This window comes from Pinus tabuliformis, chromosome 8 (genome assembly GCF_031772625.1).
Source record: "Pinus tabuliformis cultivar Carrire ecotype Pingquan chromosome 8, CPIR1, whole genome shotgun sequence".
Lineage (NCBI taxonomy): Eukaryota > Viridiplantae > Streptophyta > Pinopsida > Pinales > Pinaceae > Pinus > Pinus tabuliformis.
This window is the reverse complement of record NC_142294.1, coordinates 1,788,115,971-1,788,188,059: the sequence shown is the minus strand read 5'-3', so window position 1 is coordinate 1,788,188,059 and position 72,089 is coordinate 1,788,115,971.

Below are 72,089 nucleotides of genomic sequence, written 5' to 3'. Positions count from 1 at the left end.
ATTTGATATGTCTGCGATTGAAATGTTGTTGTTCTTCCTTTTCACTCTATCTACGTTTCTATTGCAATTTTGTAAATATGTGCATTCTATTGAATCCTATTGGAAAAATTATGTTCAAAATAAAGTGACATTTTTCTAATTCTAATTCCTCTTGTGAAGATTTAGATTTCATCACATGGTTTTATAAATAGATTTTACATATTCGTCTTTAAAGTATTGTAGCATTAATGTACAATGAAATAAATGCATTGATTTTAGTATACATGTCAACTTCTATTTTTTTGTATATTTTTATGTCACATCCTATTTCAATTTCAATTTCTATTGCTATAATCTCAAGATTATCCTCTTACTAATCTATTACTTGAAGTTATCAATTTCCATATTTAGATATGGACCAAGTTATTCTCATTTACTTCACTAATTATTTCAATATTTTAAGATCTCCATTAATATCCAATTACAATGTTATATTTTAACAACAATATGTAAACTTTGTTTTCTGCACATAGTTTCTTCTCTCATTTTGTGAAATCAGCTCTTCACTAAAAAACCTTAAAATGTAAAATTATTATTTTTATTTCAATTTCTTTGTGTTTTAATCTCACCTTCCCATTCTAAAATAAATATTTATTTTCGTAAACACTATTTGTCTTAATCTCATCTTCTTATATAAAAATCTATATTTATTTCCATTATCCTTTCCCTACTTCTTATTTACCTAAATCTATATCGCACTCTTTTTATTATTCCATTTTACTCTTAACATTTCTTTTCTCATATTTATTATTAACTATGGGCCAAGTTATTCTCATTTACTTCACTAATTATTTCAATATTTTAAGATCTCCATTAATATCCAATTACAATGTTATATTTTAACAACAATATGTAAACTTTGTTTTCTGCACATAGTTTCTTCTCTCATTTTGTGAAATCAACTCTTCACTAAAAAAACTTAAAATGTAAAATTATTATTTTTATTTCAATTTCTTTGTGTTTTAATCTCACCTTCCCATTCTAAAATAAATATTTATTTTCGCAAACACTATTTGTCTTAATCTCATCTTCTTATATAAAAATCTATATTTATTTCCATTATCCTTTCCCTATTTCTTATTTACCTAAATCTATATCGCACTTTTTTTATTATTCCATTTTACTCTTAACATTTCTTTTCTCATATTTATTATACTCATTTTGTATCATTATCTTTTATTTATTTTATCTTCATATTTTTTTTACTTTACATTCATTTATTACTTACTCCTAAATTTATACATGACTATCATTTTTTTGGGTATAGTTTTATTTCTAACTAAAATTGATATTTCGTTTTTGACATTTTTCAAGTTTACTTTTTACATATTTTTCTATTCGTCCCTCTATTTTTTTTTCTTTTAGTTTTTTTTCCTTTAATTCATTATACATATTTTTTGTTTATTTTATTTTATCTTATCTTCAAATTTGTACTTTTAAGTCCTTTACTATTTTTACTTGTATTTATATATCATTTATTATTTTATATTTCATTGCCACTCCTCTGTTTGTTATTATTCTTTACATTTTTTACATAATTTTATTTTATGCTTGTACTTCATCTTTATTATCTTTATGATAATTATTTTCTATTTTACTTTATTATTTTTATTTTTCACACTTTACAATTTTTTATATTTTCTCATATATATATATATATATACCTCATTATATCATATCATTATTTACCTTCTTGATATTTTAAATGTTTGGTTTCATTAACTTATATTTTTTATTTAATTATGAAGATTTTTTTATTTTTTATTTTATTTTTAAGTCTAACATTTGTTTGTAAGTTAAATTTTATTACCTCACATCAACCAAAAAGCCATTACATAGTTCATCCATTGACTTCCATCAAAATTTATGATAGATGGTCTCAACCTGCGTAACATATATCATGAAGGAGAGAAAAATCGTATATATTCTTGAGACCCAACTATCGTTGGCGTAAGAAAATCTTCATCTAGTATTGTAAGTAGAGTTGAATTTGGTCATTTGTTAGAAAATTTTAAAATAATATTCTTGGAAATTTAAGTGAACAAATTGATATGATAAGATTTCAAAATAAACAAAAGGTTGAAAATGTTTCATTATATATATTTTGTCTTAGATGTAGGGAAAAATATCTTTTGAGACAATGCCCCTTGAAATATGTGTTATTTGTGCAAAGAAACATGCAAAAAAGGATTCCCATGCCTACTAGGATTCGAAGAATTTTATCAAGAGGATAATGGAGCAAATTAAGCCTTGGAACAACCTTTCTTTGTAGCATCAAGAAGACCTTGGAAATCCCAACAACCAGGTACTATGCAAGATCTTACTCAGCAATTTCATGCTTATCAACAATATCCCCAAAGTAATTCGAATACACAATTATATCGGCAACCTTGGCCACATCAAGCTCAAAATCAACCTTGGAAACAAAGTTAACAAGGAGCATATGGGGGAAATAATCCTCAATATTATCCATCATATCCCTAATATCCTCAATATGAACCCCAACAATCATATCAACCTCTTCCACCACAACCACAGTTGACTTCTAGTCAACCTATCCGATTACCTTCTACATAACCACCTTAGAGGCATACCCAATAAATTAACTCATCCCACTTACAATGCTAAGATATAAAGTCTTAAAAAATATATGATTGCCCCTCTTGATTTAAATGACATTCATATAAGATTAGGAAGAGTATTGCAAATAGATTCCCACTTAATCATTGAAGAACGAAAAGAGGAATAAATTCCTAATAAAATAGATTCTGCAGTAAAGAGATAAACTTTCCCTATTCCTATAGTAGACCAACCTTCTACATATTCTAAAAATCCTCTTCTTCCAAACAGATTAAAAATAGAAAGAAAATGTCGAAAATAAATTAATACCATAAGGCTATGATATGATGGATGAGCTAAGGAATATTTCTATTATAATTCCTTTATTGCAAGCAATAAAGAATATTCCTATATATGAACAAAAAAAAAACAATTATGTATAAAAAAGCCAGTGAGAAAAAGGAAAGAACCACAAGAAGTAAATCTCATCGGAAAGCTAGTAGATATAATGATGGGAAGCAATCACATAAAAAAAATATCTAGATCCAATAAGTCCCATTGTGAAAATTCGTATCAATAATATTGCAATTCCAAATACATTGATTTATCTAGGAGCAATAGTAAATATAATGACCAAGAATATTATGGATGAATTGCAATTAAAAAATCTTCGATATACATCAACTATGTTACAAGTAGTAGATAGATCCACAATAAAGCTAGAAGGTGTACAAGATTATATTCTCATATCTTTGGAATCTTGGTAATACCGAATTAATTTATGGATTTTACACCTAAAATCAATCTGGGAGGACATCCATTAATATTAGGAAGGCCTTGGTTATCCACGATCGATGCATTTATTAGTTGTAGATATGGTGATATGACATTTTACAATGGAAATGCAACAAAAATATTACACTTTATCCTCCTGTCAAAGAAATTACTGAATTAGAAGATAATGAATGGAATGGTGATGAAAAATATTATTAATTAATACAACTTGTTCTAACAATTTCACAAGTAACATCTTCCAAACATGATGATGAAGAAAACCAAATAATGCATCTCATAAATAATTATGAATTTCCTCATTATCTTATGAACAAATATAAAATTATAATGTGAATATGTTAGATATGAATTTTCAAGAAAATTGTATTATAGAAGACTTGTCATCATATAATTCCATGTTATCATTAAATTCTATGGAAAATTATGGTATTATTCCTATAGAAATTATTCCAAGTAAAACTCTAAATATTAATTTGAACCTGGAAGAATCTCAAAAAGATCAATTGGTGCTATAGAAACATGCCTCTACTTTTCAATGGGAATATACATATATGAGAGATACCAATCCTAACACTTACATATATACACACACACACAATGAAACACTAGACCTATTAGACAACCTTAAAGAAGGATGGGTTCTAATTTGAGAGAAATTGTAAAAGAAGAAGTGAAAAAAAACATTAAATGTGAGCTTCATTTATCAAGTTTCTCACATCTATTGGGTTTCACCATTGGTAATTGTACAAAATAAAAATTGTTAGTGGTGAGTCTACATAGACTACAAAGAGTTAGATAAGGATATTTAAAATATCATTTTCCACTTCCTTTCATTGAGCAAGTATTAGATACAATAGTATGCAAGAAATAATTTATTTTTCTTGATGGTTTTAGTGGCTATAATTAAATACAAATTACATTGGAACACAACATTTACATGTCCATGGCGAATATACACTTACATTGTATTACCTTCTAGACTATGCAATGCTCCTGCTACATTTCAAATAGTATTTTAAGGTATCTTCTCTAATTTGGCCCTGTTAGCACTCAGAATGAAGCTCAAGGCTGAGAAGAGGCAATTCCGAGGTAACCACAAACCAAGATTTCAATCTGGAATCTAGCCCTACAGACCAGAGAGGGCTCTCCCTTTTCCAAGAAAATGTGGCTGCAATAAGTGAATCTTAGGCTAGCTATGAAGAACAGTTTGGTTGAAAATTGTGGGTCGAAAATAGCAAGAGAAGGGACCATTGGGCTATGGAATCAAGACTAGTTTATGCCGGAAAATTTGGGGCAAAGTAAGTGTAATGTTTAGCCAGATTAAAGATATAATGAGAGGAGAAAAGAGGAAAAAGACTGCTGCCCTGCAGGCATCAATGAGGGGATGGATCTACAGTGGAAACTTTAGAAGAAAGAGAAGCACAGGGTTACTCAACAGAGCATCTAACATAGGATGGATTCTGAAAAGATAACCACTACATTAAACGAACATAATCATTGTGAAAGGAGCATCATGAGTGTATGGATTCCTAACACTTTTCTTAGAGAATGATGTAACGAAATTAACAGAAAAAACAAAGCATGGAAATGAATTTACAAGAAAAACATGCTACACATTAAAAACCGTGATGGATCCCAAATCTAAAGTGCAGAAACTGCTTGATTAAAAATAATATTTAGAAAACGCTTTACACAGTCCAAAGCAGCTTTCCTCTGCTGAAAAATTCAAACCCTTTACACTCTTAAATTCATAAAATATATACAATTAGCTCATCCCTATACTAAGAGAGTTGAGCTCAACCATCTCCCTCAAGATAGAATCAGTTACATTAAATTTGGACCGAATTTCTAAAAATAAGTGTCAAAGATGAACTCGTATCTCTTGAACCATAACACCGGTTACAAAACTGAAAGAGGTTGTTGTAGATAAGGTCAGTTTTGAGAAAAACATCCCTCAAATTTTGGAAATTCGTTTCCAGTTGCTCAGAATCTGTGCCACAAAATAATCTATAAAATAGGAAATCATTAAATATTTAAATTGGTAAACATAGGCTGTAAAGATCTAGTCAAATATTCCTATTCACAATAGTTGTGAATAAACTAAAAGAGGTTTTTGTTATATGGCTCGTGGTTGACAAAAACCTCCTTGGGTTTCTCACAATTACTTTCCAGCTGTTGTAAAATGGTGCCACACTACAATGACTAAAACAGTAAAACAAATGAAAATTTTGTTTTGTTTTATTGTAGGCTTCAAATATCACTGCATATCTCCCACATAGTAACACCTGTGCATAAACTAAAGGAGGTTTTTGTTATTTGGTATGTGATTGAAAAAAAACTCTTTCACTTTTGTAAAATTCATGTGCATTACTTCAAAAACGGATTTTATAGTAAACTTGTCCCTGTCTGCAGCAAATGACCTCAAAACATGCATAACCAAGAATCAATCATTCATTTTGATCATATCTTCTGATGCAGAAACCGGTTACGGGAGTGTGATATACCATTGGAAAGATTTTTCTGAGCCGCTTCTGATGGAAATACTTAGGATATGATTTGCAATGAAACTCATGTGAAAAACATCTCTGAAAACCATACATAGTAAGAGCCCATTTTGATCCCTCGTGACAGGGTGCGAAGACTGGAACTAACAGGCCCATGATTCAATTGAAGTTTAAATAGATGATTTTACGGCATATGAATTTTTCTTGAAGAAGCCTTACAAAATCTTGAAAAAGTTCTGATAATATGCTAAGAAACTAAACTGTCCTTAATTCATGAAAAATGTCTTATGATTTTTAGTGAAGGCATTGTTTTGGGACATTATATTTCAGCTGATGGAATTAAGATTGATCTAGCAAAGATTTAGGTATGTGTCAAGCTTTCAGTACCTAAGTCTCAATGGGATGTAAGATTTTTTCTTGGATATGCAGGCTGCTATAGAATATTCATAGAGAACTTTACAAAGTTAGCTTCACCACTATTCAAATTTCTCATTAAATATAGTGAATTTTACTAGAACTCCACATGTAAATTAGTTGTTTATACTTTGAAGCAAATACTTTCTGAAGAACCTATTTTAAGAGGACCAAATTGGTCTCTTCCATTCCATATATCTACAAATGCTTCAAATAATTTCCCTGATGAACATCTCTTTGCAATTTCTATTAAAATTCCTTGGTATGCAAATATTACTATTTATTTGGCCACAAGAAAATTACTGCAATAATTATCATCAAGAGAGAAGCGAAAAATTGTCAAAGTTATATCACTTTACTCTTGGATAGATGGAAATTTGTTCCAAATAGTACCTTACTAATCATCACAAGGTGTGTAAGAGAAGATTAAATACTAGGCATAATGAAAGAATGCCATGATGAGCCATGTGGAGGACATTTTGGTAACAAAAGAACTGCATACAAAATTCTTCTTTCTAGATATTATTGAACTACCATTTTTAAGGATGCCAAACAATATGTCGAAATATGTGACAGTTGTCAGAGAATGTGAAGACTAGTTCAAGTAGATAATATGCTTCTACAGTCTTAGGTACCTATAGAGCTATTTAAAAAATGGGCTCTATATTTTGTAGGAACAATTATTCCAACATCTAGGCATAAAAGGTATATTCTTTTCTATATTGATTATGTAATAAAATGGGTAGAAGATAAACATTTAATTTATGCCACTGAAAATTATGTTGTAATTTGTTTTTTGAGGATATATTCACTCATTTTGATGTTCCAAGAGAAAGTGTTGTAAACAAGGGTTCACAATTTACATATCAGCTTGTCCAGAAGATTATGGAGCAATATAAAATCAAACATTGGGAGTCTATCCATATCATCCACAAGCTAATAGGAAATTGGAATAAACAAAGAAATTTATTGAAGCTATTCTCACTAATACGGTTCAACCACATTGCAAAGGCTGAGCAGATAGGCTTCTAGAAGCACTCTAGGGATACTGACTATTATCACTCCAAAATTTCTTCTAAGTTGTTCAGAAAAAGAAATGATAGAGGTAACCACAAACCAACATTGGAGATCAAGATCTAGCCTTCCTAATCTCATAGAGGGCTCTCTCTTTATGATTTAACTTTGTTTTAATTAATCTATTTTAGGCTAGTTATGATTGTGTTGGGGTTTCTGATTTGAATTTGGGTGGTGGGATCACTTAATGAAAAAGGGTTGTATTTTACCATTGGGCTATGGGGTCAAATGTTAGACAAACACGACAGGATTAAGTTATAAAAACAGTGTCTACAGGGCAAGATAGAGGAGTTACTACAGATCTCAAAGGCTTGATGGTAAAATGGTTTCCAATCATATCCAGGGAGAAATTAAGGGTTCCCTAGGCCGGATTATGAAGAGAAATGAAGGAGTTCAAATGGGATGGGAGAGCAATTAAGGATTCTCAAATCCGGATATCACAAGAAAACATATAAATGATTAATTGTGCAAAACAGAGTGTACTTAAACAAATTCTGAGTTAAATTTCCAGTTAATTCATTCAAATTTAGATAACATTTAAGCTTATGAAACACATAAGAAAGTAAAAAAATCAAACAAATAACATACTTCACTGCAATAGCTCATCTCATGAATCCTGTAGTGGAATTTTTTTTATTACTTGCTCCAGTCAGTTGACTTGAAAATTGGTACAATAACAGTTAGGTTTAAGATCAAAATAACTCTACAAATGTATAGAAATCCACCCTCAATACTTTGAACTATGAAGTATTTATACAAAAAGAATTTAAAAAATATCCCAAACTGTCTTGGGAATTAATCTAGGAGAAAGAAATATCTTCATGCAAGAAGATAGAGACAGCTATTGAACTACTGTTGGTTGTCCCTGTTATTTAAGTTCTGCTGGCTTTGATATTTTTCCATTTAATCTGCTTTTCTGTTTGGTCTTGATGCTTGATGTTATATTTACTTTTACCTTTCATTTGATACACTTTCATCTGATACACTTTGACCTTGCTGACCTGTCAATATCCTTTTACTGTGCTCTTTTAATTTTTATTGTACATTGTATATTTTTACTGTGTATTTCTACAGTAAATCATTTAGTTTCTCCCATGTCTCAGCATCTGGTAATTGGATATTGAGCATCTTTCTATAGATCTCATCTGCCTCTGTGTACTTCTCAAAATACCTGGAAATTTGTGGTTCAGGCTGCAAACTGGTTTCAATGGTGACTGTAGAGGGTACAGTGGCTTCAGTTGTGCACTAGATGCTTGAATGGGATGTCCGAAGCTTGTTCAGGAGGTAATCGACAGTCAAATTCGGTTGCAGAGGCTCAGGGTGGTGCAAGAAAGCTTAGGCAGCTTTCACAGTGCAAATGAGTCAAAACAATAGAAATGGGCTTCTTTGGCCTTTTAACCAGCAACGGTTAGAATTTGGCACGCAGAATTCATAATGAACAGTGGATGGTTTAGCTTTTGGTGGGGAGGCGGTTTCAAGGGCCATCGCACCGCTTTTAGCAGTCGGATGGTATTTCCCCGAGAGCATGTGATTTCGCCTGGAGGTGCAACGTAGAAAAATGGGGCCCGAGAAAAACCGCGAATTTCGCGTGCTCTCGGGCTGGTAAAGATCGGAAAAAGAATCAGCGTGATATGGATGTGTGCAATCAGATCTAGGGGTGAAAGATCTAATGGCTGTTGCATGACAAAACAACACGGAGGGAATAGGGGTGGAGATTTGCGGGGCCAAGGGAATTAATTACAAATAATTGTAATTAATTAATGAATATAGTGGGGATTAAAATATAATGAGTGGGATTAATAAAGTGGGACTAGGGTTGAATGTGGTGGGGTTTTCTTAACTGCACCAAGGGTGGTGGGTTAAAAAGGTTTTATGTTGGGGAGTTAATGAAATAATGCGGGGGGGGGGGGGGGGGGAGGAATAAAATTTAGGATAAAGGGTTTTTATGGGTTTTTAGGGAAATTAATGAGGGGGAAGAGGATTTTTTCAATGGGGAGTGGGTTTCACACTAGGAAAAAGGGGTTTAGGGTAGGGGGATGACCTTTGGAGGGTAATTTGCTAGGGAAATGTGTGAAACCAAGGGGTAAGGGTCAAAATGAAGGGAAAAGGGTATATTCATGACAAATGATGGGATAATGGGGAAATTAGTAAGTATGTATAGGGGGATGAAATGAAATGAGGGGAAGTTAATTAAATCAGCTTGTGAATATCGTTTCACTTTCATAACTGCTCCTGCACACTGCAACATATGATTAAGCATGATAAATGTGCTTATGCTTTAACAACCTTGTACTTCTGCAACCTTTCTTCTACCTACCCTTTACTTATCCTAACATTTTTTCTTCACTTTATTGGGTGCATTTAAGCTTGCAAACCCTTTCTTTCCTTTTTCTTTTGAAAAGAAAACTATGTAATTCTAACCTTATATCTTCTAATGGCTCAGATTAAGCTGTTGAGCATATTTTATTTCTCCACCTAACTACTGATCTGCCAAGATTAAACAATTTGGCTAGATATTTATTCTCTATCTATAAACATGAAATTTAAAGCATGAATTAGTCAAGATTAAGCTATTTGACTATCATGGGCTGTGGCATTTATGACAAGCTGCACACAACCATTATTTTCCACATAAAAGTAAAAGAAGTGGCAGTTGAATTTGCACATTTTCATGATCTGTTTTTGTTTGGGGTTCATATTTTTCACTGTTTTGATCTTTTCTTTTTATTTTTGTCCTTTGATTATTCTTTTAGGACATACCTTCTTTACATTTTTTAATTTTTTAATATGGAAAACATTTTGCAGAAAGAAAAAGTATGTACAATATTACAAGACTAACAATAGCCAATTCAAAATTATGAATCCTATTATTATAGGACCCTTACAGTGGCTCCACGTGGTGATGGCATTTCCTAGTGAAATGTCAAGAACTTTGAAGATCAGTGGCCTCTGAAAATGTGACTGAAGTTAGCTTGTAAACTATTCTTTTGTGATTCTACTTTATTCATATTTGTTATGGTGAAACTTTCAAAGCTCCGGGCCTTCTCTCTGGGCTTCAACTTCAAAAGATTACCATCCACTCCAATCTAAACTCTGCAATGTTATATACAATGAGTAAACTAAAATTAGCTATTGTTAATCTATGGAAAAGTAATGCTTCAACATTCTACCATTGACAAGTCCTCCTAGTAGATCTGATCCATCTATCTCTCTCAAGAAAAAAACATTGTTACCTCTGTAACCATAAATGATATAAGGGCCTTGCCATAAGAAGTCAAATTTTCCATGTTTGCCCTTGTCTTCTCTTATTGAATCCAACTTAAGAACTTTATCACCTATGTAAAAATCATCAGCTTTAGTCTTTTTATCAAATATCCTTCTGATTTTGTCCTGGATTACTTGTGATTTTACATATACTGCTTCTCTGGTCTGCTGCAAGTGTATGGTCTGATTTATTCTTCTCTGGATATCATTTGGTTCTACCTGTAACTTCTAGATGATCTTCATCACTGGCAATCCCAAAGAGGATGGAAAAACAACATCCATCCCATATACTAACTGATAGGGAGATGTTCCAATGGACTTTTTGGTAGTTAGTCTATCTGCCCATAAGGCATTGACCAAATTTTTGTTCCATGTCTTTTTGTTGTCTTCCAGTAATTTCTTAATGATATTGACAAGGCTTTTGTAGATGATTCTACAAGTCCATTACCTTAATGGTAATAGGTAGTGGAGTGGCCAAGGGTGATGTGGTATTTGTTAAAGAAGTCTATCATTTTATTGGACTTAAAAGCAGCTGCATTATCAGTAATGAGTTTTTGGGGGCATCCAAATCTTGACAGGATATTGTTTTCTAGGAAGGAGATAATGACAAAGTCTATAGCTTGTCTAGAAGGGATGGATTCTATCCATTTGGTAAAATAATCAGTGGCTGTCAAAATCCACTTATGCTGGGTTGAGGAGGTTGGGTGTATTTGTCAAATGAAGTCTAACCCCCATTGTTGAAATGGAATTTCTATGGAGATGGGTTTGATAGGTAAAGGTAAAAGCTTTCTTTTTCCCCCAAATATCTGGCACTTATGACAGGAGTTCACATGTTTCTTAACATCTACAAACAGGGTGGGCTAGTAAAAACCAGCCCTTAGAATTTTGTCAGTAGTAGTCTTCCAATACAAGTGTCCTCCACAATCTCCTGCATGAAATTCTTGCATAATTTTATCATCTTCATCTTCAAGTAAACAATTCAAAAGAATTCCATCATTGTCTTTCCAAAACAAAGAATTGTCTATGATACAATATTTTAATGACTTCATTTTCAAAAATCTAGCTTTAGTTCTTGTTAAACCAGGAGGAGCTTGTAAGTTTAGTAATACAAATATGATATTTGCATACCAAGGTGAATCAATAAAAGGTTTGTTGATCTGTGGAGTCACCATCTCTTCCTGATCATCAAGGGCGCCAATGAAATTTGTATCTAGGGCCTGACAGTTCAATTCAGCCATGCGTTTGGCTAAACCTTGGCCTTTGATAAGTTTAGTGGGCTTTATTTCTATGTCATATTCCAATATAGTGGCAATCCATTTTCCTCTCTTTCCTTCAGGCCCAGTTTGTGTCAAAATGTTGTTAACTACTAAATTTGGAACATAAGCTCAATGATGTGAGAATACAAAATGTACACTCTGAAATCTTTGATAGCCTTTACTAAAGGTAATGCTTGTTTCTCCATAATGTTGTATTTGAGTGTGGCATCTCTTAAGGATTTACTAAAAAATTCTATTGGTTGTTCATATCCTTGGTCATTCTTTTGCAACAAGACTGCTACAATAGTGTGTTCTGAAGCAAAATAAAAAATTATAAAATCTTTTTGAAAATTAGGACTTATAAAGACTGGAGTCTTGGTTAGGGCTTCCTTGATGGCTTCAAAGGACTGTTTGGCCTCCACTGTCCATTTAAGTGCTGAATATTTTCTTAACATGTTATTTAGTTCTCTAATCAATTCTACTAAATTTGAAATGAATCTCCTAAGAAAATTAATTTTGCCTAAAAATGACTATAGTTCTTTGATGTTTCTAGGATGGGTGATGGTCAAGATTTCCTCTATTCTAGTAGGATCTATTCTAATTCCATATTTGGATATTATATGTCCCAATAGGTTTCCTCCTTCTAGACCAAAGAGTGTCTTTTTGGGATTTAAGGAAATACAAAATTTTCTGCATCTGGTGAAAACTCTTCTCAGGTGATCTAGGTGTTCATTATCAGATTTAGAAAAAAAAATTGATGTCATCTTGGTAAACTACTAAGAAATCATGGATCTCCTTGGAAAAACTAATTCCATAGCTCTTTGAAATGTTGCTCCTACGTTCATTAATCCAAAAGTCATCTTCAAATACATGAAGGTACCCCAAGGAGTAGTAAATGCATTTTTAGCTTGGTCCTCTGGTTGAACTAAGATCTAGTTATATCCAGAAAATACATCAAACAACGAAATTTTGGATGAGCCTACTACCCTCTGAAGGATATGGACCATTTTTGGTTGAGGATAGTTATCTTTTAATGAGACCTTGTTTAAATTTCTGAAATCAACACAAAGTCTGATTTCTCTAGTTTTCTTCCTAGTAGTGACTAAGTTTGAAACCCAATCTAAGTATCTAATGGGAGCTATAATTTGGGCATCATACATTCTTTTAACTTCTTTCTCAATAGATGGCATAAGAACTAGATTAATTCTCCTAAGTTTTTATTTAAAATGTTTATGATCCCCTTTGATTGGTATCTTGTGTTGAATTATGCCGGTGTCATAAGATTTTAGGTCTTCATAACTCCATGCAAATACATATTGAAACTCCTTAAACAGATTTATGTATTTAACTTTTTCATCTGGAGGTAAGGCTTTTGATAATTTAATGAGTTTAGGTTTTTCTTTCGTACCTATGTTACATTCTTCTATATCTGCTCTGGGGACTAATCCCTTACACAAAAAAATATTTTTAAGATTAAGAATTTCAGGATCATCATTCATTATTTCCTCTATTTCTACATTTTCTAAGTTATCTACTTCTAATCTAGTGAAATTAGTAGGTTTACCTATATCTAAAATATTTACATCTATCCCACTATCTATTTCATTGTCTATTATACAGTCTATATCTATTTTACAATTCTCAAACTCACCTTTAGCATTCATGAAGTCGTAAATTTGGGAATCCTGTGAGGAAATCTACCAATACTTCAAATTGTCTATATGACAGGCCAATGTCTCACTTCTGCAGTGTACCGATGGTTGGGTTGAAAGGGCAATTTGCAGGTACTAGAAAAAGTGACTAGACTGTGGGCCTGCATATGCTGCTTTCTAGGAATGCAACAAAGTTTGCTTCCAGAAGGTCTTTGATCAAATCTAGGATAGTCTCTCTATATTGACTTAGTCTAGGATTGTTTACAGAGTATTCACCATTAATTTGTTTAATAATTAATTCTGCATCTCCAGGTATAGAAACTCTCTTGCCTCCAAGTTTTCTAACCATTTGTAATCCTAATATCAGAGCTTCATACTCTGCCATGTTATTTGTGCATTTAAAATTTAACCTAAATGCATGACCTTCAACATGATTATTCTCCATATTGTGGATCCACACTCCTGCTCTTGCTCCAAGTCTATTCATAGATCCATCAAAATCTAAATGCCAAAGTGATTCATGAAAAATGTTTTCACTGTCAGCTATTTTGTATTTCAGTTCTTCAGCTGTAATTTCCTTTTTGTCATGGTTTGAATTGTACAAGATGAAAGAGTCCATATCATAATGCATGAAGTATATTGGGAAATTTTGCGGTTTTTCTGCACTACTCACCATGTATTTCATCAAGGTCTCTCTATACAGTTTCCGTTGTTGGCCAAAAACAGATGTAGTGGCATATGACATGTCTAACTGCAAGGATCCTTGTAATTCTTCTCCCAATGAGCGAGATAATAACATTCCATATTTGGGTGGGATGTCTGCAACTACTATTTCCATCACAATACTCTTTGCTGGGCACTAGAATAGAGTTACACATAAACCCTTGATCAAACCAAGGCATTTAACTTGGCTAGAGTCAAAGGAAAACAAGTCCTTATATGGTCTGGTAATGTCTAAGTTTAGTCTCTCCATGATTGCTTTTGGCATCAAGTTATGGGATGCCCCTAAGTCTATCATAGAATTATGTAATATTTTGTCATGAATGTTCAGGCTAATGTAGAAAGCGGGGATTCCTCCTTGCTAATGAGTACCATTTACCTCAGGGCCAAAAAATAATTCAGGTTGATCATCATTCAAATTGACTGCATCTTCCCCTTCACCTATATTTAAAGTTTATGTGATCTGTGATCTATAGGATTCATTTTTCACTAGCTCAGTCAAAGGGACTGATATTTTCAATTTTTCTATTTCAGTCTTGAGGTTGAAAGGCAGTTGAGCTTTGTTTGTTTGGATGAGATCTTCCTTAACAAATGCAATTTGTGTGTTTTTATCTTGTCTTTCAATACTTGGCATTTCAGTCTGTGTTTCAGCAGTTTTGTTTTGATTACTCATATTTGGAATGTTTTGAGTGACTGTATCAGTTTGAGTTTTGAATGAAGTTATATCTACAATTTTTGGGCTAGAAGTCTCTTGTGTTCCCCTAGGAAGGATTTGTAAAATTTTAGTAACAGGAGCTTCTCTTATCTTTTTAGTTTGGGTATGGATTGATATTTTAATGGGAGCTCAATTGTTCTTTTTACTTCTTAAGCTATACTGTTTGTGAATCTCATATATGGCTAACTCATAACCCTGTTTAAAGTCGAAGGACTCACTAGATTCTAATTGCAATTGTTGCAACATGTACAACTCATGTTATTCTTGAGTAAGAAAAAAAGAATCTTCATTCTTTATTCCTAATAATTTTATCTGGGTGTCATCCTCTCCTTCATGGCTCTGTGTACCCTCAGCATAGTTTTCCTGGGAGGGAGGCCTAATTTGCTGATCTAGTATAACATTCTTTCCAACATTAAGATTCTTCCTGAAGTTGGGTTTCTTATATGGGGTGGGTGTTGGTTCTCCCACTGAGTTTTTATTTCCATCTTTTCTAATCTATCCATTATTCTCTCTACACTCTTTGCTAAACTATCTATTTTTCCATCAGAAGTGGAAGTTTCCTCTTTAATTACAACTCTCTTTTCATTTCTCATTCTGGATTTCTTGGGTAATAGGTTGGCCTCTACACTAACATCATTACTTTTCATTTGTTCCAATGTTTCAGGGTTTCTTTCCCTTGACTGGTATGGCATGTCAGTGTAAAAACCATCAAGGAATTTTATTAGTTCTAGGTTAGGTGGAGGCTTAATATTAGCAGGGATTACATTGTAGATGCTATTGAACCTAGTACATGTTTAAGCCCAAAAAATTGGGTCTACAATAAGGGGGACACCTGCCCGGTCCGGACCTTGGTTGGAAAATCCTTTTCCGTTTGGTATAGCGGGTCCGACTGGGGATATGGGACCAGTTTCCCAATTTAAGTGTGTGTGTGTGAGAAAGAATGATATTTCTGTTTCTAACAGTTTCTAAATCGAATACTTCTACTCTAATTCTAATCTAATAATAAGGAAATCATATTCTAATAAGCAAAAATATCTAAATCTACACTAACCCGGGGTGTAATCTTTCTTTTATGCGATCTAAATTGATTTCAAACAACAACTGGTAATAAAGATCATTCAACTGTTATGAGAAAAGAATTCAATAAAGATGAACCACTTCATATAAAAAGTTAGACAAAACATTTGTGAGAAACATATCGCACAGCAAGCTACTCATACATCAAGCATAAATAAATAGCTATCACCATACAAAAGTGCCAAATGATAACTCAGGCATTCATACATCAATATATAAATAACTAAACTGAAAATCACTCTAACACAAGGTAGAAATAGTTAAGAGATAGAAATACCATTTATAACTAGTCCTACTCATGAGCTTCAAGCGATAATGATTTATCTCATTTTGATCAAATACCCACTAAGAGTACAAAAGTGCAACATCAGTAGCAGATATCAAATGCAAACATCAATAAATCATGTTCCATTCATTCATCAAAACCTCCTCAGAGGGTACAGAAGTGAATGTTCTGGGGATAAGTTTTTGATAAATTTCAGGACCCTTCTCTAAATGCATGAGAAGGGTTTAAATACTACTAACTAAATCTAAAAATAAATTATTACAAAAATGTAGGATGCGGTTTAAATGACCGTCCTCATTTCAGGAAAATAAAACAAAATTAAAACTAAAATTGAACCTAAAATTAAACTACTTTTGTATTTGGTCCTTGAAATCGCATGCATGCAGCATCTGTTTGAAGAGCCGGCTAGCCGAATTCCGATTTTAGCTGAGCTAAGAAAACAGAATCGACAAGAACTGGAGCCATCTTTTCGGCCACATTGATGATACACTCAAGAGTCATCCACTGGCTATGTGGCTTTACCAAGTATGCCCAATAATAATCCCAGTTCAACTAGGTTAACCCTTGGATTGCTTCTGCCTTTTCTTTTTCCTTCTACTTCCAATCTGTCTGTATCGTTACTTTTTTGCAATTTTTGGGGTTTGCAGATGAATGAGAAATTAGCAGCTTTCCTTTTCGAGAAATTTTCCTCAGCGATGTGCGATTAGCGCCAGGTGCTAATCGCGCATTGGAAACTGCCTCCGTTTCTTGGTCCGGATTTCCTTGATGTGTTTTTTGCCTTTTGCGGTTTTTCCTTCCAGTAGATATAAAGTTCAAAATTTATGAAAATAATAATTCCGTAAGCTCTTGACCCTAAGTTTTAAACTGTCTGCTGCTGATATCAACGCTATCCAGTATCCATTTGACCATGTCTGTGTATGGGAGAATTTTGGGCCTTGCTGCTATCCGATGCAAGAATGAGAAAGCTAGCTCTGTGATGGATGCCTCAGAAGAACTATTTGAGCCCGCAGTAGCAGTAACTTCCATTACTCTGGGATTCTCTTCTTCAAGAAGATTATACATGCTTCCCCATGTAGCAATTCCTGCATCTTTGTTATAGGCCGTGTCTGTATACAAGGGCGCCATTTCTTTTTCTTCTGAGCTCGGGGCTTTTCTTTTCTTTCCCATTTTATCCTGCGTATTGCTTTATATTGGCCTCTATTCTCTATTCCTGCAATTCACAAGTGAAGTGAAAATGAATGACAAGGAAGGGTGATGGGAAAGTTTTAAATGCTGCAGATGCATAAAGTATACCACCTTACATGAGATGATTGTTCGGTAAGCACGAACCCATATTCCATTAATAACTGGCAACTAACTCATTTATTAGCATTAAAGCACATAACCGGTTGTCAGTTTATGGAAAATACTTTTCTTGAATAATGAGCTCGAAAGATCTGTGATGAAGCGATTTTGCGATTTGGTTTGCAATATCACAGATCGCAATATCGCAGAATCACAACATCACAAAATCATAACATTGCAAAATCATAACATCTCAAAGTTGATTGCTCGTGACATTGCATTATTGCATTGTCGTTGCATCGCGAAATCGCAATATCACAGATCGCAGAAAAGTTACACATTACAATCTTTGTTATCCTCTTTTCTGCGAAATGCAATTTGCGATCAGCATCATCGCATATCGGTAAATTAATGTTTTTGAATGTAAGTTATGCTGAATGCAATGCGATATTTGTTTATTATCGCATATTGCGATCTCACAATATTGGAATTTGGCTTATAGGATGGTATGCGGTCATCTTTTTGCGATGTTATTTTCCTAAGGAAAGATTTTATCTTACCCTATCATAAAACTTGGATCTTTTAGACTTTTCAAGGGGGTTTTCCTAAGCTTATGATGGTAATTTTATTTGAAAAGGAAATTTAAGCAGTATTTTGATTTTTTAAATTTTTAACTAAGGGTCCCCACTTATTTAGTATTAGGAATAACACTAAATAAGAAGTGGGGTTGTTGCTAGCCACAACAATTGGCGATTCAATTGGAAGAACCAGTTATCTCTGCTGCTTTTTGAATTTTCAAAACTTCCAAAACAGAAAATTTTCCAGAAAGTTAAACTTTATTATAGAAAGATTAAGTACATTATGCTTTTGCCTATCAATGATATTTTGTTTCTTCTTTTTCCCAACTTTGATTATTTACTTCCTCAAGCTAGTCCTTGTATCCACATTAGTCATTACTTGGTTTATAAAGATAAAAACAAAGTCTTCTCTGTAAATCAGTTAAAAATATGCTCATTTGTCGTAGGTAGAGCCTCTGCTGCCAGCAAACGTTTATAGCTTCGACAGGGTTACCTATTATCCAGCAATGATCCTGTATCCTACTTAGAGAAATTTACAACTTTTCAAAGAAAAATCCATTTCCACACTTTTTGCTTTCATTTTCTTTTTATCCTTAAATAGCAATGTCTCGGTTTGGTAGCCAATTCATCACACAGCCATTCACTGATTTATAACTTTGCTGAACAAGCTGGCTCATGATGAGGCCCCTTGTCTTTTGATTTAACAATCTTGAGTCATTGCCCTGTTGTGGTATGCAGTATTGGCAAAGTCAGCAAGTTATAATATCTGTGATTATTATAAGATGGCTCGTGATGAGACCTCTCACTCTTTAAGATAAAGTGTATCCTTGGATTGTTCCTATAAAAGTTGTGATTTCCTTAGTAGGGAGGAAGTCATTGTTTCCTTAAGATAACTCTGGACGAAAATGATAGAGTTTTTGGAAATAGCTGTTCTACAAAGAATCTTTATTTTGTTATTGATGGCTTTCATTGCACTGATATAAAACAATTTCTCACTAAAGGTTATTTTCATCAAATTTTATGAAGTTGAAACTAGTATCATATCTAGGCTAGAGTTTTTAACTGTATCTTTCAATAATAATGATCAATTTTCCAAAAGATTTGCTATTTATACAAGCGAAAGATCAAAATTTGAAAGAGAATTGGTGTCTTTTTCGTAAATGCCTATTGTAACCATTCACAACTGGTTTTATTATGAAAAGAAAAACAACTACTCTACAAAATAGAAGAATGATCTTCTATGGAAAATATTTCTTGAGAATTTGACCATTAACAGGTAGATAATCTCTTATTCCTATTAAATTTTGTAACATGAAGGTAGATGGACCTATGACTTCTATGATCTGAAAAGGACCAAGCCACATTCTTTGAAATTTTGTATGTTTTTCCTTTTCCTCATGAGCCTTGTCCCATTTTAAAACTAGATCTCCCATCTGAAAATCTTTTTTGGATAACATATTGCAATCAAAAGAGGCTTTCACTTATGCCTGATGATGAGCATGAGTTGTCTTAGCCCGTTCTCTTTTTTCTTCTAATTTAATTAATTCCAGCTGCCTAAGTTGTAAAGAAGAAGTTGGTGCTTCATCAATATATTGAACCAAGGCTAAAGAGGGAATTGCCAAATGTGTTGGAAGAACCACTTCTTTCCCATAAACTAAATTAAAAGGAGAAGTGTTGATAGAGGCTTTCTGCATTATTCGATCTGCCCATAAAGCATATATTAAAGATTTATGCCAATTTTTATGATCTTGGTCAATGGTTCGCTTAATGATTCTAATTAAATTCTTATTTGTAGAATCAACTAACCCATTCCCTTGTGGATAATAATTGGACAAGTATTCAAGCTTGAAACCCCTTTTGAGTGCAAATTCAGTCATTGCATTACCAGAAAAATATGATGCATTATCAAACATTAAAGCAGAAGGCAATCCAAACCTGGTGATTATGAACTGATCTATGAATTCAATGATATTTTCAGTGTTGCCGTCTTGAGTGGAACTATTTCTACCCATTTAGTAAAGTAGTCAGTCGCTGTAAGGATGTATCTATGCTGTTTAGAAGAGTGAGGAACGATCTCACCTATTATGTCCAGTCCCCACTGATCGAAAGGTTGTTCAATGGTAACTGGTTGCAGTGGCAAGGCTGGTTTCTTTTGTCTCCCAGCAATAGTTTGGTAGACTTGGCATTTCCTTACATAGTTATGTGCGTCTTTGAATAATGTGGGCCAGTAATAGCCTGCGTGTAAGATCTTATGAGCAGTTTCGTCTCTAGCATAGTGTCCGCCTGCTAGCCCATTGTGGAGTTCCTGCAAAACTTTTCCAGCTTCAGCTTTCTCAATACATCTAAGGAGAATATAATCATAATTTATTCTAAAAAGAAACTCATTTACGAGCTGATATTGTTTGGATTTTAACCTTAGAGCTATTTTCTTGGTATGATAGAGGTTTGAAGGGGCATATCCATTCTTTAGATAATAAATAATATCAACATATAATGACTCAGCATCATTTAGGCTTACCTCATACACTTGTACCTCTGCAGATGGATTTTCTGACATTAGCGGTGCTCCTACCAGCATTTTGCAAAATCCTTGGCCTTTTACAATACTTTCTGGTTTGATTTCTACATCGTATTCCTGTAAGGCAGTAACCCAATTGGCCCTTTTCTCACCCACATCCTTTTGTACTAAAAGATTTCTTACCACTGGGAACAGTACTACGATCTTAGTATGTGTTTTGAGTAAAAAGGTCTGAAATATTTAATTGCTTTGAAAAAAACATAAGCTTATTTCTCCACATCTGAATAATTCAATTCAGCACCTTGTAAATTGGAACTGAAAAAAGCAATTGGGGCTTCTTCCTTTTCTTGATTTGCTTGAGTGAGTATCGTAGCATATGATTTATTCGAGGTAAATGTATACAATATAAAAGGATCGGAAAAATTTGGAGTTGCTAAAGATGGAGCATTGATAATTGCTTGTTTGATCAGATTGAATGCCTCATGTTCATCTTGGCCCCATTTAAAATTTGTGTTCCTTTTAATTATGGCTTGTAAAGGAGACACAATTCTTGAAAAGTCTGGAACGAATCTCTTTACAAAGTTAATCTGGCCAAGGAAAGATTGCATGGATTTCTTGTTGTGAGGTAGGGGTACTATGGAAATTTCCTTGATTTTGTTAGGATCTATGTGAATTCTAGATTTTGACACTATGAATCCTAGAAGCTTTCCTTCACTTAGTGCAAAAACATATTTTTTCGGGTTAAGCGAAATCCCATACCTTAGGCAACGTTGGAAGATTTTTTTTAAATCTCTGAGATGGTTTTTTCGTTTCTTGGAATAAACAATTATATCATCCAAATAGATTACCACTGATTTATTAACTAACCCTTTGAATGCAATGTCCATGGCTCCTTGAAATGTGGCACCCGCATTTATCAAACCAAATGGCATCTTTTAATATGCGTATGTGCCCCATTTAGTTCTGAATGTCGTTTTTAATTGGTCGTCTGAATGTACCAACACTTGGTTGTATCCTGAGAATCCATCCAAGAATTACATTAATTCTAAGCCCGCAACTGCCTGCAGTATTTGTTCCATGGGAGGTAAAGGAAAATTATCCTTTTGGCAGGCCTTGTTAAGGTTTCGAAAGTCAATGCAGATCCTAATATATATTTTTTTCTTTCTAATAGGTACCATATTGGAGACCCATTTAGAATGTTTGACAGGAAAGATTATTTTGGCTTTCAATAACCTATTGAGTTCAGTTTTGATCTGATTTTCTAAATTTGGATGGATCTTTCTCAATTTTTATTGGACAGGTTTTTCATTATCAATCATTGGGATAGTATGTTGGATGATGGAGGTGTCATATGTTTTGAGTTCATCATAATTCCAAGCAAAGACACTTTTGTATTGTTTCAAGAGACAGATATATGCTAATTTTTATTTAGGGGTTAGGCCAAGGCCTAGGTTGATAGTCTAGGGTTTGGCATCAGTTCCTAGATTTACTAATTCATAATTCAAAGTTGAACTTTGGAGTTTTGAATTGGTAGATCTTTCGAATCGATCTTTCAAATCATAAAGGTCTTCTAATTTGACTACTGATTTAGGTATAACATTGTTAGTACTATCCTGTTGCAATTGTTGGTCATGTTGGTCTTCGTCAATTATTTGATTGGTGTAGGATCCTTCAGATGTGAGAAAACTCACGATATCAGGATCATCATTAAAAATCCACCAATTGGTAATGTTATCAGGAATAGATGGTCTAAAAATTAACTCAATTGAAAATCAGTCAGGGCTAAAATCTTCTGAAGGAATGACCTTGGAAGCTACGTTTGCTAAGAGGTCTGTGCTAGCATTCTGGAGTCTGGGAATTGATGAAATATTAAATGCTATAAAATGTTCAGTCAGATCTTGAACTAAAGATTGATAATGATTTAAATGACCTGACAAATAGTGTATAGTATTATGTACCTGTCTAATTACAATTTCAGAATCTTCGAAAACTTGCAGGTATTTGACGTCTAATCCGATTGCTTTGAATAACCCTTGGACTAGAGCCTCGTATTCTGTGGTATTGTTGGTGCACTCAAATTCGAGTCAGCAAGTTAGCATGGTTTTATCTCCCTCTAGGCTTACTAACACGCATCCTGCTCCTTCTCCTTCGTTAGACTTAGAACCATCAAAAAATAATTTCCAAAACAAAGATTTATTTACAAGACTATCTATAAAATTAATGCATTTAGAACTATTTGTTTGAGAAAAATTTTCTACTTGAGATAAAACAGAATGTTCTAAGTAAGGTGAAGTATGAGCATTAAAATTTCCTAGGAAAGAATCTATTGAATAGTTGCCAATGATGTTAGAATTATATGCTACTGGTTCATTTTTTCCCTCAAGTTCTATTACTATGTATTTCTGATGTTATTCGTGCTCAAATTTTATTTGGTTTGGCTTACCATTGTAAGGGAGCCACATGTGAGACCAGTCAGTTGCAAAGTATCTGTGAAGTTTTTCTAACCAATCTCTGCTAAGAATTAAGCCGTAAACTTTAGGACTACCGACAGCTAAAATGCCAATAACTTGACATACCTTTGGGTTGGATGAGAGCCTTATGGTAACTTGATTTAACTCGCCAATCACTTCGACTTGAGAACGATCTAATTGGACTATGTGTACAGCGGATTTCTGTGGTTGAACATTCAATTTTGCACAAATTTATCTTGGTAAAATATTTGATGAAGCTCCAGAATCGACTAAGCAATTATGCACATTTTTATTGAAAATTTCATAAGGAGAAATGGGGGAGTATGCGATCTTGATCTTCCTCCAATTAATGCGATATCGTTTGGATCAACTTTATTCATCGTACTAGTTGGAAGTCTTCCCATATCATTAGAAGCTTGAGAGATTACAGTAGCTGGTAAAGGTGCAATTGGCACAACATGTAATTCTTTCAAAAGTACTTTCTGCTGGTGTTTTAACTTGCTCAATTCAAAAAGAGTAATATTGGCCCTAGTCTTTTTCATGTCTTCTACGATGTTGTACTCCATTTCATCCGAAACGATTAGTGTTTTAGATGGAGTAGATGTATCTGTTTGGACTTGGCTGGTTTGAGTCGCTTTAGGTGATGTTTTCTTGGCTGCGACTTTATCCTTAGACATCGAGCTTGCGCTCTTTGGCTTAGGTGTAGGTTGAGGAGGATCAAGTTGATTTCTGTTGCGAGTACTAATCGGGAATGCCTCTTGATCCTATTCATTTGGGAGGGTGAAATCCCACATACCTTGTAATTCTACAACTTCTTCTTCATCAGTATGTTCCTCAGTAGCGTTTTCCTCTTCTTCTTCTTTTGACTCAGCATTTGAAATAGCATTAGGGGGTTTGGAATTGGTTGAAGGATTTCTTTTAAAAGGCCTGTATGGATTTTTAGAAGAAGTTTCTGCCACTTGCTTTTTAATGTCGACCATTTCGTTAGACATGGTCTTCAAAACTTTTTGTAATCCTTCTAAATCGAATGGATCTTTCGGTTGTTTTTTCTTGGGATCTTCTTTGAAAGAGACCTTCTTAGACTTTCGTTCTTCTATCGCGTTTTTATTTTCTAGGGCCGTAATACATTTCTCTACAACTATTGCTTCTTTCATATTTTCAACTAAGGTTGTTTTGTTAGCCCTATCAACAAAGATTGCTAAGTTTGATGGTAAAGCAGTAATATACCATTCACTTCGCACTTCTTCACTAGGTTGAGAAGCAGTAGGTATTTTGTTTAAGATTTTATTGAAACGTAAATTGAAATCTTTGATAGGCTCTCTTGACTCAGCCCTAAGGTTAGACAAGTCATTGATTAATGTTGCTATAGATCTGTCATCACCAAACTTGGTCAGGAATTGTTCTTGGAAGATGTCCCAACTAGCAATAGATCCAGATGGTAATGAGAAATACCATTATCCAGCTGTTCCTTGTAGAGTATAAGGAAAAAGTCGAACAACAACATCTTCATTAACAACTCCATTAAGATTTATGGATAACATAAAGTTATTTACATGTTCTTCCGCTAGCATGCCTGCCTCGGGATTAAACTTAGGCAACCATTTTCCAAGATGGGTCGGTAACTGACTCAAGGGTGCAGGCGTTAAGACTGCCCCTGGGTTATTCCATGGAGTTTGGGCCATCACTGAACTACTAACAGAGGAAAGTGTAGAAGATGATCCCTGTGGTTGAGAATATGATGATATTATGACTCCAGATGGTTGAGAAGGAGTTGAGGAAGTTGCAATAGGCTGATGGACGATGATCTGAAGTGGAGGAGTGGATGGTTGACTTTGCGGTGAAGAGGTTGAGATGGATGATGATGATGAAAGAGTCTCACAATTGGATCCTTTAGGAGACTTTCTTGCTCTCTTCCTAGTAGGTAGAGGTAATTCGGTTGGCTGAACACCAAACTTTTCGCTATTTAATATGGTAAGAGGATGAGCAGGATTATATTGCGAACTCACGCTACCTTGAGATTTATCATATTTCTGAGGAGATATAGAAAATCGCTGAAGTTTGTGAATCAAGATTCAACTTTAGGAGGTTCAATGGTAGATTGTTCTGAAATGTCAGGGTTTGTAGCAGTGGTTGTTGCTCCAACGACTTCTGGATATAAAGATTCTAAATGCAATGGAGAAGTCGGAGGATATGGTGAGGGCGATTTACTCTCAGAATGGTATTTAGATTTAGATTTTCTTGCCATTCACAGTTCCGGGCCCTCCTTCTAGCACCAAATATGTTGAAGCCTCGAAAATCGGGTTTACAACAAGGGGGATACCCGCCCAGTCCGCACCTTGGTTGGCAGCTCCTTTTCCGTTTGGTATAGCGGGTCCGACTGGGGATATGGGACCAGTTTCCCAATTTAAGTGTGTGTGTGAGAAAGATTGATATTTCTATTTCTAACAGTTTCTAAATGGAATACTTCTACTCTAATTCTAATCTAATAATAAGGAAATTATATTCTAATAAGAAGAAATATCTAAATCTACACTAACCCGAGGTGTAATCTTTCTTTTATGCGATCTAAAATGATTTCAAACAACAACTAGTAATAAAGATCATTCAACTATTATGATAAAAGAATTCAATAAAGATGAACCACTTCGTATAAAAAGTTAGATGAAACAATTGTGAGAAACATATCGCATAGCAAGCTACTCATACATCAAGCATAAATAAATAGCTATCACCGTACAAAAGTGCCAAATGATAACTCAGGCATTCATACATCAATATATAAATTACTGAATTGAAAATCACTCTAACACAAGGCATAAATAGTTAAGAGATAGAAATACCATTTATAACTAGTCCTACTCATGAGCTTCAAGCGATAATGATTTACCTCCTTTTGATCAAATACCCACTAAGAGTACAAAAGTGCAACATCAGTAGCAGATATCAAATGCAAACATCAATAAATCCTGTTCCATTCATTCATCAAAACCTCCTCATAGGGTACAAAAGTGCATGTTCTGGGGATAAGTTTTTGATAAATTTCAGGACCCTTCTCTAAATGCATGAGAAGGGTTTAAATACTACTAACTAAATCTAAAAATAAATTATTACAAAAATGTAGGATGCAGTTTAAATGACCGTCCTCATTTCAGGAAAATAAAACAAAATTAAAACTAAAATTGAACCTAAAATTAAACTACTTTTGTATTTGGTCCTTGAGATTGCATGCATGCAGCATTTGTTTGAGAAGAGTCGGTTGGCTGACTTCCGATTTTAGCTGAGCTGAGAAAACAGAATCGACAAGAACTGGCACCATCTTTTTGGCCGCATTGATGATACACTCAAGAGTCATCCACTGGCTATGTGGCTTTACCAAGTATGCCCAGTAATAATCCCAGTTCAACTTGGTTAACCCTTGGATTGCTTCTGCCTTTTCTTTTTCCTTATGCTTCCAATCTGTCTATATTGTTACTTTTTTGCAATTTTCGGGGCTTGCAGGTGAATGAGAAATTAGCAGCTTTCCTTTATGAGAAATTTTCCTCAGCAATGCGCAATTAGCGCCTGGCGCTAATCGCCCATCGGAAATTGCCTCCGTTTCTTGGTCCGGATTTCCTTGATGCGTTTTTCGCCTTTTGCGTTTTTTCCTTCCAATAGATATAAAGTTCAAAATTTGTGAAAATAATAATTCCATAAGCTCTTGACCCTGAGTTTTAAACTGTCTATTGCTGATATCAACCTGTCTAGTATCCATTTGACCATGTCTGTGTATGGGAGAATTTTGGGCCTTGCTGCTATCCGGTCCAAGAATGAGCAAGCTAGCTCTGTGATGGATGCCTCAAAAGAACTATTTGAGCCCGCAGTAGCAGTAACTTCCATTAATCTGGGATTCTCCTCTTCAAGCAGATTATACATGCTTTCCCATGTAGCAATTCCTGTGTCTCTGTTACAAGCCGTGTCTATATACAAGGGTGCCATTTATTTTTCTTCTGAGCTCGGGGCTTTGCTTTTCTTTCCCATTTTATCATGCGTATTGCTTTGTATTGGCCTCTGTTCTTCGTTCCTGCAATTCACAAGTGAAGTGAAAATGAATGACAAGGAAGGGTGATGGGAATGTTTTAAATGCCACAGACACATAAAGTATACCACCTTACATGAGATGATTCTTTGATAAGCACGAACCCATATTCCATTAATAACTGGCAACTAACTCATTTATTAGCATTAAAGCACATAACCAAGTGTCAGTTTATGGAAAGTACTTTCTTGAATAACGAGCCCGAAAGATCTGCGATGAAGTGATTTTTTGATTTGCTTTGCAATATCGCAGTTCGCAATATCGTAGAATCACAACATCGAAAAATCATAACATTCCAAAATCATAACATCGCAAAGTTGATCACTCGTGACATCGCATTATCGCATTGTCACTGCATCGCGAAATTGCAATATCGCATGTCGCAGAAAAGTTAGACATTACAATCTTTGTTATCTTGTTTTCTACGAAATGTGATTTACGATCGGCATCATTGCATATTGGCAAATTAAAGTTTTTGAATGTAAGTTATGTTGAATGCGATGCGATATTTGTTTATTATCGCATATTGCGATCTCACAATATTGGAATTCAGCTTATAAGGTGGTATGCTGTCATCTTTTTGCGATGCGATTTTCCTAAGGAAAGATTTTATCTTACCCTATCATAAAACTTGGATTTTTTAGACTTTTCAAGGGGGGTTTCCTAAGCTTATGATGGTAATTTTATTTTAAAAGGAAATTTAAGCACTATTTTGATTTTTTAAATTTTTAACTAAGGGTCCCCACTTATTTAGTATTAGGAATAACACTAAATAAGAAGGAGGGTTGTTGCTGGGTACAACAGTACAATAAGCTTGAACTAACTCATTAGGAGATTTTCTAATGTTATCATATTCAGAAAGTATTTGCAGAGGGTTTTTCTTTCTCTCCCATCTATAAATGAATAATTAATGAAAAGCAGCTAAATCTGCAATATGATTAGCTGGCAAAGCTTTGAACCATTTCTTAACATCCCCAGTTAATGTTTGCACAAAAAACCTCATTTGGACATCAGATTCATTTATCTCATGCAACTCAAAATATTCAGTCATTTTGTTCAGATGCTGTTGGGCAGTGTACTGACCAGTAGCATCAAACAAAAATATTTTTCTTTGATAATCTTGGGGCATGGCATGGAGTTGTGCTGGTAAAACGAGGGGTGCATATCATTCTACCATGGCTTGGATTCTGGCTTGACTAGGGGGTAAGGTGCTGGTAATTGAGGAAGGGCTTGAAATCGATGGAGATGAACTAGATGAGAATGAGGTGTTTGGATGATGAATAACTAGTTTAGGGGAATGGACTGTGGTGGATACTATTGTGAGGTGGTGGTAAATGAAGGTGTATTTACAGTGATTGAAGATTATGTAGAAATTTCAAAGGTAGCAGCAGTAAGGGAAGCTAGTTCAACAGATTGTTGAAGGTAAGCATTATCTATATGACTTATCAATGTAGAGGTTAAAGCTTCTAACTTGTCAAAAGTATCCAACACAAGTTTATCTAAATCTGGATGTATAGGCACCTTTTTTGATTCAATGAGTTGAATAAAATTAGGGTCTAACACAGTTTCATGAATTGCATTCTCTGATTTAGTTCTAAACAATGAGAGATCAAATGAAAAATCAAAAGGAATTTCCTCTAAAGTTGATCATTCTTCAGGGAGTGAATTTTCTTTAACTAACTGGCTACTACCTGCTTGAGTTTCTGCCTTTTTTTATTTTCTTAAAATCCTATCTGGGTCATCAATTATATTAGCAAGGTTTGGATCTGGGTTTTCCCTAGTGTCTTGGGAGCCAGAATTTTAACATTTTAATTATTTTTTATGAAACTTTTTGGACAACTTGTAAAAATGACCTTAAGGGGCTCAAGATCAAATTTAAGGCTTCCTTAACGATTTATTTTACTGAGGATCGAAGCCCGCAGTATGGTTGCCAGTAATGTTATGACTCCAAAATTTATTCTAAGTTGTCAGAAAAAGAAATGATAGAGGTAACCACAAACCAACTTTGGAGATCAGTATCTAGCCTTCTTAATCTCAGAGAGGGATCACTATTCATGATTTAACTTTGTTTTAGTTAATTGATTTTAGGCTAGTTATGATTGTGCTAGGGTTTTTGATTTGAATTTGGGTGGTGGGATCACTTAGATGAAAAAGGGTTGTCTTTTACCATTGGGCTATGGGGTCAAATGTCAGAAAAACAAGACTGGATTAAGTTCTAAAAACAGTGTCTACAGGCAAGATAGAGGAGTTACTGTTGATCTCAAAGGCTTGATGGTGAAATTGTTTCCAATTGGATCCAGGGAGCAATTAACAGTTCCCTAGGTCGGATTATGAAGAGAAATGCAAGAGGTCAAACGAGATGGGAGAGAAATTAGGGGTTCTCAAATCCAGATATCAAAGGAAAACATATAAATGATTAACTATGAAAAACAAAGTGTAATTAAACAAATTCTGAGCTAAATTTTGAGTTAATTCATTCAAATTTAGATAACATTTAAGCTTATGAAACACATAAGAAAGTAACGAAATCAGCAAAGAAGATACTTCACTGCAATAGCTCATCTCATGAATCCTGTAGTGCAATCTTTTTATTACTTTCTCTAGTCTGTTGACTTGAAAATTGGTACAATAACCCTTAGGTTTAAGATTAAAATAACTCTAAAAATGTATAGCAATCCACCCTCAAAACTTCGAACTATGAAGTATTTATACAAAAAGAATTTACAAAATATCCCAAACTGTCTTGGGAATTAATCTAGGAGAAAGAAATATCTTCATGCAAGAAGATAGAGACAACTATTGAACTGGTGCTTGCTGTCCTTGTTATTTAGGTTCTACTGGCTTTGGTCTTTTTCCCTTTAATTTGCTTTGCTATTTGGTCTTCATACTAGATGTTATATTTACTTTGACCTTTCATCTGATACACTTTGACCTTGCTGACCTATCAATATCCTTTTATTGTGCTCTTTTACTTTTTACTGTACATTGTATATTTTTACTGTGTATTTCTACAGTAAATCATTTAGTTTCTCCCATGTCTTAGCATCTGGTAATTGGATATTGATCATCTTTCTGTTGATCTCATCTGCCTTTCTATACTTCTCAAAGTAGCTGGAAATTTTTGGTTTAGGCTGCAAACTAGTTTCAATGGTGACTGTAGAGGGTACAATGGCTTCAGTTATGCACTGGATGCTTGAATTAGGTGTCTGAAGCTTTTTCAAGAGGTAATCGATGGTCAAATTCGGTTGTAAAGGCTAACGGTGGCGTAGGAAGTCTTAGGTAGCTTTCACAGTGCAAATGAGCAAAAAGAGTCGAAATGTGCTTCTTTGGCCTTTTAACCGGCAACGATTAGAATTTGGCGTTGAATTCATAATGAACAGTGGATGGTTTAGCTTTTGGAAGGCAGGCAGTTTCAGGGGCCATCGCACCGCTTTTGGCAGTCGGGTGGTATTTCTCCGAGAGCGCGCAATTTCGCCTGGAGCTGCCATGTTGTAAAATGGGGCCCGAGAAAAACCACGAATCTCGCGTGCTCTCAGGCTGGTAAAGATCAGAAAAAGAATCAACGCAATATGGATGTGTGCCATTAGAGCTGGGGGTGAAATATCTAACGACTGTCGCATAGCAAAACAACACAGATGGAATAAGGGTGAATATTTGCGGGGCCTAGGGAATTAATTACAATTAATTGTAATTAATTAATGAATATAGTGGGTATTAAAATATAATGAGTGGGATTAATAAAGTGGGACTAGGGTTGAATGTGGTGGGGTTTTCTTAACTGCACCAAGGGTGGTGGGTTAAAAAGGTTTTATGTCGGGGAGTTAATGAAATAATGCGGGGGGGGGGAAGAATAAAATTTAGGATAAAGGGTTTTTATTGGTTTTTAGGGAAATTAATGAGGGGGAAGAGGATTTTTTCAATCGGGAGTGGGTTTCACACTAGGAAAAAGGGGTTTAGGGTAGGGGGATGACCTTTGGAGGGTAATTTGCTAGGGAAATGTGTGAAACCAATGGGTAAGGGTCAAAATGAAGGGAAAAGGGTATATTATTGACAAATGATGGGATAATGGGGAAATTAGTAAGTATGTATAGGGGGGATGAAATGAAATGAGGGGAAGTTAATTAAATCAGCTTGTGAATATCCTTTCTCTTTCATAACTCCTCCTGGACACTGCAACATATGATTAAGCATGATAAATGTGCTTATGCTTTAACAACCTTGTACTTCTACAACCTTTCTTCTACCTACCCTTTACTTATCCTAACATTTTTTCTTCACTTTATTGGGTGCATTTAAGCTTGCAGACCCTTTCTTTCCTTTTTCTTTTGAAAAGAAAACTATGTAATTCTAACCTTATATCTTCCAATTGCTCAGATTAAGCTGTTGAGCATATTTTATTTCTCCACCTAACAGGTGATCTGCCAAGATTAAACAGTTTGGCTAGATATTTATTCTCTATCTATAAACATGAAATTTAAAGCATGAATTAGTCAAGATTAAGCTATTTGACTATCATGGGTTGTGGCTTTTATGAGAAGCTGCACACAACCATTATTTTGCACATAAAAGTAAAAGAAGTGGAACTTGAATTTGCACACTTTCATGATCTGTTTTTGTTTGGGGTTCATATTTTTCACTTTTTTGATATTTCCTTTTTTTTTGTCCTTTGATTATTCTTTTAGGACATTCCCTCTTTACATTTTTTAATTTTTTTGATATGGAAAACATTTTGTAGAAAGCAAAAGTATGTATAATATTACAAGACTAACCATAGCCAATTCAAAATTATGAATCCTATTATTATAGGACCCTAACACTAACTACATGGAAGAATTCCACTAGACATACACCCTATGAACTTGTTTATGGAAAGAAAGTTTTACTTCCCATAGAGTTTCAAGTGAAGGCCTCTAGAAAGACAACAAGACTAGGACTATAGATTGCAAAGGAGCAAAAGAAAAGGTTACCAAAGCTAAATGAGCCAGATGAACTTCGATAAGCTTCCATCCAAAGAACTATTATCATCTAGGAGAAAAGGATAGGGTGGCATGACAAGTTCATCTAGATGAATAAATTTAAGCTAGATGATTGGACTCTCTTGTATGATTCAAAATTTAAAAATTTCCAAGGAAGTTTTCAAACACATTGGTTAGGTCCATATGAAATAGAAATTGTCTATGAAAATGGATCTGTCAAAGTCCATACTATTGCTCAATACGGTGTTACTTTTCTTGTTAATAAGCATAGATTAAAATTATATCATAAGCCCCTTTCAACATAAGAATTTAATTAAAATTGGCTACAACATTCATTATGGAGTTAGTGTAAAGGGAAAATCATTTTCCTTCCTCATCAAACTAAATTTATTTTTCCTCCAAAAATATGAATATAATAATAATAATAATACTGTATATTTATGAAAAATAGGTTACTAGCATAACTATACAAGAATCCTAATTGAAAACTAGTCTTTGGCAGTTCGTATTCCTCTATAGTTTTCTTGAAATTTTTTAATTTCTTATAGTATACATTACCACCATGTAGAATTTGAAACATCAAATTATTTTTCTTTGAAATAATCTTTTAGTTCATAATCAAGGCGTGATGGTCTACAACAAAATTCTTGTCAAGACTGTCAATTTCCATAGTTAAATTTCTTTTAGTAGCCATTTAATTCTTCAAATGTGATAACGTATTTTTACAATTTTATCAACTTAATCAATAATCAAAGGCATCAATATAGTTCCAACATTCATCGGAATTAGGCAGCGAGTTCCAAAAACTTAGCACCAACAACATATAACCAACCATAATAACAACTTGAATTAAGGACTTGTTTCAAAGAACAATATTAATATTTCTTAAAGGTAAGTAAAAGGTAACATTTTAATTTTTTTTATTGAAGGAACTATAAGACATATAATATATGGACATTTCTCATTAACCCAAGCTCAAATAGGCATAATTCAAAAAGCCTTCCTCATAAATATATGATAACATTCATTCCATAACTACTTGATTTACCATATCCATGATATTTGATTAACACCTATCATTTCATAGATCAAAATCCTCAATATCATTACAGAACACGCTTGAAACCACCCTATCAATCTAATCAAACATTAATTAGGTTTGACGACTATAAAGGATGGATATGTTTTCCATCCAACCATCACTCTGCCACCTTCTCCATTTCATGCACTTTGTCCAAAAATCATTTTATTTCTACCATCATCCTTATCGACTATTACATTATCACCCTAACATAGTTGTGACAAAAGAGCAACATTGACTCACATTTCCTGAGCACAAAGGATGACTATAGTCATAAGACTTGAACCAGTTGCCAAGGAATTCTTAGAGGCATATCCCAAGTGCAAGAAGTGATTACAAAAAGTGGGATGGCTTAAATTCTTTGAGAAATTTCAAGGGCATGATGTTCAAGTGACTTGAGCATTTTTCAAGGAATTTGATGGAGCAGAAACTGAGATTGGTGATATCAAATTGAAAATTACAAATCCTTTCCTTGAAAAAGCTACTAAACTTCCCAATAATAGAAAAAAATAGTTTAAATGTTAGGCATTCAAGGATGATTCATGGAAAAAGGTTCTAAAAAAAACCAATTTTGCAACAAACTAAACAAAGGGAATTTGTGTATCATGATTCAAGAAGAAATGGTGAGACATTCTCTTCATCCTTTATAAGTTCATTATTTGTAAAGGGAGCTATGGAATGGTTTTATTCTATCATTTTCACCTTTTGATGTATTTTTAAAAAATGCCATGAAATCAATTTAGCATGATATCTTATCTGTAGTCTTAAAATATGGCATTTAACATCCAAATAAACATAAGGAACATTGAAAAGAGTTTATATCATTTAGGCCTTATCAAAATATTGGTTCAAGAATAATTGTTGTTAGAAATTGTAATATATCTGACTTGAAAAGATATAACAATGGAAAATATCCCCAAGAAATAACACAATAGATAACAAAACTCCAGACCTTTATTAATATCAAAACCTTTGAGATCACTTCACAAGCCATATTCTTGTCAATATAACAATACTTGACATCCCTCAATGGAGAGTCTTTAGCCTCTATATAGGCTTCATACATAAAATACCATGGGTAATAACCATGGGTCTCTCAATACTATATATCCAATACTATGGGCTTATCACATTAATTCCTAACTAGTTGTGGTCCCTTACATTATGCAGGTTAACCACTTTAATTATTAACTATGACCCATTATATTATTACATCACATTATTCCATTGGATACCTCCCTCTGTACCCCATATGATCCCCCCTAGGTATACTATAGGTTAGGTTAGAAAGGTCAAGGAGAAGACAAGGATCCTTCTCATAGACACATCTCATTATGTCGAGTTGACTTGTTGTGACCTATGAAACTTGAGTGTGAGTTCCTTATCCACATCTTCCAAGAAATATTGATAACATTTTGCACATTTATCCATATTCTTTTGCAATTCTTGAATGTCTTGATCATTGATTTTTTCAAATGTAGAACCAAGATTAGGATTAAAAATGGAGCCACCAGGGTGAATTAAAGTGCCTTGATAGATGCTTGATTCACCCTCAAATAATTAACTTTGAAACTCAGTGAATAAATAGGGCTTGGTTCCTCCAATGAAGCTGCCAATAATGATATGTCAATGTGTTTGGGGAACAAAACACACATTTCTTGTCCCCAACAACGATGTCAAAATGTTACTACTCAAACTAGCAAGGGTCCTAGGAGGGGATCCTAAATGGAAACTAATAAGTCAAGGGTAACAATGGATTGATAGTCCACTTTCACCTCAGCTAAGGCTCCCTTCTCTTTACGGACTTTCACCACTGGGAGAAGACCCTGTATGAAGGGAATCACTATAATAATGAATGAATCAATGAAGGGATGAAGAGTGATCCCTGAGGCCTATTCACAAGAGAGACTCAATTGCATGGTTTAATTGCTTGAGAAGCAAGGTGTAAATCTCTCTAATAAGGGCCAACAAAATTTCAAGGACTAGGGTTTGCAAATAAGACTTGTAAAGGAGGGACCTAGTCCTAGAAACCCTTGTGAGCACTTAGCTTCCAAATGGTCTTTGTGAACTTATCTTCAATAAGTTCTAGGACTACACATGACCAACTAGACACAAAATTAGGTCAAGGGGGTAGATTTAATCAATCAAGGGTCTTATTGATCTAATTGAGGGGGAGAAGGGGATTAAATGGGATATTTTCACTAATTTTGATGCAATGATCCCAATGAGGTCACTAGCTAAGGGAAACCAAGGAAAATAATCAATGTCGAAGCTAGAGCTTGGAATATATCAAGACTAAACATCGGAATTGCCTCAAATTTGGAGGGCTTTAGGAGACACAACAACACAGTAGAGGGGAAAATATCAATTTTTTTTAAGGGTGAGTTATGAGGAAAACAATTCCCTAGGTTACATATGGAGGCTAGTCCTAGAAATAAAGAGAGAAGGATGAGAAAAATATGCTTTTAGGTGATCAACTATGGAGGATCAATTCCTAATCCTTTGGGAGAAATGGAGTCAAGGATGTTTCAATGCTTGAAATGAATTTACTTAGTGAAAGAGGCCTCTAGAACAATTTCGCATGGTAATTAGGGCACGGGACAATTGCTTCAAGGTCTCTACACTTTTATATGCAATATATGATGACGTATTAGGATAAAATTTTGAACAAATATCTCTAGGAACACTCACTCATTCATACATGACCCATGACATGATGCAACACTATAGAAATACAATTTTCCACAATTTCGCATAAGAAAAGTAGTAAATTCAGCCTATTATTGTGAAAATCCCTAACAACATGCATGTGACATAAGAAAGTAACAAAATATCGTTAAAAGAGTACTTATGTGTAAGAAAGAGTATATCCAATCATCATTATATGCCAATAGTGAAGCTCCAAGACAAAAATGAAGAGATCCAAACATCAAAATTCATCCATTCATCCAATTTCATCCTCCAAAGAGAATTGTGAAAATATCACAAGAGAGACTGATCCAATCCAGGTAACGATGATAATAAAAATGATTCATCACACTTGTATTTATACACTTCATAATGAATTCGATTTAGTTAATTAGGCCTAATTTAGCACCTAAAATAAAATAATGTGTATAATAACAAAACGCTTCATGACAAGCCCACCAAATGGCTCAATAACGTAAAGATAAGCTTCTAAAGAGGGTCGAATGATCAATAAGGTGAGTTGTTCGACCTTTGAGGAGGCCTAATGAAGTCCAAGGGGTGCCATGATGTAGAAATGGACTCCAAACGAAGTGGACAAGGGGTTGGCCCCTTGTTTTCTAATCAAGACTGTGTGGTGGTCCCAAGTGGGTGTGGGGGAACAAGGATATCCCCATGGATATCCAAATGGATCAAATGTGCCTATAGACCATCTATAAGGGATGGAATAATGACATAATCCCTCCCTCTGTAGTGAGAGACATCTAATATATCTTCTAAGAGTATGGAGCAACTATGTAGTTGGTTGGGCATAGTGGACCAGGTATCATCCAAAAGGTGGAAAAAGAGTAATCAATGAATACTTCTAAGGCTCCACAAAGTAATATATACTATGTTGTAGGACCTGTTAGCCCTGAGGTGCAGCGCTACAATTTTGAAGGCCGAAGGAAGGAAATGGTCTGTTTTGATGTCATGGAAAGGTCCCCACATGGTCCATCACACCACTTTCCACACTCCTCCACTCCCATTCTTGTTCGCTCATATCCTAACCCAACCCTTACATCTTAACAAAACCCACTTTCACCTTGACCTTAAAAAAACTAACCCATTTTTGCCACAAACACCTTAACTTTTCATCCATATGATCACTTTGCACATTTCTTGAGGACATCCCATACCTCTGTGTCCCCCCGCCGTCGATCTTCCCACTGTTCCGATAGCCTGCAGTTCACCCGACCGACATTACATGCTTGATCAATCATCACTGTTAGATCATTCCCGCCAGTTCTAACAGTTGTTGCGCATATCGCACGGGCAACAAGCGAGAGGGATACCCACTTGATAAAGGCAATTTCCTCTCTCTCCTTCACTGCTACGTGGTGCTTGATGAATGGAATCGGGTGGGCTCTGACCTTTACCACTTACCGACCGATGACCGCCTGATGTAAACCATTTCCCTCTTGGGTAAAACCGCTCTTGGGCATTATCTTTCGAGCACCTCCTACGCCCGATAACCGTATGATTTTCCCATCCAAGATCTGATGGCTCGGACTTATTCCACTCTTGCTACGACTTCAGGCCTCTGGCAATTGATCTCCTCCATCCGTCTCTCCCGATCCAACAGTCTCCTTTCATGATCACCTCAGTTCATCCTCCGCTACTCGACCAACGTCCTGACTATTGATCCATCTCATCCAACGGCCCATATGACCCTGTACCCCACTTCCCATCAGTCTCCCGGGAGGAAAGTTGTTGGCTCTGTCAGTGTTTGTGACAATCAGGCAATTGAACCGAATTAATAGAAGGCATGGCTGAAAGGGGAAAAACAATAACATGATGCAGCCAAACCAATAGAAATGGTCGTGGAGCATCGCTGGCATGAGTGAGCCACCTGATAACGCTGCAAAATTACTAGAATTTGGTCACTGTGTTTGTTAGGAAAAGATACCTCTAGCTCATGTCTCTTTAGTTATGGCATCACGTAGTTAGAAGCCAAAGGGGATAGATTAAGAAATCTTGAGCCCTAGAGAGCCTAAGAGCATTGTAAAAAGCCTATAAATGGCTGAAAGTTAGAAGGAATAGGGGTTCAACTTTTGGAGACTATGGATACTTTGTTCCTCTCCGCGTTTCATCTTCATTCCAGTAATACAAGCTTCTTTTGATGTTACATGTTCAATTTCCATCTTCTCCTCCATTCTAAGCTTGCACTTGAATAGGTTATTCATGTTTTCTTCTGTGTCTAATGCCAGATAACTGTCATCTTATATCTGTGTTGATAAATTATATTTGAAAGTTTCATTTACTTTCTCTAGCTAGCCACTCATATATGTTTATATATGCATCTGATGGTACAATTAGTATTCTCCATCTACCCATTGAATCTATAAACTATTGAGAATTAGTGTTTTAAAGCCTTGTCAAGCTGAGGGTGTTCATGCATGTCTAGAGTGGAAAAAGAGTTGAAACAGTCATCCGACTTGATCCAAGCCCCAACCCATTCCAATAGTTCAAAGAAAAATATTGAATATTTATATGTTACTGGGCATCTCCGAGCTACAACCTAGGAGAGTTTATTGGAGTCATAACATAATTGGCATCGTTGCTGGGGAGAGGATACTGAAGCTCAGCTTCCCTGGGGGATGACACAGATCCAACTTTGATGATAGACAAAGTCTAGACACTATTTTGGTTGTAATAATCTATCTAGTGACTCTACAAGAGGACGAACCTCTTGGCAACTCCACTCCATAGTTCTGGCTTAGTTTGGGAGGCATACTCGGAGAAATCCTCAATAGCCGCAAGCTGACACAATACCTAACCCTGAAAATATCATCAAAGAAAGAAAGGCGTTGTAGAAAGGAGCATCAGGTTCAGGTAGTTCTAAATAATTATATTCTATATCTCTTCAAGAAAATCTTGTAATAGAACAAATACATGTTGAGAGTATAGCTTCTAATACTAACAGTGAAGAAAAAATATCAAAAATCCATAGAGCTCCTTATTCATTAGGTTCTTCTTTTTTTGTAAGCCCAAAGGAAACCTCTCCTCCTATCCATCATATTCCTTTAGTCCTATCAGTTACCCCTCAACCCTATGTCATTCAGACTCCCAGTACCCTTATAGCCACCACAGCTATGGCAAGACCACAAACACCTACCAAAATGGAAAGAATCATAGCTGCTACTCTAGAATTATATGCCTAAGTTCATTGGGATTGAAGGTGTTACAGCTGAAGAACATCTTGAATCATTCTATAGCTATGGTGATAACCTAGACATTAGTGAAGATGATGTGTGGATGAGAGTCTTTGTCTAAAGCCTAGATGGAGAGGCTAGAAAATGGTTCCGAGAACTGACCCCAAGGTCTATAGCAGATATTGAGGCTTTAGATGATGTATTCCTAAAGCATTGGGGGGATAAGAAGGATCTACTCTACTACCACACCAAGTTTGGGAACATAAAGAGGGAAAATGTTGAGTTTTTGTCTGATTTTAATAAGAGGTTTAATCGCATGTATAACAAGATACCAGCTAAAGTAAAACCCACCACTACCTCTGCTAAACTCACTTATGCCAGTGCCTTTGATTCTGACTTCTATCCACAGTTGAGGGAGAGACGATGTGCTACCTTGGCTGATATGCAAGATGCAGCTTTGGAAGTAGAAACAAACATCATGGCTGCAGAGAAGCTCAAGGGGAATGTTGATAGAAGGAGACAGAGGGGCGAATCTTCATCATCTTCAGAACCCAAGATAGATAAAATGACCAAGATGATAAAGTCATTAGCCTCTGAAATCTCCAAATTAAAGGTTGAGCAGCACCCTGGGAAATGAAGAGTTCCTAATACCTTTGCTCCTAGAAATCCAAGTCCATATAGAAGAGCTAATAAGCAGTTGCAAATTCTGCAAAGAAGCAAAGATGCCAATGAAGACCAAAGGGTGAAGACCCCTTTTCAAAATGTAGTCATGGAAGAAGAGTAGTTTGATGAAGATGATGAGATCCATTGTATGGAAGACAAAGGCAGTGCCTCATTTTTGACCTTAGCTGCCTATGAAAAGTCATTATTCAATGACTAGATCAGCCAAGAGTGGGATGGTGAAGTTGTTCTACAAACTGATGATCGAAACATATATGATCTAAGGTTGAAGATGAATAATGTCAAGGAAACTCCTATTCAAAGAGCTGCTGCCCCTGCAATATAGCAAGCTAATAAGCATAAATGACAGGCAGTTGATCCCATCATCCTCAAAGCTCCAACTCATGAGGTAAGAGGCCTTGACAAGTCTCCTTCTCCTTTCAGCTTTCAATCAGAAATTCAGAAGCTAAGAATACCTATACCTATAATTGAACTAGTGAAGAGTGAGTCCTTCAAGAGATCTATCCTTGAGGCCCTTGAGCCTAATCCCATCCAAGCCTCCGCTGATTATATAAATATGCAAGATGACAAACTAACTGTTGTTCTCAGCCCAATGGTTGAAAATTATGATGATAGCTCCCCATCATTCTATGTCTCTTTCACTATTCATGACAAAATCCTTCACAGCTACCTTTTGGACACCAGATCCAGCCATAATCTAATGCCCAAGGCTGTTATGGATGAGTTGGATCTCAACATTACCAAGCCTTATCATGACCTGTTTTCTTTTGATTATAGAAAAGTGAAATGTTTGGGATTAATCAAAGACCTAGCCATCACCTTGTCTCAGATGCCCATGAAGATCATGATGATGGATATTGTGGTAGCAGATGTACCCCGCAAGTTTGGCATGTTGCTCTCTAGAGGTTGGATCAAAATATTTGGTGGAACATTGCAAAATGATCTGTCCTATGTTACTATCCCAGTTTTTGGAGGTGAGAGTAGGAGATTATATAGAGAAGCTCAATTCTCTTATATCATTAGTGATGAAAATAATACCACTAATCATCCCATCTATGCTATCAACACTGATTTTGGAGCCTGCATTCTTCAGATTGAAGAATCCCAGTTGGCCACCATGCAACTTAGGAAACCGGTTTGCCAGATCACAGAGGAAGAAGGCCCATAGATTTGGGACATGTTCTTTGATGGAGCTTGCTCTAAGGAAGCTGCAGGGGCAGGTCTAGTCCTTGTATCCCCCACACAAGAATGAATTCATTTATCTTTCAAGTTAACTTTTCATGTCACAAATAACATAGCAGAATATGAAGCTTTGATATTGGGCTTAAACGCTGCTAAAGAAATGGACATCAAAGGACTGAAGGTGTTTGGAGATGCAGACCTTATCATTCAGCAGGTGAACAAAACTTTCCAAGCAAAGCATCCAAGCATAAAAGGATACAGAGATGAGGTATGGAAGCTCAAGGGTTCTTTTAATAGTTTCAGCATTTCTTACATCCCTAGAATGAAGAACCAGCTTGTTGATTCCCTTGCTGTGTCTGCCAGCAAATTTATCCCTCCTTTTCCTCCTAAATTGACTTATGAAGTTCAGGTGAAATATAGACCATCTCTTCCTGACAATGTCAAATACTGTAAAGTTTTTGAATATGATGATGAAATTAATAGGTTTTTACAAGTCATTAATGACTTTTCTAAAATGCACATTGACCAAGAAAACGAAACCATTGAAGAATGCAACCAGTCCAAGCTAAAGAACGAGATTGGTCAGGATAACATTGTCCAGCTTCCTAGTAACCATATACCCAAAGGATTGGTGCCCCTAGAGAATCTGTTTGATCATAATGATGTACCTTATAAGCCTTACGAAAAAGAAAATGAGGCTGCAGTTCATAAACATAATGTAGGGAGTCTAGACCATCCAAAGTACATAAATCTGTCCACCCACTTGTCTTCTGCCCAAAGTTCTGAGTATTGCACCCTGATGAAACAATTTGCTGATATTTTTTTTTGGGAGTATAGTGATCTTAAGGCCTATGACACAAACATCATTCAGCATAAGATTCCACTGGAGAAGAGCACCATCCCTTTTAAGCAGAAGTTAAGACCTATCAGCCCTCTCTTACTACCTTTGATTGAAAAAGAAATCAAGAAACTATTGGATGCTAAGATCATAGTTCCCCTAAGGTATTCAAAATGGATAGCTAACCTTATGGTGGTAAGAAAGAGGAATGGAGAAATCATGCTTTGTGTTGACTTCAGGAATCTAAACAAATGCTCTAGAAAAGACAACTACCCCCTGCCTAAGATGGAACACTTGCTGCAAAAAGTTTCAGGGGCTAGAGTCATGTCTTTCTTAAATGGATTTTCAGGTTACAATCAGATTGTTGTACATCCAAAAGATCAGGAAAAGATCGCCTTCACTACTCCTTGTGGCACTTTCATGTACTCCAAGATGACTTTTAGACTGATGAATGTTGGGGCTACTTTTCAGAGGGCCATGGACATAACCTTTGTGGGAGAGAAGGAAAAGTTTGTCCTTATTTACCTTGATGACATAACAGTGTTTTCCAGTAGTCACAAGGACCATTTTTAGCATTTGAAGAAGGTGTTCCTAAAGTGTAGACGTTTTGGGATTTCTGTGAACTCGAAGAAGTCACATTTTTCTTTAGAAGAAGGCAAACTTCTGGGACATATTGTTTCTGCTGAAGGTGTGAAGATCGATCCAACAAGAGTTCAAGAAATTCATACATTGTCCATCCCAAGGCCAAAAAGGGACATTCAATCTTTCCTGGGTAAGATTAACTTTGTCAGGAGGTTCATTCCAAACTTTGCAGAGCTAGTGAAGCACATCACCTCCATGCTGAAGAAAGGACCAGAAACAAACTGGACATATGCTGCAAGAAGCTCTTTTGATGCCATCAAACAAGCTATCATGGAAGCTCCCACTCTAATCAGTCTAGATTACACAAAGGAGTTTTATATCTTCTCTTTTGCCTCTTATGATACACTTGCAGCAGTTGTATTGTAGAAAAATGATGAAGGTGTAGAAGACCCTGTGGTCTTTTTCAGCAAAACTCTCAGGGATGTTGAACTAAGGTATGACCTTATCAAAAAACAAGCTTATGCTCTCATAAAATCTTTAAAGGCATTCAGAATTTATATTCTGCATTCCAAAGTGGTTGTGCATGTACCTTCAGCATTAGTAAAAGATGTCCTGACTTAGCCAGATATTGATGGAAAGAGAGCTAAATGGATTGCAAAATTCATAGAGTTCAACATAGAAGTGAAGCCCACCAAGTTGGTCAAAGACCAAGGCTTGGCTAAGCTCATGGCTGAGGAAAATTGTAGTTTGCTAGACATAAATTGCATGGGTTCAAATTCAGGTGGTGAGCAAACAGAGGAAGCAACAGAAGAGAAAGAAGCAAAATCATTCTTTGGCTAAAAATCTAGCCACCTGTGAATGGTATTCTAGTATAGTTCATTTTTTACAGAAGCTAGAAGTCCCTCCAAGGCTTAGCTCAAGTCAAACCTGGGCCATTAATCTTAGATCAGCCAAATTCTGCATTACTAAAAACCTACTTTATTGGAGAGACCCATCAGGGATCCTCTTGAGATGTCTAGACAAAGGACAATCTGTGGAAGTCATGCACGAGTTCCATTCTATCATCTGTGGAGGGCATCATTATTGGAAAAGCACAACTTGCAAGATCATGAGAGCTGGGTATTATTGGCCTACTCTGTTCTCTGATGTGTTTTCTTTTGTGAGGTCTTGTGACAAATGCTAGAAGTTTGCAGGAAGACAACAACTAAAATCTCTGCCCTTGAAACCAGTACACGCCAATGGTCCCTTCCAGCAGTGGGGCTTGGAATTAATAGGTGAGATTAATCCACATTCTAGTGGCCATCATAAATGGATCTTGGTAGCCACTGATTATTTCACCAAGTGGATTGAGGCTATACCCACAAAGAATTCTAATCATCAGGTTGTCATGAAATTCTTGAATGAGAATATTTTCACTAGATTTTGTTGCCCAACCAAATTAGTCACTGATAATGCAACAACTTTCAGGGAAAAAGAATTGGTAGACATGTGTGAATCCATGAGCATTCATTTGGTGCATTCTACCTCATATTATCCTCAAGGCAATGGCCTGGCAGAATCATCTAACAAGATTCTTGTAAGGATAATCAAAAAACTATTGGTGGAAAACAAAAAGGGCTGGGATTCCAAGTTGAAGTTTGCATTGTGGGCTGATAGAGTTACCAACAGGAAGTCCATAGGAAATTCTCCATTCAAGCTGGTTTATGGCATTGATGTTGTTTTTCCTATCCATCTGATTCTCCCTATGGCCAAATTCTTGCAAGAAGAGCAAGATGAAGAGAATGACATGGCAAGGAGAATGAGTAACTTGGTTGAATTACAACAGATCAGAGAACAACTGGTTGAGAAATCAAGAATTCATCAAAAGAAGATCAAAGAAACCTTTGATAGAAAGGCAAAGGTGGATAGTTTTCAGGTTGGTGACTGGGTTCTCAAATGGGATGCATTGAAGGAAAAGAAGGGAAACCATGGTAAATTTGATGCCTTATGGACAGGACTGTTTGTCATTGCTCAAGTTCAGATGAACAATACTTTCATTCTACACAATTTGGAGGGGGAAGGTGTTTTTGATGGCCCAGTCAATGGGCGGTTTTTAAAACTTTACTTCATATAAGGCTTTAAGGCCTTAATATTGTAATAGGTTTTTCAGTTTTTTTTTATGCAAATAAACTTCATGCCCAATGGAACACTAGGAGATAAGTTTATTTCGGTTGTTATTGGCAAGGCAGTGGTCTGCAGTTCTTGAAACCTCATAGGGAGGCTTTCATCCCCAGAAGGAGCCAATCTTAGCCCTGAGGTGCAACACTGCTATTTTGAAGGCTGAAGGAAGGAAATGGTCTGTTTTGCTATCATGGAAAGGTCCCCACATGGTCCATCACCCCAATTTCCTCACTCCTCCACTCCCATTCGCGTTCGCTCATATCCTAACCCAACCCTCACATCCTAACAAAACCCACTTTCGCCTTGACCTTACGAAAATTAACCCATTTTTGTCCCGGAAACCTTACATTTTCGCCCATACGCACCCTTTGCACATTTCTTGAGGACATCCCGTACCTCTGTGTCCCCCCGCCGTCGATCTTCCCATCAATCCAATGGCCCACACTTCACCCGACCGACGTTACATGCTCGATCAATCATCACTGTTAGATAATTCCGTCCAGATCTAACGGCTATCGCACATATCGCGCCAGCAACAAGCAAGAGGGATACCCACCCGATAAAGGTAGTTTTGTCTCTCTCCTCTGCTGCTACGTGGCTCCCGATGAATGGAATGGGCTGGCTTCGACCTTTATCGCTTATCGCCCGATGTAAACCATTTCCTGCTTGGGTAAAACTCCTTCTGGGCATTATCTTTCAAGCACCTCCTCTGCGCGATCGCTGTCCGATTTTCCCATCCAATATCTGACGGCTCGGACTTATTATACTCCCGCTACGACTTTAGGCCTCCGGCGATTGATCTCCTCTGTCCATTTACCTTGATCCAACGGCCTCCTTTCATGATCACCTCAGTTCATCCTCCATCGCCCGACTAATGTCCTGACCATTGATCCATCCCATCCAACAGGACATATGCCCCCATACCCCACTTCCCATCAGTCACCTGGGAGGAAAATTGTTGGCTCTATCAGTGTTTGTGATAGTCAGATAGTTGAACTGAATTAACAGAAGGCATGGATGAAAGGGGAAAAACAATAACACGATGCAGCCAAACCAACAAAAATGGTCATGGAGCGTCGTTGGCACGAGTGAGCCACTTGACAGCGTGGCGAAAAGAGACCTTTGGCTCATGTCTGTCTAATTATTTCATCACGTAGTTAGAACCCAGAGGGGATGGATTAAGACATCTCGAGCCCTAGAGAGCCCGAGAGAATTGTAAAAAACCTATAAATGGCTGAAATTTAGAAGGAATAGGGGTTCAACTTTTGGAGACTGTGGATACTCTTTTCCTCTCAGCATCTCATCTTCATTCCAGTAATACAAGCTTCTTTTGTTGTTACATGTTCAATTTCCATCTTCTCCTTTGTTCTAAGCTTGCAATGGAATAGGTTATTCATGTTTTCTTCCGTTTCTAATGCCAGACAATTGTCATCTTATCTCTACATTGGTAAATTAGATTTGCAAGCTTCATTTACTTTCTGTAGCTAGCCATTCATATATGTTTATGTATGCATTTGCTGGTACAGTCAATATTTTCCATCTACCCATTGAATCTATAAGCTATTGAGCATTAGTGGTCTAAAGCCTTGTCAAGCTAAGGGTGTTCATGCATGTCTGGAGTGAAAACAGAGTTGAAACAATCATCCGACTTGATCCAAACCCCAATCCATTCCAATAGTTCAGAGAATGATATTGAAGATTTATATGTTACTGGGCATCTCCGAGCTACAACCTAGGAGAGTTTCCTGGAGTGATAATAGGACCATGGATCTCAACGCTCACCCTATAAGTGCCAATGTGGACCTCTGGAAGGTTAGGACCCCGTACAGGGAAACCAAGTTGCAAATGAACATTAAGTAATAATGATTACAAATCATGGGATCAATGGGGCACTTCATGCTGGCATGCCCTTCCATAGTGGGCTTTATCATGTACAAGTGTCTCCAAGCTCAATAGGGGGTTAACCAAAGACCCTATTAGGTCGTTTCAACCTCTAAAGGGGATGTAATTTGCATGGTACATCCTTTAAGAAGTAGGTGGAAAATTATATAATAATGGAATGGAGTGGGGATCAGGGGAACCATCTAAACCACATGTCAAGGTACAATGGTAGCTATATTAAGGGAAGACCACACCTTGTTATATGAGTGTAGGAGGGATCAAATGGTGGTACTTTAGTTACCTTGACCTTTTCTTTTCAACCCTTCTTCATATGCCTCTTACCTTTGATTGATTTTTCTTCAGGCTCCAGGGGATGGAGAGCATGATGTGTAATATGTAGCAGTGGATACCCCCTTAAGCTGAGGTAGTTCATCACTCACCGGGGATTGGTAAAATCATGGGTTCCTTAATGATGGAGGGGTCTCATCTAGGGCCCATAGGAACCAAGGTGATGGCCATAGATAAGGGGTGGAGCTCATGTTTGAATTTTTCCTGTGTGTTAAATTTGTATGTCCTGGGCATATTTTGTATTTTTATGGTACATTTCCTGTTGAGGGTGGCTAGATTATGCTTTTCTATTTTCTTTCTAGTTGCGTCAACCTCTGGGGCATCATTCCAGGCCTGACCCAAGGCGTGGACAAGGGGAGGGGGAGTCTATCCCTATATGAAACCAATGGACACATGTGCACTTGGATGGGAAAACAGATGAATAGGGCTCAAATGGGTGGAAAGGGATAAATGTAGTTGGTTTCAGGAAGCAAGACCACACAACCAAAATCGATATTACCCAGGTAGTGCCAACCCTAAAGGTAATGGAAAGTAAAGGAGATCTTACGGGACTAGGATACAAGGGTAACCATGAAATCAGGAAATGGAGACAAGAATACAAACCTAACTCATTATTTCAGCTGAATCCCCCCACCAGTTCATGCTCAAAAGTTCCCATGAGAAGTAAGGTAAACTACTCAACTATACCAATGAAAATCCATACCTTTCGGGTTGGGAGGTCCACTTGTAAGAGAGGGCTTGGTGGAGTCCTTATGCAGGATGAACAGGTGGTATGTTATGAGTCCTAGAAGCTAAACAAGCATGAGCATAACTATTTGAAACATGATATTGAATTAGAAATGATCATACATGCATTGTGTTGGCATTATGATACATATGTTGTACTTGATGGCAACCCACTCATCTCAGATAATAAATTATAGTTCACGCACTTATATGCAGATAAAAGTTTATTTCATGTAGAGAAAAGTTCACGCACTTTTATGTAGAGAAAAGTTTATTTCATGCAGAGAAAAGTTGACGCACTTTTATGCAGAGAAAAGTTTATTTCATGTAGGGAAAAAGTTCACGCACTTTCATGCAAGGAAAAGCGCGTATATGTTGGAGAACTTACCTTTGGTCCATGGTAGTTAGTCCTTGGTATTTGAACCTATGGTTTTGGACCATGGTACCTCGTCAAAAGTGTTGATCTCACACAATTTCATGGTTGGTTCATGGTATTAATTCGACAGTTTTTTGATCCTATGGTTTTGGCCCGTGGTATTGTGAAAGGCCTAAGACTATAAAAGAGGAAGGAGATCATTTGGCAAAGCATCTTCTGAATTATCGAATATCTGATAAAGAGCTAGATCTGGAATACTGTGATTAGGTTTTGGTGCAGATCTGGATCTGAATGAAGAAGGAACCTGAGTGTAAGTAGAAGGATAAGTTCTATTGATGGGTCAAAATCTTAAGGATGGAATAGTGGTATCTCTATATGTTTTTGATCTGTGATATGTGGCATACGCTTGATCTATAAATCTAATGATCTGGGTCTGAATTATTTATGCATGTTTTATTTTACACATGTTATGATCTGGGTATGTTTGATGTAACAACTGCAAAGTTATAAGGAAATATTTGCAGATCTGTATGCGGGTTGGCCTTGGTGAAATCAGAGATTGATGATGCAAGTGTAGTTGATGGGTTTTTGATGTTCTTGGATCCAGTTTGAAAATTTATGAAAAGTGATCCTTGAAAGAAAAGAAGTAGGGGGTTGTAGCTCCCTTCCAGGAGAGACTGGAAAACGAGAGAGAGTTGTAGCTCTCTGCAGGTTGCAGCCTGCGTACTGGTAAAGGACTGAACCAGTACAAAACCATTGTAAAAAGGAGTTTCTAATTTGAACGAAGATAGGGACATATTGCAGCAGGTGGTTTTCACCCACATTGGGTTTCCACCTTACATCTTGTGTTCTTTGGTGTGACTATCTGTTTTCTTTGTTCATGCTCATTATTTTATGGTACTGACATGCAAAAATAATTCAAAGAATAAATAAGGAAGATTTATTAAAAGAACTTAATAATACTGATTCACCCCCCCTCTCAGTATTATTTCCAACAATTGGTATCAGAGCAGGTCCTTCAGAGAAGCTTGATCGCTTGAAGGAAGATCATTCATCATGAGCAACTATGAGAGGGAAGCATCAATCAGGCCACCAATTTTTGATGGGACAAACTTCAATTATTGGAAGGTAAGAGTTGCTGCCTATCTTCAATCTCTTGGTACAGAAGTTTGGGATATCATAGATACAGGCTACACTTTTCCTTCAGCTACTCCTACAGATACGGTCGAAAAGAAGAAATATGAAACAAATGCTAAAGCAGTCAATACTCTGCTGGGATGCTTATCTCAAACAGAATTCGTGAAGGTTATGCAATATAAATCCGCAAAAGAAATATGGGACAAGATTGTCTTGAGCTACGAAGGAGATGAACAGGTAAAGCGTGCTAAACTTCAAACCCTCAGGATTCAGTATGAGAATCTCAGAATGTATAATGATGAAAGTGTGGCTAACTATTTCCTTCGGGTAGATGAGATTGTTAATTGCATGAAAAACTTGGGTGAAGAAATAAAAGAGGCTATTGTGGTTGAAAAAGTTCTAAGATCATTGTCCCCCAAGTTTGAATCTAAAGTGTCTGCAATAGAAGAAAAGGAAAATCTACGAATTCTTACTATGTCTCAGCTACACAGAATTCTAACTGCTTATGAAATGAGCAAGGGAGGTCCATCAGACAGAAGAGAAGCTGCTTTCAAGGCTTCAGGCAAAGGAGACTATTATGAAGCAAGTCACGTGCCAGAAGAAGAAGAAGAAGAATCAAATTTTGTCAGAAATCTTCAAAGGGGAACTGGAAGGTTCAAAGGTAAGTTACCTTTTAAATGCTTTGCTTGTGGAAGAGTAGGTCATTATGCTGCAAAATGTCCTCATAAGGATAAAGGAAAGGAACCTGCTAGATGGAACAAGAAACAGATTGCAAATAAGGAAAGCTACTACACTCATGAAGATAGTGATGGTCTATCAAATAGTGATGAAGATGAACGAGGTAATGACTATAAACTCTTAATGGCATTTGAAGATGATGATTACATGGATGCTATAGATGTGGATAGCTTTTGTGAAGAAATTTCTAGACTCAAGACATGTATAGAAGAAAAGAATAGGATCATTGATACTCTACAACATCAAATTGATGAAAAAGAAAAATATCTTGAAAAGTTAGAAGGCGAAATTGTTGGTCTTAGAAAAGAGATTGAGAAAACAAAGGCTATTAATCTTAAGTTTGTCAAAGGATTTGAAACTCTGGATGAGATCATCAATGTACAGCGCTCTCCTCTAAACAAGACAGGTCTGGGCTATAATGGAGAAACTTCTCAAGCATCCACCTCAAAGAGTTATCTTGATGCAGTAAGAAGGAATGGGCAAAAGCACAATGGAGATCACCAAGTAAAGCAGGGACCAATTACAAACAAAGAATATCAGGCAAATCAGGGGCAATCTGTCTTAAGGATGAACAAAAGCTACAACCAGCCACAGGTAAAATCCTCTCAATTTGCTTCAAGAATGAATGACAATAGAAATTACAATCGTTTGGCCGGAAGATTTGATAACCGCAGAAATTTCTTCAATGGACAATGCTTTTCTTGCCATAACTTTGGTCACAAAGCAGCTCAATGTGTTGCATATAAAACGATCATGACTAGAGAAGCTCAAAAACAAAGAAGTATGACCGGGATTACAAAAAGGACCTATAACAAATTTTCGGTTCTTGAAAATGAAGTTGAATGTTCTATTTGCAATAACTTTGGTCATGAAGATTCTGAATGCAGGAGCAGGTTTCAGCAGACAAAGGAACAAGCCTCAAGCACCAAAACATGGAGAATAAAGGAACCACAAATAGAAAGATGTGGGATAGCATTTTATGCAAAGGGACATGAAAATCTATGGTACATTAATAGTGGATGTTCGAAGCATATGACAGGTGATAAAGAAAAACTTGAATCATATTCTGCTCTAGAAAAAGGAAAGAAAGTTTCTTTTGGAAATGATACTCCTGCAACTATAAAAGGAAAAGGCACTGCTCAGTTAAAAGAAAAGGTCAAAGCTGGAAATGTTTTGTATGTTGATGGATTGAAACATAATCTTCTAAGTGTCAGCCAGATGTGTGATCAAAGAACCGAGGTGATATTCAGATCAAATGGATGTCTTGTTCGTGATCTTGATACAGGTAAAACAATGATCAAAGGTAAAAGAACTCCAAATAATCTATACATATTTGAAGAAGGACAACAACAATGCTATCTGAGCAAGGATGATGAGCACTGGTTATGGCACCGGAGGTTGGGGCATCTAAGCTTTTCACAAATAAGGAAAGCATGCAAATATCAGGCAATTCGTGGTCTTCCAGATATCAAAGTTCCAGACAACACCATATGCAAATCATGTCAGTTTGGAAAGCAAACCAAAAATACCTTTCCGGAAAAGGAAGGATCAGCTAGCATGTCTCTTGAGCTAGTACATACAGATACATGTGGTCCATTCAGGAAAAGGACACCTCGAGGAGAAGAATACTTGATATTATTCATTGACGATTTCTCCAGGTTTGTCTGGTTAGGACTTATGAAGCACAAAGATGAAGCATTCGAAAAATTCAAATCCTTTAAAGCCTTGGTTGAAAATGAATCAGGATACAAAATTAAGTGTCTTAGATCCGACAGAGGTGGGGAGTTTACCTCAAATGAATTTTTCGATTTCTGTGAAGAACATGGGATAAGAAGAGAATTCTCTACAGCTAGAACTCCTCAGCAAAATGGAGTGGTGGAAAGAATGAACAGAACTGTCCAAAAAATGGCTCGTGCTATGCTTGATGAATCTGGAACTCCCGCAACTTTCTGGGGTGAAGCAGCACATGCTGCGGTTATTATTCTCAACAAAACAAATGTCCGAGTGAACAAAACTCAAACCCCTCATGATCTCTGGTATGGTGAGACTCCTTCGGTAAAGCACTTCAAAATCTTTGGGAGCAAATGCTATATTAAAAATACTGATGAGCAACTTGGCAAACTTGAACCTAGAGCAGATGAAGGCATCCTTCTTGGTTATTCTCCACACAGCAAAGCATACAAGTGCTATAATAAAAGACTTGGAAGAATTGTTGATAGCATTGATGTAGTGGTTGATGAGAAGGGATACATTCCTAGGCAAGTAAATCATGAAGATATCGAAGAAGATGAAGGCCATCCTCAAAGACAGAATGATGAAGAAGAAGAACCTCAAGAAGAACCAGAGGAGCAGATAAGGATAGAAGAGAAGACTCCATCCAGAATCTCAGATTTTGGGACAGAAAGAAGCAGGTGTACAAACAAGAAGAACAATTGCAGAAGCTTCAAGCTATTTGGCATTACTCTCTTCCACTGAACCACAAAATGTGAAAGAGGCATGCAAAGATGAATGTTGGGTCAAAGCAATGGATGAAGAACTTGAGCAGATCGAAAAGAACAACACTTGGGAGCTGGTTCCTAGACCAAAGGATAAGAATGTTATAGGAACAAAATGGGTCTTCAAAAATAAATTGAATGAAAATGGAGAAGTAATTAGAAACAAGGCCAAACTTGTTTGTAAAGGGTATGCGCAGCAAGAAGGAATAGATTTTGAAGAAACTTTTGCTCCTGTTGCAAGACTTGAGGCCATCCGAATGTTCCTTGCTCTCTCAAGCTTTCAAAACTTCAAAGTATTTCAAATGGACGTGAAATCAGCCTTTCTGAATGGAGACTTGGAAGAAGAAGTATACATTGAGCAGCCAGATGGTTTCATTCTTGGAAATGATCCAAATCTTGTATGCAGATTGAAAAAGGCTCTCTATGGCCTCAAACAAGCTCCAAGGACTTGGTACTATCGTTTGGACAAATATCTTCATCAACAAGGTTTTTCAAAAGGATCAGCAGACAGCAATCTTTATATAAAAGTTGAAAATGACAAATTGCTGATACTTGTTGTGTATGTAGATGACATTATCTTTGGCAGCAATGAAGAAGCTATGAGTCAAAGCTTTGCCTTGGTGATGCAGAAAGAATTCGAAATGTCCTTGCTCGGAGAACTGACATATTTTCTTGGTTTGCAAATCCAACAAAATGAAGGAGGGATCTTCTTGTCTCAAACCAAGTATCTCAAGCAGATTTTGAAGAAATATGGTATGGAAGAAGCAAAAATAGTATGTACACCCATGGTCACAGGATGTAACCTCAGTGCAAATGATGAATCAGCAGCAGTGCATCAACCAACTTATAGATCTATGATTGGAAGTCTACTTTATTTGACAGGTACCCGACCAGACATCATGCATGCAGTGGGAATAGTTGGAAGATTTCAGGCAAATCCAAAGGAAACTCATCTTCAGGCAGTAAAGAGAATCTTCAAATATCTTCAAGGGACTCAAAACTATGGCTTATGGTATCCTAGAGATACAAATCTCACACTTCATGCTTATACAGATGTAGATTGGGCCGAAAGCGTGGATGACAGGAAAAGCACAAGTGGTGGTGCATTCTTTATGGGTTCCAGATTAGTATCTTGGTTCAGCAAGAAACAGAGTTCAATTGCCTTGTCTACAGCTGAAGTAGAACATGTTGCTGCTACATCTTGCTACACTCAACTCCTTTGGATGATGCAGACCTTGCAGGATTTTCAAATCACTTGTACACCACCCATCTCCATCTTATGTGATAATACAAGTGCAATCAGAATTTCAAAGAACCCAGTCATGCATTCAAAAACCAAGCACATACCAATCAAGTATCACTTTCTCCGGGAACAAGTGCTTGAACAAAAGGTCAAGTTGGAGTATGTTCCTTCTAAGGAACAGGTTGCTGATATACTCACCAAACCATTGCCTAGGGAGACCTTTGAATACCTTAGGCAAAAGTTGGGGGTTGTTGATGCATCATCTTGTTGTTGAATCTCTTCTGATTGTTGGTTGTACGCAAGGTTCATCTGAGGTATATGCGTACATGTGTTGGGTTGCGGATTGGTCAAAGATCAAATGGCACAGGTTCAGGGGGAGCATATCATGCATTGTTGGCATTATGGAGGAAGTACAGAAGGAGATCATGGATGCTGGTCCGAATATTGCTGCAATACGTCTCTATCTCTTTCATGGTCATGGATTATGGTTCTTCTTTGTAGATCTGGTTTATAGTCAGGGGGAGCATGTTCTTAGGGGCAGCATAACCCTTTTCCCTTGATGTCAAAGGGGGAGAGTGATTGGTTGTTGTTGCCATCAAGTCCAAAGGGGGAGATTGTTGGCATTATGATACATATGTTGTACTTGATGGCAACCCACTCATCTCAGATAATAAATTATAGTTCACGCACTTATATGCAGAGAAAAGTTTATTTCATGTAGAGAAAAGTTCACGCACTTTTATGCAAAGAAAAGTTTATTTCATGTAGAGAAAAGTTCACACACTTTTATGCAGAGAAAAGTTTATTTCATGTAGAGAAAAAGTTCACGCACTTTCATGCAAGGAAAAGCGCGTATATGTTGGAGAACTTACCTTTGGTCCATGGTAGTTAGTCCTTGGTATTTGAACCTATGGTTTTGGACCATGGTACCTCGTCAAAAGTGTTGATCTCACGCAATTTCATGGTTGGTTCATGGTATTAATTCGACAGTTTTTTGATCCTATGGTTTTGGCCCGTGGTATTGTGAAAGGCCTAAGACTATAAAAGAGGAAGGAGATCATTTGGCAAAGCATCTTCTGAATTATCGAATATCTGATAAAGAGCTAGATCTGGAATATTGTGAGTGGGTTTTGGTGCAGATCTGGATCTGAATGAAGAAGGAACCTGAGCGGATAAGTTCTATTGATGGGTCAAAATCTTAAGGCTGGAATAGTGGTATCTCTATATGTTTTTGATCTGTGATATGTGGCATACGCTTGATCTATAAATCTAATGATCTGGGTCTGAATTATTGATGCATGTTTTATTTTACACATGTTATGATTTGGGTATGTCTGATGTAACAACTGCAAAGTTATAAGGAAATATTTGCAGATCTGTATGCGGGTTGGCCTTGGTGAAATCAGAGATTGATGATGCAAGTGTAGTTGATGGGTTTTTGATGTTCTTGGATCCAGTTTGAAAATTTATGAAAAGTGATCCTTGAAAGAAAAGAAGTAGGGGGTTGTAGCTCCCTTCCAGGAGAGACTGGAAAACGAGAGAGAGTTGTAGCTCTCTGCAGGTTGCAGCGTGCGTACTGGTAAAGGACTGCACCAGTACAAAACCATTGTAAAAAGGAGTTTCTAATTTGAAAGAAGATAGAGACATATTGCAGCAGGTGGTTTTCACCCACATTGGGTTTCCACCTTACATCTTGTGTTCTTTGGTGTGACTATCTGTTTTCTTTGTTCATGCTCATTATTTTATGGTACTGACATGCAAAAATAATTCAAAGAATAAATAAGGAAGATTTATTAAAAGAACTTAATAATATTGATTCACCCCCCCTCTCAGTATTATTTCCAACACATTGAAGATATGGAGACATTATCTTCTTGGTAATAGGTTTGTACTTATGAGTGATCATATTGGATTGAGGTATTTGTTTGATCAGTCGAATGTGAATGGAAGGCAAGCTAGGTGGTTGGCCACGATCAACAAGTTTCATTTCTATATCAGGTACATGAAAGGTAGAGAGAATAGAGTGGTAGATGCTCTCAGTAAATGGGTAAAAGTACATCACTTGGCAGCTATGATCTCCTATGGGACAAACTTATAGGATAGGATCTTGTAGGCAGGTTAGCAGGATTTCAAGTATATGGAGATTGTGCACAAGTTGCTGCAGGGCTCTAGTACAGGTATAGGTAGAGGTTTAAGTATAGGTACATGTAGTGGTATAGGTACAGGTGGTAGTACACATACAGGCACAGGTATAAGAACATGTGCATAAGGTATGGATTATTGTCTTACAATGGATGGATTGGTCAGGTTTCGAGACATGATATATGTACCAGATAACAGTGAGCTCAAGAAGGTGATCTTGAGGGAGTTTCATGCGAAACCTTATTCAAGTCACCCTAGTTATCAGAAGAAACTGACAATGGTGAAGAGCTTCTAGCATTTGTCGAATTTGAAGAGGGATGTAGCAGAGTTTGTGACGAGGTGTTTCAACTATCAACGAATGAAATCAAAGTGTAAACATGCTGTTGGAATGCTACATCTGATCAGGATTCCAAAGTGGAAATGGGAGGTTATTTCCATGGATTTCCTTACAGGCTTACTGAAGACAGTGAAGCAGCATGATTCCATCATGGTCATTATGGTGAGGTTAACAAAGGTTGCACACTTCATTCCGTTGAAGTCTACATTCTCAGCTAGCGATGTGGCACAGGTATTCATCATAGATGTAGTTAGATTGCATGGTGTTCCAAAGAATATTGTGTTAGATAGGGATACAAAGTTCAATTCCAACTTTTGGAAGGAGTTATTTGCAAGTTTGGGTATAGAGTTGGCCTTCAACACAACTTATCATTCGCAGATAGAAGGACAGATAGCGAGGGTCAACAGGATATTGGAGGACATGTTGAGGATGTATGTGATGCATCAATAGCAAAAGTGGGAAGAGTATTCCCCTTTGGTAGAGTTCGCATACAACAATGATTATTAGGAGTCACTGAGGATTATTCCTTTTAAGGCATTGTATGGGTAGAGTTGTAACACTCCTATCAGTTGGATTGATCTAGTTAGCAGGGGGTTGATTGGACCATATATGTTGGTAGACCTAGAAAAAGAAATAAAGGTGATCAAGAAGAATGTAAAGGAAACACAAGATAGGTAGAAGAGTTATGCAGATAGTAACAAGTTGTTCAAGGAGTTCCAGGTTGGGGAATAGGTGTACTTGTGCATCAAACCGAAGAAGAGCTCCTTGTCGATTGGATCATGTGCCAATATGGCACCACGATTTTGTGGACCCTTCAATATTACTTAGAGGATTTGTCCAATAGCCTATCGACTTGCAATGCCTCTGACAATGAAAGTCCATGATGTTTTCTATGTTTCTTTGCTTAAGAAGTATGTTAAGGATGTTGATTGTGTGATTGACTAGTCTATATTGCAGGTGGAACCTAATGGAGGTTTCCAGTGAGAACCTAAGTGTATATTGCAGAAAAAGGTGCTCATACTTCGGAACCGATCAATCGAGCAAGTTAAAGTGAAATGGAACAAATTTGGGCCTGATGAAGCTACATGGGGGATAGAAGATTAGATGCGAGCTATGTATCCTTCCTTGTTTGCCGGTTGAGGCAAAGAAAATTCGATATGGTGGTTTGGTATATGATTTATAATGGTTTGGTATATGCTTTATGGTGGTTGATATATGGATTATGATGGTTTGGTACATGCTATATGATGTTTTAATATATGGTTTGGTATATTATTTGGTATATATTTTTTGTAATGTTGTTATATGTACACATGTATATGGATGTAAATACCACCATGAGCTATGTTATAAAGCTCCACTATATGGTATGGGTGTTATGTCATTATGATTATGTTGTCATGTTACTATGATATCATGTGGTTATGTTATCATGATGCTATGATGTCATGTAGATTGGCACTAAGCAGGATGATCATTGTAAATATCGTAATAAGTTGTGTTATGAAGCTCCATTATGCGGTATGTTATCATGTTGTCATGATGTTTTGTTTTGATGAGATCTTTCATTGTAAATATTGCATCGAGATGTGTTATAAAGCTCCATGAGCAATATGTGTTCTTTCAGCAGGTTACTGAGGTATATGTGTGATTGAACACCAAGGATGGTATCCCCCAAGGGGGAGTTTTCTGTAACAACCTTGATGAAAATTCCATGTAATAAAAGTTGAAATGAGAACCATGGTTGATGGGAAACTTATTCCTAGTTGAATGTTGGGCAAGACATCTTAGGGGGTGTCCATTTGATTGTTTATAGCTAAGTAAATTGGGAAATCCAACGGCGAAGGCTTCGGAAAGGAAAAATGGGAGTTTTTGTCACAATTATTTATGAAAATAATGGAAATTAGGAGAAAAGGGAGATGAAAGGTCACATGTTGCATGTGAGGAGGAAAATAAAGTAAAATGATGGAAAATGCAGAAAATAGAGGCCTCATCCATAAAAAGTCTTTTGAGGATCAGTGGGTAACCTTTTATCATTTGATTTTTGGAGATCTCTCATTATTCTCTCTCTTTCTCTCTCTCTCTCTCACTCTTGGACACTTAGAGTTTCTTGGAGCACTTTGGCATTGAAGCGAAAAAGTCAAAGAAGGAAAGAAGAAGAAAAGATCAAGTAGGGAAAGGCAAGATCAAGAAGCTACAATAGACTTCATTCCAGGTATCAACTTGCATGTGTATTTCCTTGCTAGATTTGGCATCCATGGGATTGCATGTGTTTCTTTTCTACCATGGCATGGGTTTTTCCAGGTGTGACAATATTTTCAGCCTAGCCTTGCCATTTCTTGATAGCTATGGTGAGATGGGTTCTCTCATTCAGTTTATGTGGGATGGCCGGATTGGATTTGAAGCTGAGTGCGGTGGATCTATGAATTGACAAACACATGGTCTGAGCGTTCCCTAAACCGGACGGAGGATCATGAAGCCATTAGCATTGTAACCCTTAAACTGAATTGTGGGTTGTGATAAATTTAGATTGTGTTCCTCGAAGGGCCTAGGAATCCTTTCCGGTGAATGGTGGGATATAAAGTAAATTCAAGAGGTTGATTTTCTCTCCCTTTGGCCTAGTGGTTTTGGGATTAGATGAATAGTAAATCCTAGAGAGTATGTCTTTGTGTAGGGCCTAGTGATCCCTAGATTGGATTGTGGATGCATGGTAAATCCTGAGAGACTAGGAGGCACTCAAATTCCTCTCAGTGTAGCCAGAGAACTCCGGTGGCATCCATGTTGATTGGTGTTTTTGGTGCGTTCTATGAGTCCCACACTCATGCTTGGAATATGGTATGAGGGTGATTGACTGAAGAGAGACTTGGCTCAACCAATCTATGGTAGGGTGGAACATGGTAATCCCATATCCAGTTGGTTAATTTCATTCATTAATGAGAAATTCATGCCCTTGATTTTCATGTGTAAATGGATTGATGTATATGTGGATTTAATGATTGATATGTCTATGGTATTTATGCTCCTATTATGCTGGTTATATTTTATGATATCAGTTATGCATGGCTCTCAGCATGTTTTTACTTTTACATAAATAGATAATGTGTCTATGACCTAATAGATGATAGTACATTAAATGGCATGAGGGAACAATGATTCATAGTGATTCTCAGATAAGTATGAGACCCCTACACTTAATTCTGTTGTTTACATATGTAGGTTAAATGTTGATGACATGTTTGTCGAAATTCCTGTCATGGCTAGTAGGGGTTTGGTTATGGTCTTGTTCAGCTTATTGGTTTTGCATCATTGTTTCCCTGTACTTTTACTGATTTCAGGCTATCACTACATTCTGGACAGTGACCTCAGTTCTGGGCCTCAAAAAGTGTCTTAAATCCCGGGTTCACTGGTACAAAACTAGAAATTTTGGTCCCTGGTCGCTGGCAGGAAAGCCTGTGAGAGTGGCTTTAGGTTGCTGGTCACTCCCTTTCCCATAGCATGAGAAAGACTATGCCCTAAGACATCCAGAACAATAGTAGGACCCATGGACAAGCTGTCTAAGTGGCTCACTTGTCTCTTGAGGGTTCTATTGATGATGTTCGATGACTTTGTGTGATGTTCTATCGATTCCACTTCCTTAAGGTCACATAGGAGGTCAAATTTGATCATAGTAGCCTCCGTATCATGTTTACCCCGGTTGGCATGGTTACTTGGGTGGATGTGGGAGGAGGGTGTTACAAGTTTTATGGAACTGAAATCACTTGCCGATGTCCTTCTTCACCTTCCAATTATTCTTGGCTTGTGGATTTGAGGAGTTGTCATGGGGGGTCACGACATGGCTCTAGCCTTTTCTTGTGTCTTTGTGGCACCTTTTCTCTGCTTTAGGTTTGTAGATGTGAATATTTTCTCAATCTTGGCAACATATCAGTATGCTGCCCCAAGTGAGGAGATGTTAAGGAACTCCATTTCCTCCTGAATGTATTTGTGCAAACAATCACGGTACTTCTGAACTATATTTTTATTAGAATCTTTGATATCCAACTTTGTGTGTAGGGTATGGAAAATATTCATTAGCTCATGCACCCATTGATCCCTTTGATGCTGCAGCATAGTCCATTATAGGTAATATCATAGTTCCCAATAGGGTAATATTGTTCCTTGAAAACATCTCAGAAAAAGTTCCAAAAGGGTACAACTAAAAACAAAGAGGGTTTTGTGACCTGTCTCTCACAGTAAGTTTCCCACCCCCCTTTTCATGGAGGGGCAAGTTTAAGCAGTGCAAAAATAATCTTCTCCCTATTGGAGAAATTATGGATAGAAAAATAACCTTCCAATAGATTTAGCCATTTATCTACAACATCTACATCTATTTGAACTTTGAATAAGGGATATCAAAGTTAACTTGTACCTTGAGGTGGGAAACACATTCGAAGTGATTGTTGCATGAAGATGCATCACCGTTGGCATTTGTTGAAGTATCTGAGAAAATTTGTTTACATTTCGTTCCTCTATCACTTGATGATTTCTTCAACCAATATTTTGATAGGATCTCCTACACTCTAATCCTTCTTTTATTCCTCCATGGGAGGTCATTGATGTTAGCGGGGCTTGTCTTGCAAGGGATCAACTAGTTCAAGTCCCGACTCTGTATAGCCCAACCTCATTGTGGACATATAGAGAAAAGTAGAAAAAGAGTAGTCTGCTCTGATACCACTGACATGGACTTATGCAGGAGAAAAAAAGAATTTAGATATAAACATAAACACAAATATGGGACAAAAATAAATCTTCGATTCATTAATATCAAACGACTAAAAGATGCTTGTGTACATAATGGAAATAAACTAGCTTGGGCAATGGTAGCTTATCTCTGAGTTGAGATATGGCGGCTACATTCCTCTGAGTTATGTTACAATGAGGCTCAAGGGCCTTTTTATTATTGAACAACAAAGGGAAACCATAAATAACAAAAACCCTAACCCTAGGAGATGGAACGCCAAGAGTTTGTGGGTCCCATTGGGGTTATTTGGATAGCCAACTTCCTGGGGCCATAACTTGGTCATATGATCTCCGTTTGGCAGTATGATATCTTGTTGGAAAGGTCTCTTTTCCTACTACAATATTTGTGGCTACATGCCTACTTTGGATCTCATGAAAACGTTCTTTAGGGCGTCAAAACAACTCTAGAAATTCAGGAACCAAAAAACTACTAAAAATAGTAAATTGTGCTATAATCAAGGAAATTGATGAAACCAACTAGAGGTCTAGGAGTAATAGGTGGGTGGTGACCAATATACACCTAGATCATTCCTCCCCCACTTAGGAAGAAATGGTCGCCATTGCATGCAGAGCCTCCATGAGGTGACACAACTTCTGTTGAACGTGGTCCTTGGTGAGCTACTTGCCCTAGTGAAGGCGTTGGCCTACTTTGACAACTCGATATAGTTGAATATTCTGCTGATGAGTGTTTTGATTTATGTTTATGTTATCCTATAGTTGTGGCCTATTTGATATAGCTTGGGTTGAATTATATTGTTGGTGTCATCTCCTCAACAATGTTTGATGTGTCTAGTAATGCGGGAGAGTATGGCTGCAACTCGTCCACATTGAATACTGGGTGCAGGCCAAGGAACAGTCGAATGTTGATCTCGAAAGAATTGTCTCCTATAGCCTTGGTGATGGTGTAAGGCCCATATCAGAGATGGAGAACCTTACAGTAGGCCCCAGTGAGGCACTCCTTCTACAAGTGTAATCAAACTTTGTTTCCCACCTAGAACTTGTGTGGCACTTGATGTTGATCATGATGTTGCTTGTATGTAGAATTTTCTCAGTCCAATATATCATGAAACTGCTAGTGGATGTGAAGAATGTGTTCAATGAAGCTGGTATCTCTGTCATCTTCATACTGAAAATGAGCTGGATTTTCTTGAATAATTGCAAGTGGTATGAAAACATTAATGGGACATAGTGGTTGGAATCCCAACCCCACTCGAAAGGGGTTGTGCCCAGTTAATTGTGGAGAGCTCTGTTGTAGATGTGCTAGACATTGGGGAGGATTTTATCCCATGTGTGTGGATGCTTCAAGTTGTACATGCGCATGATGTGCATGGTCATCCTATTGACAACCTCTGTTTGGCCATCCATTTGGGGGTGGAAGGTCATGGAATTAGTGAGCTTGGTATCCAACAACGACCAGAGGCTTGACCAGAATGTACTTAGGAACTTGCTATCCCAATATGAGAGAATGGAATATGGGATCTAAAAGTGTACCTATACTTGTTCAAAGAAGATTTTTCCAGTGGATTTTGTTATGATACTCTTCTTGGAGGCCACTAGAATGGCCATCTTAGCGAATCTATGGAAAAACACGTAAACACATTCATTGCCATGCTTGGTAGAAGTAATGCTAGATAATAAATATATGGATATGGATTCCTAGGGCTAGCTAGGAGTAGGAAGAGGAGTATATAGGCCTTGCTTCTTGATTGTAGGTTTGGAAATGTTGTAGGAAGTGCAAGATTTGATGTAGTTCCCAACATCCTTTTGAAGGTTCGGATAATAAAAATACATCTACAACACTGTCACTATTTTTTCTACCCAAAAATGTCCAACAACCCTATTGTAGTGCACTTCCTAAATCATCTAGGCATGCTTTCTTGAAGGAACATAGACGTATCCCAGGTGGCATAAAATTATGTCTTGGATGTCAAAGTATGGAACTTGCTTGTCTTCCAAGAGCATCTTGTATTTGGTGCAGAATTCTGGGTCACTCTTGTAAAGATACAGCCATCCCAAAGTCACGTGTCCACAAGAGTAAAACACAATGGTTAGCTGAGGAAGTTTTCAACATTGTTGGTTCTTCTGTTCTTTTACTTAATGTTTAGATGGAATTGTTGCACATATGTCAACCATTTATGATGGCAATTGTTCTACAATTTTCCGTGTGTATGTATGAATTGCATGGGTCGATGGTCTATGTGGATGACTGTTTCCTTCCCTAGAATGTAATGCTTCCATTATCAGTAGGCCTACACAATGGAACACATACCTTTTTGATAGGTAGGATAATTTTGGAATGTATCTGAAATATTTTCACTATGATATGCAACCAGGTGCTCCTGCTGGGTAAGAACTACACCAATCACATAGTCCAAGGCATTTGTCTCAATCTCAAATGGTTGTTGTAGGTCCAGTAATGTGAGCATTGGTGTAGAGAAGAGGTGATGCTTCAAATCATAAAATATATTCTATTAGGATTTGAACCAAAATAACTTTTATTTTTCTCCGCCCTTGGTGACTTGAATCAAAGGCCAAGTGATATGAGAAAATCCCAACATGAACTTGCAATAGAAATAGGAAAGACCCAGAAAGCTACAGAGCTATGTTATAGTGGTTAAAGCTAGCCAATCTCGAATAACATGTATATTGGTTGGGTCCACATGAACACCCCTCTCATCAATGATGTACCCTATATATTAAACATGAGTCATACCAAAACTACATTTCTCCAAATTGGCACACAATTTGTGGTGTCACAGGGTTTGGAAGACCTATCAAATATGGTGTAGGTGCTCTTACCAACTCTCGCTGAAAATTAGGATTTCATCCAAATATGCTACCATGAATGATTTGTTGAAGGGACGCAAGATGTCATCCATCAGTCTCATGAAGGTTGCAGGGGCATTTGTCAACCTGAAATTCATGACCAACCATTTGAAAAGGCCCTCCTTGGATTTCAATGTAGTCTTCCACACATTGGAGGGTTTGATTTGTACCTGCTGATAACCATACTATAAGTAAATCTTTCTAAAATATTTGGACCCCTTGAGGTGGTCCATAAGGTGATCAATCCATGGGATTGGATACCTACTCCATAAACTAATATTATTCAGTGCCTGATACTCAATACAGAGCCTCCAGTTTTCATCATTCTTTTGTACCAACACGATCAGGCTCCTATAAGGTGATGAAATTGGCTTGATTTTCCCTTTATTCCATAGCTCCTGAATGTGCCTCTTGATTTCATCATTCTCCAGAACAGAGTGTTGGTAGATCCGTCCATTAGGTAGCAGAATGCCAGAGGTAAAATCGATGGAGTGGTTGACATGACAGTGTAGGGGTACTCTTGTGGGTGAGGTGAATATGTCCTTATACTCCTCCTTGACCTTGTCCATTTATTTCTGGCTTGTGGAGGAGCCTTGTCTAGAGGTTGTGGATGTGGCCATAATATTCCTCTTGCTCAAAGGGCGAATCATAAGGAAGAAAAAATTCCCACTCTAGGAAATGATCTTACTAAATCTTTTAGTAGAGATCAAATAAGAGGTGATAGATGATACTACCTTTGGTATCTTATACATATTCTAACCCAATGTAATAATAAAAAAACAAGGTTTGGATTCATATACAACAAGACACTTCCATAGGGATCGCTGAACTAATAAAACATCACAAACTTCTAGAAGGGAAAAATCGCACCATACCTCATCTAAAGGGCTTGATGGTATAATTTAGGTGACACTGCTCACTGACACGAAGATCTCACCCTTAGTGGAGCCACCCAATGGGATACGACTATGGGTGCGGTGTTGTTGGTAGCCTCAATTTCGTAATGACCTCGACTAAGATCAGGTTCTTCTGGCTCTCTCTATCAACAATGAAATACACTGATGAACCCTTTACCCACATTTGTGAGTGGAAGGGGTGCCCACCCTCCTCTGGATCTTTAGGTTCAACCTTTCGGAGCTTGGTGGTGGCTATCATCGAAGTGGGTTCCGCACCAATGATCTACTTTCCCTTATTGATTCCCTTGTCCAGTTATAAATTAGAATCAAAGTATGCATTCATCTCTAAGTCTTTTAGCTCGACCACCAGTTCCTACCTTTTGTGACATTCATTCCTATTACGAGTGGGAGTTTTATGGAACTCACATCACTTGTTGGTGTCCTTCTCCACCTTCCCATTATTCTTGGCTTGTGGATTCAAGGAGTTGTCCTAGGGAGCCACGACTTGGCTCTGCCCTTTTCTCTATGGCTTGGGGGCACCCTTTCTCTACTTTAGGTTCGCAAATCCAAGTTATTTCTTCTTCTCCTTTCATTTCACCTCAATCTTGGTAGCATATTGGTATGTTGCACCAAGCGAAGATATGTCCAGGAACTCCATTTTCTCCTGAAGGTATGTGTGCAAACAACCACAGTGCTTGAGAAGCATATGTTTCTCATAATATTTGATACCCAAATTTAGGTGCAATTGATGAGCTTGAGTAATTCAACAATAATGTTGCAACCGCCAAGGCTACCAACTTAAATTATCAACCGGAGGTTCATACAAACTTAAGAAGTGTCGGTGCTATATGTGCAACTAGTTTCCCTCTAAGTTATCTCACCAATGACCAAGAAAAACGAATGTAAATGAGATGAGGTTAATTTTTTTTATTAAGTATGATTTTCTAGGATTCCAATCCAAGTGTAATCACTCAAAAATACCATTTTTAACATGTGCAAAAAAATAACATAAAATTACTACAAAAACTAGAAATGCAAGAATTAGTGAGCTAGTTAACCTACCAAATCCCTAACCTAATCAACTACAAATTCTATGGGGTAAATTTTTTTATTAACTTGAATGTTTTTATGAATCAATCTAAGTGGAATCAACTCAAAATAATCTCATTAATGTGTTATAAAAATTAGCAGAAAATTACTACTATTTTTCTATAAGAGACATCCAAAAATTATAGATTTGTCAACTAGTAAACCAATCGAGGTAGCTCAATGATGAATATTACTTTTCAAAACTATTATAAGGGTGCATCATGGTTATGACTCTATAAATAACCTTCAAAATAACTCACTTCAATCATTTAATCAATATAACCTACAAAAAAAAACATTGATAGTATATGCAAAAATAAGAGATGCAAGTGAAAAAGACATTCAAAGGAAATAAAGAAATTGTACAACAGGGCTTTGAGGCTCCTGGGATGTCTAATCCCAAGGATAATCAGAGTCCTATGAAGGAAACCAAGCTTTAGAAGCTAAAAATGGCACCAAACTTCATTATTTGAATCAATCCAAGTACATCCCTGCTAGAAATGAAAGTGGAGTTGATAAATAACAAGTTTTATCCACAAGAAGACTAAGAAATACATAGAGGAAAATTCGAATTGGTTCGTATAAAGTTCGATGGGGAAGCATCCTTCTTAAAAGAAAGAAGCTTTCCCCTCCAAAATCCCTCAAAAAGTTGATCTGGTTCCCAACAGGAGGAATCTTCATTTAGTGACAAGGAACACATTCCTAGATTTTCTCAATGAGTGGAGCTCTATAATTTGTTCAATAATTTCATAATATCTTATTTATTTATTATCCAATCTTGCCCCATCATTTAGTATGGAGCAATTCCCTATATTATCTCATTGAGAATTTACTCAATATTCTCTCAATATTAAACAAAAATAAATAATATTAGACACATAATATGCAGATATCTCTAAACCTTCATAAAAACATATTAAATCTAAAAAAACATTATTAAGTGTATAAGGAGATATTTAATATAGGATTCTTGAGCCTAAGATATGTTATATTGGCCTTAATTTGTGTCTAATTTGGAGGCCCATCATAATGCCCTACTAAAATTGTTGCTCATACTCTAAGAAAAATATCCATATTCTTGTCATATGGTTCTTGTTTTATTCAATCCCCTTCCTTAGCTCATTTTTTGTTGAGGAAAATGACAGATGATTTGGATGGTTGCTTGCATTGGATGACCTTCATGGAAAAACTTTCCATAGTGGAAAGTTGTGCCTCCTTTCCATGTAGTTTCTCTCTCAACCTCTTGTTTTCTGGCTATAGGTGCTCCTTCATGACTGATTCCTTTAGCCTCAAGTCAACCAATTCCTTACTCATTTGTTTCACCTTTTCTTCCATGAGTCCCACATCCTTGAATTTCTTGGATTTTTCAATTTTCATCCACCAGTGAGTTTTGCCCCTCTCTTTTTTCTAACTTAAACAGGAGGGGAATTGCAAACTTTTTAGGTATAATTCTTGCCACTTAAATAAATTTGTAATAGGATCCAAGATCTGGATGTGGAGTGGAATATTGGAGTCCTTGTGGACCTTCTCCATCCTCTTGGGTTGTTTCTTTACCTTCTTGTAACCTTTTTTTTATTCATCCTATAAAAACTTTGTTCTTTCTTATAACATTTATATTCCTTCTTCTAGTAACTCTGTTTTCTCCTATAGCATTTTTGTTTTCACCCTTTCCATTTCCTTTGAATATTTACTTGATTCCCAAGGCTCTAGTGGTTGTTTTGGGTGAAATTTTCATTCCTGTAGAACTGTTCTAGCTTCCTGTAGTAGATTGTCTCAATCCTATAGCAGTTTATTTTGATCGTGTAGTAGACTGTTATGATTTTGTAGAACATAACCCAAATCTTGTAGCAACTAATATTTCCATGCCAAGAGGTGGTGGGTCGATCTTTTTATTTTTATTTTTGTTTTTTCTTTATTATTATTATTTTTTGTTCCATATTTTCTCTTTTTTTCATTGGATGCAAAATATCATCAAAGTGCTTTGAGTTAACTGAGTTGTCCCCACCTACCCCTTCGCACTCCTTATCCCCTATCATGATTAAATGATAAAAAACCAGTTTCTAAAGTCTTTTTCACTTTTGTCTTGTTCCTCTCTCACACATGTGGATGTCTTGGTGGAAAAGTGAAGTTAACTGCTAGACAAAGTCGAGTTTTCTCGCTACTAATTTTGGTTATTAAATAAATTTTTTCCTTTGTATACTTGTAGTGATGTTTTGAGCTATAATAAGTTTTTAGGAGAGGTTTTGAGGATTGCATACTTGGACCTTACCATTGATGTGTTTTTGCAGGTGATCTTGAGGCTACTGTTATGACTATTGAAGCTACCTTTTGTGGTTTTGAAAATGATGTGTTGATCACTTGATGTTTTCATGTTGTTGGATTCTTGAGGTGTCATCTTCTTATGCTTGTTGCTACATGCATTGGATTTACTCTGAAATTTTGATTTTTTTTTGTCTTGAAATGTGCTTGACTGATCGAAGCTTGAAAATATAGGTTCTTCAGAAGGTGCATTAAATACTATTGTTGAAGGTGAATAATGACCCTCTAACATCCCTGTAGAAGTTTTGTGGCTACCCAAGATCAATGAGATGATCCCTCATTGCTTCATGATGGTCAATTATTCATTTTGGTACTTCCAAGTGATTTTGATTATGGTTCAAGAGGTCTTGTGCATGCTTCGATAGGATTGGGTTCTTTCCTGTAGAAATCAAATAGACCCCCTTATGATCACAATAAAATTTCACAAAATGAATCCAAAAAATATAATAATTCATGTTAAACTCATGGACAAGGATTAGAAGCTTCGGTTGTGATGAAAATTGTGTAAGAAGGGATGAAAATGAGATTTTTTCATGGATAAAGATGAATTGTTGGATGGAGAAGTGACTAAATGGTGTGGAGGATGGATGATGGAGGTGTAAAAGAATTCTCTTCTCATTCCATCAAGGAAAACATGAGATCTAACCCTTCTCTCAATGTCGATCATAATCCTATAGCAGATCTTGATAATCTTGTAGCAATACATGACAATATTGTAGAAAACTTGTTTAATCCATATATCTCAAGTGGTACATTTAATTCACCTGAAACACTTTGAGCATGCTTCCATCATCCATATGCATCTCCCCATAAAAAAACTTGACCAATGGGTGCACGAATACCGAGACACATTAAAAATGGCTGTAGGTGATGGTGGTCGATTTTTCAAAAAATATGCACTAGAATTTACTAAAATTTATTAAGCATGTTACTAGTATCCCTATGCATATACCCATGAAACAAATTGGAAAACAAATGCACAATTTTTAAGATATGGTAAAAACAATATATTCCCTGTGTTTTTTCAATCCCGTAGCAACACAAAACTTTCCCGTAGCACTTCAGGACAATGATGATAATGATTGAGAAAGGCTTGGGAATGATGGGTGGACTTTGGAAATGGATGAGGGTGATGGATTGACATGGCCTTGGTCCTGGTGGACCATTTGATCAAAGGAGGTGAAAACTTAATTTGACTTCCCTCAAATAGATTTTTTATCAACATTTTCTCATGTTGCTAACTCGTTCTTATTGCTTGCAGAGGTTGTACAAGACATGAATTCATTAGAGAGAGGTACTTGGGGCAAATAATCCTTTTTTTTTCTTTTTTTCATTTTTAATCTTTTTTCTAGGCCTACTAGCTTCCTCAATGAGGTTTTCAACTTGTAATTCTGCCCAAGTGTCTCATAACATGTTTTCACCTAGGATCTTATCTCTTTTATTTTTTTCTTTTTTATCCTACTCACTGACTGCCTCATGGAGATTTTAAATCAGTGAGTCAATCTCAAAAGCCTAAAAGGAGGTTTTCAACAATGCCAAATAGTGATGAGCCCCAGTATTGCAACAAGAATGCTGCAACCCCCAAGGCTACCAACTTAGATTATGAACCCAAGGTTCATACAAACTTAAGAGGTGTCAAAACTATATGTGAAACATGTATTATGTCTTTCTTTTGTTGATTTGATGCAATGAAGTCGATACCATGAAATCAAAGCCTAAACTAGTTTCGGAAATGAAAATGTTACCATATTTGTAAGAAATGGAAATGATGCTTTCCCTAGTTGCATAAACATAAAAATTAGTCTGTTTCTAGAAATGTAAATTCTATGCTACTTGTAGGAATGTAAACACTAGCCTAATTGTAGAATGTAAAAGTTGCATTGAAAAGGAAATCTAACCTATGCAATGGAAATAACAATGCTTACAAATAAAATCCTAAAAGAAGCATGAATCCAAGAAAAATGGTCCTAGTCTACCTTGCATAGATAAATGAACACGAAATCAATCTTTAATCACTGTATTCAAAGAGATTAGATTTAGTGACAAAGTTCATTAGGAATTTCATGAGGAAATCAAGAAAATCATCATTGTATCTTTAAATTCACAAATTTGTCCACTAACCATAATCGCGGAGGTGAATTGCAATGGAGAAGAGGCAAGAATTAAGAGGTATTTGGTCTTAATCAATCATGGATTTAGAGCTTAAGAGTCAACAATGAAGGCTAGGAGGAAAAAATCAAGGTTCAAGGACAATTTTGGTCAACGTTGGAGGGCTTTTACATGGTTTTATAAGTTGCTACGGGATTGTTATGAGAAGCTATAGGATTGGATATATAAGCATTCTAAAGGTGATATATAGGTGGGAATTGGTGGTGGAAGGTAGGCGAAGGTTGTATGTTTCACTTTCCAATCTTATTACCCTTTAGAAGCCCATATTGCATAAGGAACAATACACACGACGACCTTCAACAAACTAGAAACGCACTCTCAGTGAATAGTGTTTTGGAGGGGTTTTTGAGGTATAAATATGGATTTGGTGATAGAATAAGGAGTGTAAATGACAATGCTAACCTTGCAAATCAAGAGTAGCACCTTCACACCATAAAAATATTATGATTTTTATACTTGAAAAGGATAAATACCTATTCTTCCAGCTTGTTTTCCCTCTGATTTATCTCACCAATGACCAAGAAAATCGAATGAAAATGAGATGGGGTAATTATTTATCATTAATTAAGATTTCCTAGGACTCCAATGCAATTGGAGTCATTCAAAAATTCCCTTTGTAACACGTGCTAAAAAATAGCAGAAGATTACTACTCCAAAAACTAGAAATCCAAGAATCAGTGAGCTAGTTAACCTACCAAATGCCTAACCTGATCAACTGAAAATGCTATGGGGTAATTTTTTTTATTAACTTGAATGTTTTTATGACTCAATAAAAGTTGAATCAACTCAATAGAAGCTCATTAATGTGTTCTAAAAATTAGCAGAAAATTACTACTATTTTTCTACAACAGACTTTTAGAAATTCTAGATTTGTGAACTAGTCAACCAATCCAAGTCGCTAAATGATGAATATGACTTTTGAAAGTTTTTCTAAGGATGAATCATGCTTTTTATTATGTAAATAACCTTAAAAAAAGATCACTTCAATCATTTAACAAATATAACCGACAACAAAATAAGCATGATCAATAAATGCAAATATAAGGGATGCAAGTGAAAAAGGCATTCAAAGGAAATAAAGAAATTGCACAATAGGGCTATGATGCTCCTAGGATGGCCAAGCCCAAGGATAGTCAAATTCCTATGAAGGAAAGCAAGCTTTATAAGCTAAGAAATATGTCCTCATTTAGACTTTTGTCTTGAAGTTGCTCCATCAATTGAATTTTCTTTCTTATAGGGATCCTTATTTCCTTCATTGTGCTTCTAAGTTATCCCTTATAATTAATTTCTACTTCATGTTCTTTGATCTCAACAATGACTAATATTTCACCCCTTTCTTCATCAGTCACACATTCATTGCTTTCACTATCACTTTGTTCTTTTGAGTAAAAAATATTTTTCTTACTATCTTGGTTTTTCTTTTGATACTTTGGTTTAAATATTGACTCATAATTACTATAATTCATGTTGGCATAAGGACATTTAGATGCATAATAAAAAATTCTTACACATTCAACGCATTTGAAAGGAAACTCACCTTTGAATTTGCTGGTTCCTCTTTCTCAATTTTTAGACAAACTTGGCTTTTTTTCATTAGAGTTAGAGTCTTCTTGAACTTTTTTATTTTTCTCTTCTTTCGTTTCCTTGAGTAGTACTTCCTTGACTACCGATTTGTCTTCCTTGATTCTTAACTCATATGTGGAAAGAGTTCAATGAAGTTTATTGACAAACGTCTTGTCTACTTCTGATAGTTCCTCAAGACATGATACTTTGGGATTGAATATTGATGGAAGTGATATCAATACCTTTCATATGATATAGCTATCAAAAACTTCTTCACGATACCTGCAATAGAATTGAATATATTTTCTACTTGAAGAATATAGGAAGCAATGTCCTCATGTTATTCCATATTCAAACTTTCAAATTGG